Raw genomic sequence first — 72,089 nt, 5'->3', positions numbered from 1 at the left:
TGTAGAATGTAGACCAAAATATCTTGACGGCAAATTTTAGTAGCAAATCGTATATTGTATTCTTTTTAATATTTTGAGTTTGACTTTTTAGAGGCAGAAATAATGCGGATTATATTTTGGAGTCAAACGTAACGAATATAGACATAAAGTCAATGACGTAAACGTTGGCCGCCTCAAAGGAAAGGTCAAACATAATATATCGATGAAAATGAAACCAGTGGAAAATTGTTTTCTAAAATCCTTTTGGATTTTATTGATTAATAGTATTTAAATACAGGAACCTTAAATTATGTTTGAAAAAATAGATTTGATTTATACCTTTCTTTGGAACTGCAGAAAATCAAATTAAAAAAGGCTAGACTTGAGCTGGACAATAGTTACAAGGATTTTAACATCTTCAAAAACCGTAAGGCTATACATCAAAGAAAAATTAAACCAAGCCGACCAATTTAAGCTAACCTGATTTTTTTTAGCCGATTAAACGCAAAGATTTTAACATCTTCAAAAACGTATGTTTATCGCCTTTAAACAGAATCGAGTTCCTCATCTTCCAAATGAACCAAAACATGGAATAACCAACTGCCAATTTGAGGGACATGGTCTTTAGGCGACCATCAAACTCGACCATAGAAGCATTAAGTTGACATATCGAGTTTGGGATTAGGTAGAAGAACAAGTTGCCCCAAGACCTCATGTTGTTCCGGGTTGCCATAGAGAAGCTGCAAACTGTAGTTAGAGAAGACTTGAGAAGCCCAATCCTCCATTTTGCAAAAAACACATTTGGTTTATGCATACTCAACGCAATACATAGTTACTCATATTATTAAATTCTTACTCAATAAGAATAACATAATGAAAACTTACATAATAAAATCCATAGTATTGATGTCATCTAACGATTGTGTTGAAAACTTACCAAAAATAAGTGTCGAATGTTTTTGATAGCCAATTTTGTGTGTTTTGTTTTTTTATTGAATAAGGTAAATCTTCATTAGAGTCCTAATATTTTCACCTCATTTACTAATTATTATTTTTTTTAACAATAAAGCCCTAAAGACTTACGTATTCAAATGTAGGTAATTACCTAGTTACACGGTCTCCGAGACACCTGATCATCTCCTTATGTGCCAAGGAAATTCTTTATTAAAATCCTTACATTCTGACCTCATTAACGATTAAACCCTAATTTATTTATATTTTTTTTAACAGTAAAGTCCAAAAAAACTTGCAAGTGTATTTGATTTTGAAAAATTACGTAGTTACCTCGTTTCTTTCCCATTAAAAGAATGACGGTAATATCTTTCTTTTGATTGGCTGACATTGCCCATGAAGTGGTATAAATACAAGATGTTGGAAATGCATAACCTTGCAAATGGTGGATTAATCCAAGAAGTCCACGCACCACACTCAAGGGTTGGTAAATCTAGAACTATTTACAAGATTGTGCATTTCCAACATCTTATCTTATACCACTTCTTGCACAATGGGGAGTCAATCTAAGAAGAAAAGGTTTTGGTTCTTCGTTCCATCATACACGATTGAAAATTACAATATTTATGAAGATTGCCGACTTATATAACCTAAAACGTAAGCTAGTAATGGAAAATGGGAAAACTGAGTAGCTTTTAAATAAAACTAGGGTGACCTATGAATTTGTGTCATGGATTCTTTGGATTTCCAAGAAGTTCACATGACACTAATAGTAGAGCTATTAGGGGATGAGTGGGTGTTGAGCCCCTTCCCCAAATCTATTTATTTAATTGGACTACAAGTTCACAACCAACTAAATCTCATTATACCTAAAGCTCGTCAACCCGTTTAAGCCTACCTTATTCTAACATCTAGCCCTTTTAACCCCCTTATTCCAAAATATCAACTTTGCCCCTACATACCACACTCATCTCTACAATCACACCTAACCCTAACACCCCGTGAAGCTGATTCAGAAAGGCTACATATACTTCGGGGTGGTTAAAGAATTGATTTCAAAAGAAGGATTTAGGAGTACAAGCTACTATTATTTCATATTTAGGTCCCCAAACGCCAATTAAACATGTAACTTGCCTACCTGGACTCTACCTCAACAATGTCATCAGAAAGATATGAGATAGCCATGTAATTTCCCAAAATTAAATACACTTACAAGTCTTTGGGGATATATTATTCAAAAAAAATAGCAAGGCGTTAATCGTAAATGAGATCGGAATATAGGTATTTTAATTTAAAAAAAGGATTGCCATATAAGAAGGATAATTGTGTGTCCACTAGTTAACCGAGTATTACTCAAATTCAAATACAATTGCAAGTTTTTGGGCTTTATTATTTAAAAAGGAAAAAACATGTCTGAATCGTAAATGAGATCAGAATGTAAGTACTTTTTGTTAGATAATTGATTGATTGCCCCTCAAAAGACAATTGCATAAGAATATATAGAGAATACATAACGCCTAATGCCTAAACCCTAATCACTAACATCCATCCGCAGTTTGATCGGGTAGAGACGATTAAACTGGAAAAATAAAAAAAGAAGAGAACATAAAAACTAGATGAAGATAGCGACATCGGCAGTGGTAGAACTCTAACAATGTCGGCTAACATCGACTGCTCGTCGGAGAAGTAGAGAGAAGAAACAACAGTCATAGGTGATTCCGTTGTAGAAAAAGAGAAGACTGGCGGTGGCGACGATGATCATGCAACCAGCGGCAGATGAGTCCGGATAAAGGCAGCGAGAAAGAAAGAGGGCTCGAGCTGCAGCGGACGGAGCTAATTCCGGCGAGATCAGCAACTGTAATGTTGATAGAGAAAGAAACGACTGCAGATCAGAGGCTGCCCGACGGAGAAAGTGCCATCAGAGGGAGGCAACAACAACATCAAAAGGGGCTTAATCGGAAAAGAGATTTGAAGAAGTTGACAATCGAGGAGGAGACAGAAGGCTCAGGGGCAGGGGTCATCTAAGGAGGAGCTAGAAGTAGACGAGGCAGTGGAAGAAACCGATGAAAGAACTACAGTTTGGTGTCGGTAGTTGTTTTATTATTTAGGCGGAAAGAGAAGAAAATGAAAATATGAAACATAATGAAGGCACCTCCGGCGACCATTAGAGAAGGTAGTCGGTAGTCGGAGGTGGAAGGCGGTGGTTGTGGGTTGTGGTCAGTAGCAGGGTTTTAATCTAGAGCTTTGATATCATGTTAGATAATTGATTGATTGTCCATCAAAAGACAATTACATAAGAAGATATAGATAATACCTAAAGCCTAATGGCTAAACCCTAAAGGACTTGGGCCTAAACCCTAATCACTAACACTTTTAGTGAAGATTTACCTAATTAATAAAATATACCATTTATATTTTATGTAGTTTTCAATCCAAAATATTTTTTTCTCTACAAATGAAATCATTTCAAGTTCTTCATGAAAAAATTTTCATCTACAAGCTCTTGTTATTCGTATATTAATGAAATTTTAAATATTTAGTCAAATACTTAATAAAATTTTTAATTTGTGATGAATTTATGCAGAAGACTAGCCAGATGCAACAAAGATATAAAGAATCAGACATAACATGGATCTTTCATTCAACTTAATCTAGTCGATATATTTTCTATGACACTTACTTTATACCCATGGAAATGATTAAGAAACAATGCTATTAAATAAGGTGTTTCTTCTTGGTTTTGTGGTTTGAAACGTGGAAGCATTTCAGAATGACCGAATAGACCAAGCGCACGTAAGCAGGACCACATCAAAGCCTTTTTTCTTTATAAACCAAAGATTGTCCGCCAAAGTAATTTAATTTATAGCCAAAACGAAAGAATGGGTTTAAACATTCCAACACCGAGTAATATTTTGTCACAAAGAAATTGCAACCTCACAACACAGAAAAATTTGGTCAGTTGTCTTGTTGAATTGGCTACACACCCGATGAAGAATATAATCCACATCCACCTTCTCGCATCTAATTCGAAAATTATGGATAATTGACCAACAATGGATCTCCACACCTGAATATTAATTTTTTACATTAGACCATTTATTCCATCTCATAGGCGTATTACCACCCTCCAACAAGCACAAATCAATGAAACGTCTTGTGGAAAAGACTGAAAATTGTTTTTGACTCATCAAGTTCCCAACTCTAATTGTCATCTAAGGAAGAAAGTTAGATGAAAGGTTGTCTAGACTGATTAAATCATTTGACTTTAATCCACTGTTTAGCTACCTTATTGTTGGATTTGGAAGTAGCGTCGAAACTAAGGGGAGCACCGAGATGTAGAAACTCTTGCTTTTGATGGATGTGTTGCAATAGATGCGTTTTACTAATCAAAAAAATATGTGGTTTTGAATCTTCATAACGCTGTCGATTTCTGTTAAGTAAAGATTTAGTAAAAAGGAGTAAACAATGACTTAACATATTAAACAATTTACCCGTGCTACTTTCTAATAAAATTTCCGCTGTTCAAAAAAAAAACATATTAAACAATTTCTCTGTCCATTAAAAGATGTCAAAAGCCACATGTTTTGTTATATGTTCATATGGTGTATGAGCCGAATTATATTCTACGGGCAAAAACTAAAGTTCTTTCTAAGAAAATATATTCTAATACAAAAAAAGTTAAGTTCATTCTAGAAAAATGACGATTTCAAAAAAGTTCGTTGTTAAGTATTAGTTATTAAATACCTAACTTTATAAATATATAGGTATAGTTGTAGCTTTATATTTTAGGTCGTTCGGTATGTATAGTCTTTCACAGTGAGATTTGATGACTATGATACAGACCGCATCTATGAATGGCACACATAGATGTTGTTTAGGTGGGGGTTTTCCCATGTAGGGTAGATTTCTTTCACTCTCCAACCCCATCTGGTTGGCCAATAGTTATTTTTTTTCAGTTTTTATTAAATTTTATATATATATATATATATATATATATATATATATATATATATATATATATACTAAAAAGTTGTAAACTATATATTAAATAATTTTGGTTTTAAATTCCCTACAAAAAAATTATAATATTTATATAAAATATATTTAAAAAAATATGAAATGAAAGATGATCATTTCTTGGGTTTTGAATAATGAAACGAGAGACCTGAAAAATGAAGTGGTGTTGAGCTTACACATAAAAAAATAAGTAGACACTGTCTTATAATTGTGCATTATATTAAAAGAAAACTACTAAATATTGTATTTTGAACAAATCTATTAAATATAATAACAAACTTTTTTTAATATAGTTTTTTTATTAGAACATTATACATTGAAGTTCTAGCCAATTATGAAAGTAAACAAATTAATTTTTATGTGAGTTATATTGCTATATTCAAGAACAATACAAATTAAAATTTCTAAAAAAAAATGATATAACAAGCAAATCAATTAGATTATGTTATTACTTTTTATATCGAACCCTAATATTAATGAAAATTAACATAGGACATTGTGGTCGGTTATATGCAAGTAGTAAAATGATATTGCTTTTGTCATATTTTTCTATTTTAATCCCAACAAAAACCTAATTTTGAAAATTCATGATTTATATTATTAACAAAGCCTAGTTCGAATATTGAATTTCATATAAACTTTTCAAAATACACATAAAATCTTGGTAGCATTGTTTAACAAACACGTTTACGTGTAACAAACACATTTGTCTTACTTTTTATGATGAAAACTAACTAAAACTATATTATACTTGTTATATATTTATTATGAAACTAATATCAATGGCCGCCGCCAGCCGTATCCCATGTATCGCATGTCACACTGTCACCTACTTTAAATTATCTAAGTCGAATTTAAAGTTAATAAAAGGAGTATCTAAAAAAATTATAATCAAGTAGACCCCATGCACCAAAACCAGACATCATATTCTACACGGGTGTGTATGCTTTTATTTTAATTGTTCAGTTGGAGGCAGGTGACTCCTGTCTTTATCTATTTCTCTTCTCTAATAGTCGGTTAAAAAATCACTCTCAAACAACCCTATTGTTAATTGTTTATTATTAGTGTCAATTGTGGACTTTCACAAAACCAGATGATTTGATATATTATTTTCATGTACTTATGTGTTTGACAGGGGCGGATTTAGGGGTCAACGGTTTCACCGGCAACCCCTAACTTTTCCGGCCGTAGTGGAAAATTTTTCGAAAATTGTTAAAAAAGTTTATTTTTTCTACTATCGTGCAACCCCTAACTTTCCCGTGCACCTCCTACTGAGAAATCCTGCGGCCGGTGTTTGAATGGATTTTTCATAACAACCATGTTTTTTTTATAAATTATTTAGGGATTATTTTAACGCAATTGACAACTGTAACATTATATAACAATAAGTGGTATTGCAAGACAAGAAAAGTTTTTAGGTTAATGTTTTAGGCATTTAGTTATACACACATAAAAACAAAAGTATCTTTATAATAAGAAGTAAAAATGGAAAATAATAACAAAAACTTGAACACTTTTTAACTCTGGCGATTTCAGAGTTTGCCTAGTGATTGTTGCTTCTGGTGGGTTCAAACGCGGGTGCTTGGATTTCTCATCTTTTCTTTTGGGTTGCTTTGGGTTTATGCAATAGTTATTGAAGATTGGACTACTGTTCAGGGAAGAAAACGTCTATCTGTTTTTCAAAGACTATGGCAATTCAAGAATCTTGTTTCAAAGGAATTTCAATTGGAGAAGATTTCGATTTCGATATATGTTTCTAATTTCCCATCTCACTTTACGGTTCGCGAATTATGGAATGTTTGTGGTTGTTTTGGTGGTGGTGTTGATGTATTCATTGCATTAAAAAGGAATAAATTGGGTTAGATGTTTGATTTTGTTCGGTTCATCAGGGTTGTCAATCAGTAAACCTTATTGACTTCGTTGTGTAACATTCGGCTTGGAAGCTTATATTTACATGCTAATATTGCAAGATTTTCTAGGGAGATTGCTAAAGCGGACTAGAGTCCCCTCTCCTGTTGGGCCACATGTTTGATTTTGTTCGGTTCATCAGGGTTGTCAATCAGTAAACCCATATGTCGTTGTTTTTGTATCAGTGCAGTCTGTTCAATCTCCTGTTGTTGTTTCTCAGTTACTCCTCGTAGATATGCTGAAATGGTAGAGGTTGTTGGAATTGCTCTTGGTTGGGACATGACGGGTTGTGAGAAGAATCTTAAGAACATTATTGATCAAAATGGAGATCATTTCGGTTATTAAAATTGTATTATCGATAAATGTTCAAGGTCTCGGGGATATTGAAAAGAGAATGTGGATTAAGCAACTATGTAACACACATAATGTTAATTTTCTTGTAGTTCGCGAGACTAAGTTTTGTATATTGACTTGTAGACGATTCGTTAGGTGTGAGGTAACATGTCTTTTTATTTTTCTTGCAATTCTACTAGAGTCGTTTAGGCGTTCGGTTGCCTACAAATTCACCTTTGATGTTCATTTTTGTTTATGCTCCTCAAGCGATGATAGACAAGCAAATTATTTGGTATAATCTGTTGATGGTTATAAGAAGGTGGAACAAAATGGTGATTTTAACGGGAGCTTTTAATGAGGTTCGGGATGCTACAAAGAGATTTGGTTCGGTTTTTTATCAATTACATGCTGGTTTTTTAATGATTTTATTTTGGATGTTGAATTGATTGATATTTCTTTGGGTGGTAACTCCTTTACTTGGACGGATAAGTAGGCGTCTAAAATGAGTAAGCTTGATAGATTTTTGGTTTTCGGGTCTTTTCTTGATTCTTTTGTCGGGGTTTCTTTTGTGGTGCTTGATAAATATATTCTTGACCATATACCAATTCTGTTAAAATAGAAGGTTGTTGATTATGGCCCTACTCCATTTTAAATTTTCAACTAATGATTAGAAAATGGAAGATTGCCGTCAATTGGTGATTGATTCTAGGCAAAATGATGGAATTGTTAAAGCTAATGGTATGGTTGCTTTTATAGATTAAACTCCAACACTTACTCAGTTATTAGGAAATGGAGTTTTTCTACTCATGCTGAGAACTATGCGAATAAAACTCATCATTTTGTTGAAAAAAAAAACCATATATTTTGGGAAGACGAGTGTTTTCCCTTTCTTTGCTTTGGTCAAGAATCAATATCTACATACAAAGATGGAATTGTTTTCCCTCAAGCATGCTCAAATGTTCAACATCTAAGTTGTTTTTTTTATCAAAAAGGTCATTTGTTTTAAAGGAGTTTGGAGTATTAGACTATTAGATATGTATGGCACGCTAGGACATGGTTCTCTTCCGAATCACTATAGCAGCACCACCACTGAAGAGGGGGAGGGGTGATATTTTTTGTGGGAATGTCAAGAAGAAGAAGAAGAAGAAGGGTGTGGTTGAATGTGGTTGAGTCCATGCCTCGTGGCACCACCTCGGTATTATGCCGGAGGCAGGTTGATGTACATGTCGTCTATAGTTGGAATTTAACTTTCAACTTTTTGCTACTTCTATATTGTTAGGTCAGAAACTCTTCGATAATATATAGTTCAAATTAATCATAAATTTATAAATTTAATATCCGTTTCTACAAATATAAAATAAAGACGTTGTATTTACTATTTACTAATAATATATACAATTTAATATCACGTCCCAACAAACATGTCAAGTTGTCGACGTTATATTAATGTAATATACTTATATTTACTAATAATATTCCATTTTATTGTTGAAAATTTATAAATTGGGGATTAATCTAAATGCTATATTTATTTAAAGTCATACCACTGAAGGTGAGATGCTTTGTTTGGAGTGCCTCTTTGAATAGGATCGCGGTTTGTTGATATTGTTGCAGATAGAGGTACTACAGTCCCCGAATTGGAGACTGTCGATCATCTTTTGGCTAGGCGCGATTTCATCACAGTCATGAGGAAATGAATATTTAAATGGTGCGTGCGGACTCCAACATTAGCAGTTCCCTAATGTTCCAGATTTCCTTAACCATGCCGCCACTTGGAGGAACTGTCCTAGGAAAAAACAAACCCTTGAGTCGATATTTTTTTAAGTTCTTTGGAATCTTTAGAGGGCGAGAAACAATGTGTTGTTCATAAAAGTTAGATGTTCTTCCACCAATGTTGTTGATAATATTATATCCCTCGCGTTCACTTGGTGCAAATACAAAAACAATATGAGCGTTCACTTGGTGCAAATACAAAAACAATATGAGCTACGCTGAACTGGATTGATTGGATTTGTTCTTTTTTTATATTTTGTAATTCTTGTTTAAATGTTCTATTACTCTTTCCTTTTGCTCTGTACTTTGCCTTCTCTTAACTTCTTCCTGAGATTGACTCTTTTTTCTTACAAAAAAAAAAAAAAAAAAAACCCTATATTATTACTGTTAATCCAATTATTTAAGGAGAAAATACAAATCTAGCCATTTTTGTTAATTACTTATCAAAAAATAGCCAAAAAATAATACTTAGCCAAAAATAGCCCTTAAAACCGTAGTCAACGTCGTTGACTACTATTTTATGCCTTAAACTATTGTTTCGTGCTAATGGGCTACTGTTTCACGGGCCCGTTAACTTTTTCGTGGCCCATTAGCCTAAAGTATAAAATGAAAAAAATTTCAGTTTAGGTGTTTTTTCCTATTGTTTTCTTAGGTTTGGCTACTTTTTTCTCTCAATGGAGCACCCGAAGAACAACCAGGTTTGTCTACTTTTCATCAAAATTTTACTGTGTTTGTGATTAGGAGTAGGTTTTGTATATGTGGTAAAAAAAAATTTGAAAAAATCGAAAAAAAAAATATAAAACCGTAGGTTTCATACGAAACCTACGGTGTACAAGTGCCCAATGCACAGATTGTGCAATGTCGACTTGTACACCTACCGTTTCGTATGAACCGTACGAATTTTTTTTTTCGTTTTTTTTTTAAATCGATTCAATAGCATCGGATCTTTATTTATGTTGTATTCGTATAAATTTTTTTTAAAAAAAAAGGAAACCGTAAACCGTAGGTTTCCCATAAAATACGTTTTTTTTTAATAAAAAAAACTTATAACTAATAAATATTTGTATCCCCTTGTATGTATGTTATGATTTTTTGTTGGAAAAAAAATCATAGGTTTCGTAAAACCTATGTTTTTATATATATATTTTTCATTTTTCTTCAAAAAAAAATTGTTTAAACGTATTTTTAAAGATTGTATCCCCTTGTATGTAAGTTATGATTCAATGTTTGCATGTTGTTAAAAATGATTTTTTTTATATGTCTCAATTATAGCATACAATAGCAATGTACTATCGATTTGAAAATGTTTTTATGTTTATAATGTGTAGATACTTTGAAGTATACTGTATTGATAAAATAACATTGTGTTTTGGTACTTTCGAGTTTGTTATAAAATATGTTATTGTCATGCCATTTTCAAAGTACAATGCTAAATTTGGTATACTAGTAGTATAGAAAATACAAAAAAATATAGTCAATTAATTTCCGTTGGTATTTTATACAAAGTAAATAGAATATATGAAATGATTAAGTCTTATATTGTGTGTTTTCTCTAATTGTTTATCAGTTTTTTTCTTTTATAAAACTTTATTTAACCTTAATGTTTATTTAATTTTGTAGCTTCCAAACAAAACGATGATGGGTCACTTATCTGTCAAAGCTTCATGCCATAAATTGCATGAAGTTTTGAGTCGCTTGAACGACCCGTGCGCGATCTTTTTTCAACAACTAGCTTCGGTTACTTGTTGGACCTACCAGCTCAGTCCGGAGACGGACTTCCTATTCATGGGTTGTTACTGCGTATGTTGCGTCCTACTGCTGAAACGGACGCCGTTGAACGTCTATATTTTAGGTTTTCTAGACGTACACTGTCATTTGGGCCGGAGGAGTTTTGTCTTGTGACCGGACTTTACATGGGCCGGTGTCCTACATCAAGGATCGAATTTTCAACCATGTATAAACACGGATATGGTGAAAATACATTTCGGTCCAGAGTCTTCCCATATCGCACGGACACTTCTTTAGTTGTAGAAGATTTAGAGCTCCTTATCTTGAATCAACGGTTCAATGACATATCGGCTCACGACGGTGTCCGTGCGATTTTGCTATATATCCTCAATCAAGGTTTTTTGGGAAAGGAGCTTAATGATAAAGTCACCAAGGAAGTTTTGTGGATGGTGGAGAACCTGGATCAATGGAATAGGTATTTGTCAATTTAATATTTATAATAAAATACTAATTTTTATACGTTTAACTAATATTTTTTTCTTATAATATAGGTTCTCGTGGGGGAGTTATCTATGGACTAAAACATATCCTAGATTGTCGGGTATGTTTAAGAAATTTGAGGATCATATGTCCAACAATCCAACAAAAGTGATTGTGTACACATTATCGGGTTTTGTTATTCCTTTGAAGGTATATTTAAGTAATTAAAAAAATATATTTAATAATTTATCGGTTATTATTTTCTTTTTAAATTTTATTTAGTGCTAACACTTATAAATTAACGTATATTTATTACAAGATATGGATATGGGAGATGTTCCCAGTAATTCGAGGAAATGTTGCGATACAACGCAATTATTTATATCCTCGTATATTGCGCTGGTTTCATATTAGGAGGTTAACTTGGGCGAAAGTTTGCGATGTTTTCGATGTTGATCAGGACGAGACGCATCAACCCAAAAAAAAATGATTGCCTCAGATGCTGAGTCCTCTACTCCACATTATTTGTCATATATTACTAGTCTGAATTGCGAATCGTCTGAAGTATCTTCTTCTGTACGCTACGACTTTAGAAATGATGTAAGTAAATTTGTAAAAGCAGAATCTAGTATAATAAAAATTTTCAACTATTATTGATATATGAAATAATTTATGTAGGGGGCATCTTCGTCTCATCCATCCTGTGGAAACAGTCAATCTTCAAAGTCTACTGATGGAACTCATACTGTGGGAATTAACAAAAAAAACCGCGCGAGAAATAATGGCAAGACTTCAATCTTTGGAGGAAGAAATCCGAGGATTGAAAAATAAAGGTGGAAGTCGCGACGGTGATGATTTGGAAGAAATTTTTAACGAAGCTTTTGAGGTATTACTATCAATTTAAATATATATGATGTATTATTTAATTTTTTAACGAAGCTTTTTATTAATTATTTTTTCTTTAAATGTAGGGGAATGAGAATGTGGTTGGTAGTCTACAGAAATCAAATCGAGTAAACGAGGATGAAGATGTTGATAATCCACCATTGTTTGATTCTAGAAAACAAATAGAAATCGTGAAGGATGTTATAATTTTTTTTTGTATATTAAACTTTTTATTTTATTAAAGTATATTAAAAAAATTAATATTTTTTTTGTAGAAGAAGAAGAAAAAGAAGGTTGTTGCTAGCGAGATTGTGGATGCGGAAAATCATATACCCGAGCCTCCTGTTGTGAAAGAAAGTCGTCCGGTTAGGCAATTGAAACATTTTTCAATATCTTAGCTCCACATACGTTTCGGTAAGTATGTTAAAAATCATATTTACTATAATTTTATTACTATATGGATAGTTATTGACTACGTATATAATGTAGGTTCAAAATGTCCCCCGATATCGTACAGGTGGGGTAATACACAACGAACCACAACCCCCCGTATTTGCCAGCGATCCCCCGGCACTTTTATTGGAGTCGTATGTGAATCCGGGTTGTAACGCCCCTGCTTTATACATGGGAAACAAACCGGCAGTTTTTTTGAAACATCGGTTATACAATGAAAACATGGAAGCAAAGTTTTGGGATCTGTTTTTTTATGCAAGTGAATTGGGATTTTTAGATGAATCGGTATGAAGACATTCATTTATATTTAAAATTTAAATAATTTAATAAGCTACTTATGTTTAAATTAATTTCAAATGCAACATGTTGATATATGAGGAAGGCTTTTGAATGAGCGGAGACCGAACGATGCTCGATGGACAATCATGCCCTCGTTATTTTTTGGTGCATTTGAGATGTTCGAGTGGGCAGGAAGTGCAATGGGAAATCCGTTTGACCCATTGGATGGATGTAAATCTTGGCTAGAAGTTGACCGTGTAACTACAGAAATAATATATATTATCAGTCACTTTAATTGTCATATTAAACTAATTAAACGATGTAATTAATTGCAACGGTTGTGTGTTAAAACAGGTTTATTTTCCAATATGCATCAACCCACATCATTGGGTACTTGGCGAGTTATGGATGGACACGCTGTCGTTGAATTTGTACGACAGCTTCCGATTATTTGGCAGCTTGAAGATTATTGATTTTGTGCGGTTTGAAGAGCTTATGGACCGCATTCTGCTGGAAATTGGCTATTGGAACCACATGGGTTTGCATGTTCAGAAAGCATCCATCACTGTTACGGATGTTACGAACGTGCCCCAACAAGAAGGGATGTTTGGAGAGTGCGGTGTATTTATGTTGATGTTCATGGAGCAGCTTGTTTCAGGTCGACCGATTGGTATATCGATGGCACATGTTGTTGTTGCTACTCAGTTTCGCTATAGGATGGCCATGATATATTATGGATCTTCATATGCAGCTGCTCCATCCAATACTCCACATCCATGGACGATAAGAGAAGTAATGGTGGTAACACGATGTTGGATGAACGTTTACGAGGATGTAACAACCATGGTTAACCCTGATTGCTTTGAAGGTGAGGAATGGACCCGCATAACAGCTATGTTTAACCTCTCGTTGGGAGAAGGAAAACACCGAACACAAGAAGATATTGTTGGTAAGTGGATGGATTTAAAGGAAAAAATCACATGGTTCAATCGATGGTATCATCATCTTAAAAATAGGTATCGTTATCCAAACAACGACGAAGATCTTTTAGAATTGGTTAAAGACCATTACATCTTAGAGCACGAGGGAAGTGACTTCGAGTATGAGGATGCATGGATTCTAGTTAAAAATAACAAATATTTCATGTAGAAGACTCTTATATGTGAAATGTCTTATGTAATGTTTGCTACTGATGTATCTCGTTTTCTATAATGTTTAATGTTTGTGTTTTATTTTTCATGGAATAAAGTAGATAATAAGTGGGGTACTAGATTTAATTAAAAATGTCAGAAGTGCAGTTTAATACAAGCAATACAGATTACAAATACGGGAATTCATTACTTTCGTACATTAATCTAAGGACAATTTAAATCAAATGTGCTGTTCAAATCAAAAGTAGGGTACACGCTTTCGTTCTGTGACCCGCTTCCGGATGCGATTTCATCAGTCATTATGCCCTTTGGTGTCGATTTCCCCCCCCCCCCAAGATCCGCTCCCCGATCCCCTACCCGTATAATCATTCCTCGTGTGTCCAAAATGACCACATGTAGAACATTCTTGTCGTATGGGACGCTCACCTTGCGATGGAATACGACCAGTGTTTCTTGGTCTACCCGGCTGACGTCTCTCCATTATGGGTGGCTTCACAATCATCAAACCATCGGGAATCTCCCACTCATATGGACTTCGTAAGGGGTTCACAGACTCCTCGTAAGTTTTCCTCGGTGTCTCTGTAAAGTAAGCTTTTAAAGCAAATTCCAAACAATCTTCGTAACGGTTCATTGTGAGCACTTTAATGACATGGCCATAAGGTAAGCCATCTATTTGTCATCACCTACATGTATAGGTTCTTTGTTGGAAATCAACAATGACACTTTTGTGATTAGAGCTTTTCACTTCAAATCTACTATTTGAGATAGGATACACCATCCAATTATTACAAGCATTCTTATTTGCTTCAATAATCGTTTCAGCCCATGGGGTGAGTGTTGTTTTTGCTTCAGCTAAAAAAATATACATAATTTCATAATATCATATAAGTAGTAAAAAAAACATTTCAAGTACTATTATATATAAAATGTTAGTACCTGCAACATTACGTTTCTGAAAACTCCATTGTTGCATTGTTGCACGGAAATACTCAATCAACATCAATATTGGCATCTTTCTTGCAAATCTTGACATTGAATTTATCGACTCTGCACTATTTGATGTCATAAGAAAATACCGATTCCCAGGAAAATGTGCCCTAGCCCATCTTTCTGGATTGATGTTTTGTAGGTATTCCCATACACAAGCATTTACCTTTTTAATTTTTTTCATCCCATTATCGAATTTTTTAATAGTATAGGCTTTGCATGTCTCCCAAAATAATGCGTGTATTGTATCGTTGCTTCCAAATTTTGCTGAAATGTTGAAATACAAATGGATACCACATATATCCAACTTGTCACAATCCGCAAACTCGCCATATCCTTTTAGTTCACCATCATGCAAAAATGGAACTTCTTGTTTTCCAGATTCATTACCAACCTTATCCACCACGTCTAGTGCTTTTTTTTGGTCAAAGTAATGATTTACACCAACATCATTAACATATGTACCAACATCATTATCACCGATATACTTATAATTCTCCGGTGTAACATACATAATTGGTTCTGGCACTACAGGCACTACATTTACATTTTCAGCGACACTATAATATTGACTTTTACTTGGACTTTTAAAATTACCTATTGGGTTGTTGCTCCCTTTTCCACTTGATAAATTAGTTGCAGATGCCTTTCCTCTGGCATCCACTTCGTTACGCGATACGCCTTCTTCAACCACCACATATACAGACACAGATTTATCTCCAATGGTATTTATTATCTTGATCAGCTTTCTAATATCACGATCATCAACAATATCACAATAATAGAGTTGTTATGGATGTTGATAAGCCAGACTGACTTTTGATTCTTCGGGAAGACCCATCTTGCACTTCACCAAATGAACAAATTCGGTGTACGTGGTGGTTTCGTAAAATTCAACACCGAAATAAAACATTCTCGGATTGTATTCGGGTGGCCAAACATATGATAATTGGGAATTAACAAACTCTCATCTTCCATCCGTAATGAGCAATACGAAATACTCATTACAACTCATTATGTTAATTTTGAGAATAGAGAAGCTAGAGAGAAGTGCAGTTTTCAAAATACGAAATAATTTCAAAAATATGAAATACTTAATATATATAGGGTAGGTTCAAAATAATAGTCCACTCTGACAAAAAAGTAGTCAAGTTTAACAAAACAGTAGTCCACTCTGAAAAAAAAGTAGTCAAGTTTTACAAAACAGTAGTCAATTCTGACAAAAAAGTAGTCAAGTTTAGCAAAACTAATTTTTATATTTTACAAAAAATATTTTTTAACAAAATAATGGTCAAAAAACAACTCTATATTTTATAAACAATATAATTGTTAAACTAATTCTACATCTTATAAACAATCTTTTTAATACTCTATATCACAAAAAGAATACAGTTTTTTTTATTTTTATTTTTTTATTTTTTACTTATTTTAAAGTCTAATGTTTTGAATTCTTAAAATTTTTTAACAAAATAATTGTTAAAATAATTCTACATCTTATAAAAAAAATTAAAAAAAATTAAAACCATAGGTTTTTCACAAAACAGTAGACGAAACCCCAAAAACAGTAGATTATAAAAAAAATAAAAAAACCGTATTTTTTCCCAAAACCGTAGGCTACGGTTTGGGATACCGTAGCTTAACCGAGAGGAAACCGTAGGTTTCCCAATACCTACGGTTTTGTAGCTTACAAATGAAAAAAAAAATTATACAAAACACGAAATAGTAGACAATATGGCGAAACAGTAGACGATTTTAGAAACCTACAATTTCGTGGACTATATTTAGACATTTACTAATTTTTGACAAAAAATTATTAATAACTTCCTTAATTTGGCTAGATTACTAATTACCGTTATTTAACTTCGTTGACTCGTAGTAAGTTCTAAGTTGGCCCCTTTCTACTTTACAGATATATCATATAACAATTAACAAACTAATCCCCAACCCCCCACAATTTATACCCCCACCATTCTCACGACTTGACTTCATTTCCCGATTCCACCCATTCTCAAACACGATTACGCTCTGATGAATCCTTCAACCAATCAATTAGGGTTTTGATTCTCTAAATCGGTTGCTGATCATCATATGTGTAGAACAAAAATGGCGGTGGACGCAGCTGATCCCAATATAACAAGGAGGAGGAGCTCTAGAAGGACGCAAACAACCACGCCGGAAACTCCGACTCGATCATCGAGTAAATCTGAAACACGTCTTCATCCATCATCGAGTAATATTACAAGCAGTAGCTACAGCTACGGAGGTGGCACCAGTTCAAGTTACAGACTCAACAGCTCAATTGCAACCGCAGAAGCTTCCGTTTCCTCCAGAACATCGCTTTCCAGCCTCCGTAATTCTTTGCCGGAAAACACTCACATCTACGATTTCTCGGAGATTCGTTCCGCTACCAATAACTTTCTAGCAAAACGTTTTTCTTCTTCGTCTTCGTCGCCGTCGTGGCGGTGTTCTCTTCGCGGCAAGGAAGTGGTTGTTTTTCAACGGAAGTTTCGTCGTTCGATACAGGAATCTGAATTGCGAGAGAAGTTATCTGTTATTTACAGAAGCCATCACATGAGCATAATTAAGCTGCTTGGAGCGTCGATTTCAGGTGATTATATTTACCTGGCTTACGATTTCATGCCCGGCGGCAACCTAGCGGATTGTTTGCGTAATAAGAGAAATCCTGAGTTTACGGTGTTGTCGACGTGGATGTCGCGGATGCAAATCGCGACGGATTTATCCTCTGGTTTGGATTATATTCACAATAATGCCGGTTTGAAAATCAATTTAGTTCATAAATATGTAAAATCCAGTAGCGTAATTGTCACCGAGCCATCGTTCAACGCTAAGATCTGTCACTTTGGCACGGCGGAGTTGTGCGGAGAGACGGTGATCGAGCCAAAAATCGTAAAAGATGACAAAAGAAGCGGCGAGATCCAGGAGGTTGTTTCGCCGGAATCTTCGCCGCCGACGAATTTAACGAGATCTAACAGTCGAACCTTGCAATTTGAAGGAATTAAAGGATACATGGCGCCGGAGTTTCGTGGTCTCGCAACACAGAAATCCGACATATACGCATTCGGCGTTGTGATTTTGGAGTTGTTATCAGGTGAAGAACCTGTGAAGTATAAGTTCGATAAGGAGAAAGGGAACCACGTTAAGACTTCGATTGTGAATACCGCGAAATTTGCGGTGGAAGGCGACGGAGGAGATGAGTCGGAAGTTGGATGGAGACTCAGACGGTGGGTTGACAGGCGGCTGAAGGATTCGTTTCCGGTGGCGGTGGCCGAGAAGTTGACCCGAATAGCGTTGGATTGTGTGGATGAGGATCCGAATAAACGGCCTAACATGAGCCGCGTGGCGGGTAAAATCTCAAAACTGTATTTGGACTCGAGAAAATGGGCGGATACTATTCAGGCTCCTACCGATTTTACATCTTCATTTGCCCCAAGGTGATTTGGTAAGAGCTTTAACTTCTTTCAAATTCAATTTGATTTTAAGTTTGTTAACTTTAGAAATAATTCGATCGATTATAGTCTTCTAATTTGTTAGAATTCATTATAAGAAATGTAATAGAGATAGAAAATTGATATACCATTTCATAATCATGTCAAACAAAACCTAACTTTACTATTAAAAAAAAAACAACCCTTCATATCACATTGCATTGTCAAAAAGGTAGTAATCTTGGACTCTAGTAACTAATAAGACATCTAATACTATTTTCTAAGGCTTCAACAAAAAAGAAAAGGTTAGGTTTGTACTATAATTCTACTTCTACAGTTTGATCTTCAATTGTCGTTTCCTTGGATATGGATGTGTCACTGAAAGCTCCTTGACTCGACGTATGATATGATTTGGTATCGTGGGTGAAGAATTGCCTTTTACCCATTCACCCTACACAAATCGTTAAAATTGATGTAAATCAGATACACAACAATCAGTCACATAGACACAGTCAGTCTACCAGACATACTCAGACAAAAAGGACATCTCCCAAGTCAATCTACATTGGAATTAACTTTCATACCACAAAAAGGACATTTCTCATGTCAATCCACATTGGAATTAAAACTTCCATACACATCGAAATCATCCACACTAGACCGACAGACATGAGTGACAGAGACAGTGACACAAGGACCAAGTTCCCAAGTCAATCGACATTGAAATTAGAACTTTCATACACATCAGTCCGAAATCATCCACTAGACCGACTAGACCGACACTGATAGACATGAATGAGAGAGACAGTGACTGAAGGACCAAATTCCCAAGTCAATCCACATTGAAATTAAAACTTTCATACACATTGGTCCAGAATCAATCACACTAGATCGACACTCACACTAGATCGACACTGACATACATGATTGTCAGAGTGACGACAGTGACAGAAAGACAAAGTTCCCAAGACAATCCACATTGGAATTAAAACTTTCTCATATAACACGATATACACATTGGTATTAAAACTTTTTTGCCAAACTGTAATAAGATGCACAACAGTCTGTTAGGTGTTATGTTACAGATGTATGAATCTAATCCACACTTGAATTAAAACTCTTGAACATAAATTTGCTAAAAGTAATTTCTTTCAGCATACCTTTAGTTTAACACATGGTGATTTGCAGCTTGCTCTCAAAAGATTTCGCCATTTATCCTAAAAAATTACAAAAAAAAATCCAAATTACAACATGAACCAAATTTGAAAATATTTTCACAAAACCAAAAGCAACCTTCAAATCCACCGATGATCGGTGATGAATCGATGAGAAAAACAACCGTTTAATCTCCGTCCATTTCCCAACACCAAGTTGAGAAACTCCGTCACACAACTTCAAAACCTCAGGCACCGACCACGACTTATGCCTCTTTCTTCTCCCGACATTACACTTTTCACTCTTTTTCCCACTATTCAAATCATCATCATAAACAGCAACAAAGCTTCTATACTTCAACGATTCATCATCTCCATATCCATACCAAAACGATTTCAAATAATCATAAGTTGCAGGTTTCCCTCTCTTCACATTCCTACCTCTCGGTTTCGTTTTAAATCTAAAAATCCTAGCCAACGGGTTAACTTCTCCGGTGGCGGTGGTGGTGGTGGTACTAGTCTTCGACTCCATCTTCTCCGGCATGCTTGTTTCATCGTTATTAACAAAATCCAAAAGGTAATCGTCGAATTCGAATACGTCTGGAAGACTAATACTATCTACCACATCAGCTAATTAAATTACAATGTTTAATTAGAACCAGAACAGATTAAGTCATCGATTCAAATACAAAAATACAAACAAGAAAAATGTTAAGATTGAGTTACCATGAGTAGAAGAATCATAAACACATTTGTGTAAAGTGAAAGCATCAGAGCTAAGAACTCCGTCAATCACGTCGCTGAAATTAGGCAAACGATCTACTTTCGGTAACTCGGTTTCTAGCGCTGTGAAAATCGATTCGTATTCTTCAATCTGAAAATAATCGTAATACGAGGATTAATTAATGTGTAAGATTGTTAATGGATATATGGAGGGAAGAAGAAGATGAATGCTTACATAGTCGTTTGAGGATTCTGAGTACTCCATTGTTGGTGTTATGAGAGCTTCGGTAGCATAAACACGAAGGAATTGCAGGATGTGAAGAAGAAGATGATGATGGAGAAAAGGGTGTGAGGATTGTGGATTGTGGGGCATAGACGTAGACGGACATGAGATTGTTTTAAATTTTAAAATAGTATTATTGGCGTCCGGTTGTTTGACGTGTAGGTGACCCCACCACCACACCCCTAACCATGCAGAATTCTGTTTCCAACCTGATTCCCTCTCTCAGTCTCTCTCCCTTTGCGAATTTCCATAAAACATATACATATTGTCTTGTTCTTTTACTTTGTGAGGATCGAGAAAATGTTTAAAAAAAAAAAAAATATCAAATTATGGGATTGTTTGGATATGGGTTAAAAAAACTGGAAAAATGAGTTTTTCACAAAAGAGAAATTGTTTGTATTAATTTACGTGGTAACAAATATTATAAATGAGATAAATATTTTTTGTATTGTAGAAATGCATAATATACAAATAACTAAAAAGAACAAAGATGACTATAACAAGAAAAACAAAAGATATGACTTTTGAAATAATATAAAAACCTAAAGAAACAATACATCTTTTTTATTTTTCTTCATACTCATTGGATTAGGATAAGTGTCATAAGAAATAATTGGCAATAAATAAAGTGGTAGGAGAATAAAGTAAAATTCAATTTAATTTTCCAAAACGAATATATATTTGAAAGCTTTTTCAATGATTTTTTCAAATCAAACAAAGCTTTTTCATACAAGCTTCACGGTTAGAGTTTTTTTTGTTTTTTTTTTTTTTTCACAAATTTGTATTATTTTTTCATTTATTTATTGCATATGCTCATATAATTGTTATTGGCCAGCCATAAAAAAAACAATATGAAAAACTCCCGTATAATTTGTATTTGTATAGTTTTTTATTTTGGTGATGTGGTGATGATGAAATACGAAAGAACTTTACGATAAAGTTGATGTTCTTAGAAGGTGTTTATATTAATTATTATTATTATTATTATTATTATTATTATTATTATTTTATGGTATTTCAAATGTGTCAATGAATTTAGATTTAGATAGATTTTGAATTTGGATAATTTCAAATTCTTCAAAACAAACGCCCACTTAGAGATTTTCTTGGGATTATTTGTTGCCTACATTATTTGTGTTAATGAAAAATATATGAATGGATTGTGTTTTAAATCTTTGTTCTTTAATTTTGATCTTAAATATTTTTATTTTAGATATATAATACTTGATGCAAAATATATTAATGAATTGTGTTTAAAATCTTTTTTCATTGTTATAAGTTTTATCAAGTAATATATAATACAAATAAAATTATTTAAGGTTAAAATTGATGAATAACTATTTTAAAAATTAAAATTGGACAATAATTACGAGAAAGGAAAAATATCATCTAAAGCCGGTTGCATTTTAAGCTTATGTGCAACATATCATTGTAATTCATAGCAGTGATTTTAAAATTGCATAAAGAAATACAGCTTCATTTGGTCTTGAATATCACATGAGACCAACATTTAGAAAAATAATAATAATAACATTAAAAAGTATATATAATATTTCTTGATATATGTCAACATCAAGCTTCCAATATCTTAATGAGTGGGCTTAGAAACAATATTATACTGGGATTTGAGGTTATAACTGAAAAGTTTATATATGAATATAACCTCCTTAATCCTATTCATTATGGAAACTTCTTTATTAATTTCTGGCCCATAATTATGCAGAAAAGTTATTCAAAAAAATAGTAAAAGAGAATAGGTGAATGCCTAATAGTCCCAGTTTTTTTAACTTGTAGTGGAGATGACCTAAACACTTAAGTCTAAACTAGTATGAACAAAAAAATAACAAATTAGATTTTATAAGAACATATAAACAATTAACTTAAAAGAAATCACAAAAATGCAATTCAATTTAACAACATACTACAAAATCACATATTAAAACAATTAACTGCATGAAACTAGGTTAATTCTTTTTCTATATCATCACAGAATTAGAAGTTTGGGGTTTATAAAATTAAAATACAATAATAAACACTAGGTTAGATTTTTTTAACCTACAGTACATTAAATATGAAATTGGTGAAGTAAAAGAGAAGAAAGTTTACAAATATGATTTTTTACTCTAAAATTCCAACTTTTCAAGACTCGCTATCGTTGGTACCGCCAGGGTAGCGGATTTGCGCCTCGGTGGGTACTGTGAAGAATCTCATGTAGGTTCTTCAGCCAATTGCTTCCCCCCTCTCTCTCTCTCTCTCTCTCTCTCTCTCTCTCTTATTTTGTACTTCATGTTTACGAACTTGTATCATATGTTGTTTTGTATGTTTTTAATTGAGTGTGTTGAGTTAGTTGAAAAATATAATGTTTTTATGTGTTGTTGGTTGAAAAATATGAAAGAGAAAGAAGAGAGAAATTGATGTGAAGCTGATGTGGCAGATGAGTTGAGTGGATTATGAGGGGTCAACTCCTTCCACTCTTAGGCTAGAGTGTATGGAGCGGGAAAGGAGGGAAATGAACATTTCCCTCACTCTCTCTCCTCAAAACACCATATCCAGGGTGAGGGAAGATGTGCGCAGGAAAAGAATGAGGGGAGTCTATCCCCTACTCTTTCTTCTCGTGTGATTGATCATTTTTTTAGTTTTTTAATATTAATTGAATTATATATCTACTAAAAATTTATAAAAAAATATATCAAAATTCATGGTTTTTAATATATCAACAAAATGAGTATAACATTTGTATAAAATATATATATTTTAAAAATAAAAATATAAAAGGTAGTGAAAAGTGACTACTTATCTTTTGGTGAGAGAAAGCTGATGTAACACTCAAAAAGTGAAAAGATTTTTTCCATTCATATTTGTGGTCTTACACATTTAATGTGTCCATGTCTATTCAGTGCAGCTTAATTAGGTTTTATCAGTTCAATTTAATTGGATGCTATATCTATAAAGTAATCATAATATACTCATTTAAATCGGTTTTTGGTTATTTGATTTCATGTTATTCTGTTTGTTTGTTTAACCGGGTAGACCAAATTCATTTATAATTCTAGAAATTTAGAATTTTCCTTGGATATGCATCAATTGTAACATTAACTTAGTATTAAAAATACGTCTCTAACACTAGAAATTTTTTGTTGATTTTTTTTTCAACCACTGGATTTTATTGAGAAATATGCATGATGCCAGAAAAAATTACAAATAATTTAAAATTATATATAAATTTTTTAACCAGTCAACCTATGGAATATGCTTCCTATAGTATCTACTCAACCAAAAAGTAAATAAATAAGAATAGAATACAATATTGTTGTAAAGGACATCATTCATGGGCTTTTTAATATGAAACACATTTGTATTGGATGTGTTCGGTAAAACTAACTGGTAACGAGTAGCTTGTAGCGGGTAACGGGGTAACTTGTAGTTTGTTGTTTTGTTAAACATTACGTGAAGTAGGTTTTGGATTTGGAGCGTTTTGTTTAAACTAAACACTAGAAGCTTGTAGTGTCAAACAAGACCTTCTGTTCAAACCGGAACGTTTTGTCAAACGTTAAAAGCTAGAAGCTCTCAAACACTCTGAAACGTTTCGTGCCAAACACGTCTTATATGTTTTAACATTTGACAACTTGCAAATTAGACTATTTCAAAGTAAATTTTATATCTATAAGAATATTAATCTAACTATTTACTCGGTTTAGTAGAAATATTTAGAAATTAACCAAATCGTTTTCATTCATTTAACCAAACAAATAACTCAAATTAAAAAAAAAATTAAAAATATATTTATAAAAAAGGTTAATTTCATGAATAACCGGAATCATATAAAACCTAAATCCGAGTTATTCGGTTTTTGTCATGTTCTTTTCTTCTTTGTATATATCGGTACAAAAGTTTTAAAAGTAAAATTGATTATTGGTATCGTTGAAAAAATATCTTTATAAAAAAGGTTAATTTCATGAATGGGTAAGATTTAGAAACTTTTTTTTTTCACAAAGCACCATCATTTAAAAAAAAATACTGTCAGAAGATAAGCAAACTTAAACTTTGTGTTCATAAAATACAATTATTTTAATGGTATTTTATGAACGAAAACATTAAACAAATAGTTTGTTACATATTTATGGTTTTTTAGAACAATGGTGTTTATATAAAAACAAAATAGTCTGTTACCAACTATAACTAAAAAAAAAAACATTTCATGCTGACCAATGCACCTGTAACACATTTTCTTTAAAAAATAATTCTTCCTCGTTATTGGATGCATGTCTCCTATTATATAAAAGTCTGAAACAAATTTCAAAGAATGACTGAATTTAAAAGAAACCCAAAACTTACGTCGATATATTCTGAACATAAAAGTTGTTCCATCTCGTTTTTTTAGAACGATAGTCCAAAACTAAAGTTTGTGGGATTTGAACCAAAGATAAGTTGTGTCTCCTAGTATTTTTTTTTTGAACGACTTAATTATAAAACAAAAACAACCTAACAAGGAGCTAGGGAAAACAATTACAAAGAGTTATTGAGCATTGGGTTTCGTAACCACAACGTCCAAGATATGGTACTACTACTATATCTATAAGAAAACCACTCAAACGAATGTAAAATAATGTTATAAAAAATGGAACTTCTCTTCAACTTAATGTCTTGGAACACAACTCCATTTCGAAACATCCAAATCGTTGTAAGAACAATGACCTCCACCGCCTTCTTCTTTGACTGCAACAACGTATTCGAATCCACCCAACTGCAAAGCTCATCAACATTATTGAACAAAGGAAAGGGTAAATAAAGTCCCTTGAACACTCTTCTCCAAACATTCCTGGCAACTTCACAGTGAACAAACACATGATGGGAATCCTCCACATGTAAGTCACATAAAGGACAAAGAATCGAAGGAATATCAACATTTCTCGCCACCAAGTTTACCAAGGTATGAATTATATCCAACAACACCCGCCATAAGGGAGGAGGGAGTCGTTCCCTCCCAACCCACCGAACCCACTGTCACATCAATTTTCTCTTTTATTTTTCTTCATCTTTCCGAACCCACAACACACGGAAATCCTATCTTTTTGAACCCACTCAACCCACTCAATTAAAAAAAATACAAAACAACTAAGATACAAGTTTTAAAACACATGGTACAAGAGAAAATAAGAAAGAGAAAGTAGAGAGCGATGATGAAGTGGGTTAGTGAAACCAATCAACCCACTCGTTGAAGCGGGAGTGGTACCGCCGATAACTCTATTGCTAATTAAGATTTTACATTTGATTGTTTTGTATTTTTTTTTAATTGAGTGGGTTGAGTGGGTTCAAAAAGATATGATTTCCGTGTGTTGTGGTTCGGAAAGATGAAAAAAAACAAAAGAGAAAAAGTGATGTGGCAGTGTGTTCAGTGGGTTGGGAGGGAATGACTCCCTCCTCCCTAAGAGGATATTTACTTTTAAATGGACTAAACGACACCAACGAGTGACACCTCCACCATCCTTCAACAAAATATTATCAATATTGTATTACATGGAATTAACCACATAAGCATCATCCGGGCCTAATTCCCACTCTCATCTATTGGGGACACCTGAGACAAACAAGATAGAAGATACGAGAATCGCCTAGTATCTAGTCATAGTGGGTGTTTGAGATTTTGTTTAAAAATAACTTATTGATTTTTTGTTTTTTTTAAAAGCCAATAAGTTGAAAAAAGTGTTTGACAATGTGAAAAAGATTTTTAAAATAATTTTTCATCAAACTTTCAAAAAAAAGATTTTAATAAGTTATGATTTCTAACTTTTCAAAACTTTTTATAACCTTTTGGGTTGTAAAACCTTAAATACCCCTTAGGATGATGGAGTCGGGAACAGGATGGAGATCGGGTTAGGTCGGTACCGGCAGTACCGCCGAGGTGTGGTACCGTCACCGGTGAGAGCAGCGGATTGGACGATTTAGTGCTCTGCAACGGGTTATTGAATATGTGACCTCTTGTTCAATGTGTGAAGAACTCTTGCTTTCTTTTGCTTTTGAAGATAATCTTTACAGAAAGATACAAGGGAGATGAAAGAAATGGGTGAGTGATTTTAATGATTTGAAGGAGGTAAAGAAAGAAAAAAAAAACCCTATATAGCTCGTTGCGTCGAAGAAGATAGACGCCTCTGTCTTTGAAATCCTATAATCGTTTTCTCTTTTCACTATGTGTGTTTGATTTAATTTTGGACGAAAAGTGTCCTCAATGCTTTTGGGGGAGATTTACAACTGTTTTTTAAGATAAGTTTATTTATTTAGTGGACTTAGTGTTTTTGTGACTGATTATCTCAATTGTTTATAAAATACATAATTAATTTGATAAACAGATAAATAATCAATTTTGAGTAATTAATTTTGTATCGATTATTTTATCAAATAATTAGTTTGACAATAACCAATTAGTTTGTCAAATTATTTTAGATTTTTTTGTCTTAAATTAGCAAAAGTTTATTTTTAAAGAAAAAGATGTTATGCTTTATTTATTTATTTTTTTTTTAATTTCATTAAATAAAAAATAGTGATATGATAAAATGATTAAATGGGTTACGGAAAATAAAGTTTTCATATATTGTGGGTTGAGAAAGATGGAAAAGAGATGAAAGATAAAAGCGAATGTGACAATGGGTTGGAAAGGAGTTCTTCACTAGGACATTAGTTTTTCCCTCTCCTCTCTTTTCCAACTCTCTCAACCCACAACAAATGGAAACTTTATATTTTCTCAACCCACTCACTTTTAAATTCTAAAACAAACACAACTAATAAAAATTATACAAAACTAATTTACAAAATATTAAAAATATACAAACTAATTTAAAAACATACAAAATTATTTTGGTACAAATCTTAAAGCTAGATGTAAAAGTCCTCAGAGCATGGAGAGTAAAGGGTTGAAGCGGGTTCATCAACCAATTGCAAAGCACAAATTCATTCAACCCGTCGGTGACGGTACCACAGCTTGGTGGTACCACCGGTACCACCCTATCCCATCGCCCAAACCGCATACGACTCCATCTTCCCTTAAAAGATTTATAAGTTAAAAGACAAACACTTTTATATTTAACAACTTAGAACTCATGATCAGTAGTATTATTGTTGTTTGTTCTCGAGATGTATATATAATATATTTTCTTTTGTTTTTTTAACTAATATATAATCTTGATGCCCACAATATATATATATATATATATATATATATATATATATATATATATATATACTGGAGACATTTTTACTTGCACTACATGCATTTGAAACCTCCATGACCTTTCAATTTCTTTCTAATAGTTATTATAAATTGGTTAATAATATTAAAATAATTCAAAAACTAAATTCTAATTATTAATTAACTAAACTACAATATTAAAATATCATATTTTACTTCTATTCATAAAATTATGACTTTTACTTTTTAACATATTATAATTAACTTATTAGTTTAGATATATATTGTCATACGTGGGCAATTGTCATTTTAAAGTCACAAATTTTGTATAATTTATGATTTTTTGAAAAATAGTTAAATTATTAATTTCAATATAATGTTAAATGGTAAACTTAAATCAAAATTTCAGTTAAACTTGAAAAAAATCGAGAGACTATTTTATAAACAGTTAAAAGTTATAAATTATAGTGTTAAACTTAAATTGTTATCCTAAATTAACAAAAAAAACCATGAAACTATTTTTTATTATCATTCATAATTTTCAAATAAGTAACTTAAAAATAACTTACAATAAAAATAGTTAAAAGTAATAGTATATAAAAATTTATAATGTTATCTTTAAAAACAAAAACAACGTTTATTGTTTTAAATAATTACAATAAAAAAAACTCACAATATTCATCAAATAAATTTTAAAAAAGTTAAATTTCTGAAACCAAATTAAAATAATTAAGAGTTTGAATATACGTTATTTTAAATAACTTACAACAACAATAGTTAAAAGTAACATTATATACAAAAATTATATTGTTACCTTTAAACACAAAAATAATGTTTGATGTTTAAATAATTACAATGATAAAAATTAAAACCTTAAACAAATAAACTTTTTAAAATTAATTAATCTTAACAACAACTATAAATATCATTAAACCATATATTATATCTAATATTATTCATTAGTAACCAATGGTAGAGGTCATTGAGATAATTGAGATTATAGAATTTTAAAAGATGTCTATATTATCATATAATTCAAAACAAACAATGTTTATACCAACTTATTATAAGATTTATTATAGAAGAGCTAACAACAACGTCATTGATATATTTAAAAACCATATATCTGTAAAGATTTCAAATATATTGTTGTATTCTGCACAACACGTGGGTATTCGCCTAGTTTGTTATAATTATGATGAACATAAATGAAAATAATAAACCCTTTAAACATGACGAAAGAGTCATTATTATAATCATAATTAATATAAGGCATTCCAAATCTAAAAAATTGTTTTCTTCTAATTTTGAGATGAACAATTTAGGTTTACTTCACTATTTCCTTGGTCTTAAAGTGATACATTAATAGATAGTACTTATTTTGTTTAAATAAATATATGTATACCATCTTCTTTCCCATGTCGTTAGTAGTGATAATTTTAGTTTTTGATAATAAATCTGCAAAATAAATAATAACATCGATTGACTGAGGCTCATGTTTGACACGATTCGTTGAAACATATTTGTCGTCTGTTCCAACGGTGCAACAACCGAAGTAGTATGTACTGTCGGATTTGACCACTTGCATTAAAAAATTTGTCAGAAATAGTATGCAAGAGAATGAGAAAAACATATTCAATCTATAGGGACCAAAACTTTAAAGTTCTGCAAAAATTACACGAACCCAAAATTTTGGAGTTGCATTCGTGTCTGCAAGTCGCCCTCGCATACGAGTTCCATGATATTTGTCTACAAAATCCATGATTTACACGCCCTGTGGCGCATAGGTGTTGAAGTAAATCATACATAGAAGCTTGTAAACTCATTACACATCTATGCTTTTAAACTTACTAAGAGTTTGCTCCGTTTCAATGTGGGACACATTCCCACAACCACTTTATTTGCTTACTTTATTTTTTAAATACTCATCTTTGAGTATCGATATATAATTTACACATTCTCCATTTTGGACACAACATATATTGTTTCAAAGCTTTTACAGATGAGAACATAACCCACTGAGGATTAGAAATATATACAATATATATTTATATTTAAATGTGTCCAAAGTTTTAATAACAATATATATTTTTATTAAAATTCCCAACAATCCCCCACATGAATGGAGATCGATCTCTGCACATAAAGTTTCAATACAAAATTTCCAACAGATGAATCCTCCATAGGATAGGTATGTCTTACTCTTTGAACCCTACCTTGAGAACTATACTTAATCTCCTAGTTGTCAGTAGACACGATGTCGTTGAACTGGGCTACCATTTATGTAGACGACAATATAATTCACACAAGACTCTTATTGGTCCCGAAATATAAACACTCGTGTATGAATCTGAATATAAACGCGGAATAACAACACAAATATTCGACCAGTAAAAACCAATTTTATTTTTTGGGTTTTTCGTTTAAGCACGATGATTCAAAAATAACAAATACTTTGAATCCTCTCCAATAACTCACAAAGAACTCTCAGATCTCTCTACAGAAACTCTCTATCACACAAAATACAATACAAATCATCAACTCTCAACTTATAAGAGCGTCAATTATAAATACTAGTTTAACCTAACAAATCATCAACTCTCAACTTAGCTAAACAATGTGAATATATAATGTTTACTGAACTTCCGTTGTCCACATATATGCTATGAATGAGGGTTTTACCGACCAAGCCTTTGATCACTAATGTTTCGGTTTCCTGATGGTCGGGTGGGATAGGATCGTTCGGAGTGAAATCTGATCCTGCCCATTTTCTTTTATTTGTCGGAAACTTGCTATCTCCGAACCGTAGCATCATCACTTCTACGTCATACATCACCTCTTCTTTCTGGGCCTGCGAGACTTCTTTAGTTGGATCCGCTTTGTTTATTTCTTTTTCTCTTTTTAGTCCTTCGTAATCAGCAGTCGCATGCCCCAACTTTTTATGAAAGTCACAATACTGATTCGAATCCCGAGGATACCTTTTTCTTGAGTTTTTCCACCATTATCTCTTATTGCCTCCTTCTGGGATCGAACATCGTATACTTCATGCTTATAATGATTTGTTTGGTTGTGATTTCTCCCTCGATCTCTTCCTGTGGACCTCGAATGCCTTTCAGACCAGCTGGAGTTGTCCTAAACTAGACTTTTACGCAACGAACACGACTTTCTCTTTACGCTTTGTCAGAAGTGCTCTTCCTTTTTCCATGCGTATTTTTTCTGTGCTCTCCTTTTCTTTCCTTAGGAACCTTTTAACTTTTCTTAATAATTCCTCCGCATTGTTCCAATCTCACTCACTAGCTTACAAAAAAGTTCTCCTTCTAGTAGTCCATACAGGAAGGTCGCGATGATCTATCATCCCTCTTAGGCATCTTCCTGCTTATCTCATTGAAACATTTGAAATAGGCTTTTTTCGATTCTCTTTCTCTTTGCCTACAGGAAAATATAACATGGGTTTGTTGCTGAAACCTCCGTTGTTGTATGAAGCTATTGCAGAACGTTTAGATATCTCCTCGAAGTTGCCTATACTTCTTGGAGGGAGGCTTGCCAACTAGTAGCGAGATGACTCATCGAGGGTTCTTGCAAATTATAGGCACTACAACTTTGGATTGATAGGAATCATCTTGATTGTCCCACTGGAAGTTGGACACATTGATCGTACGGATCTCCCATGCCAAAATAAGGTTTCACCCTAGGTCCTTTCAAACCTATGGGGATGGGCATGTTATTTATGTCATCAGTGAACGGGTTCCTGAAATTTAGTTTCCCTAGGGCCCCATCATATTCCTTCCGGTTAACAACCTCCTGTGAGTCCCTTGGCCTCCGGTCCTCCTGGGTTCTTTGTTGTTTATGCTCTTCCTCCGTTTCTTTTCCTGTTGCTGCGCTTGAACGCCATATATGTACTGATACCCGACCGTCGTTATATCTTTTGCGTGCTTTTGTTTTTTTTCTATCTATTTGTATCCTTTTCATGGCTTTGAACTTTTGGAAATCTTCAAAGTCCCTCATCTCCTCCTCGTCCAGCATTCGTTCCTTCAAACCAACTTCATGAGGGGGAGCGTCTGGTTCTCTTACTATTGTGGCTATCTAAGGCGTTTCACCATGAGCTTCTAACGGTTGCATTCTCGTGACCGGACTGGTGTTTACGTCATTGCTAGGGTTTTCGGTAGTGACCATTTGTTGCATGGTCCCACGGGGTGGCGCCATGTGATGCCTATCAAGTTTTGGCCCTTGACGATCCTAAAGAGATGTAAGAGTGTGGGGTCCTGAGTCCTGAATAACAACACACAAGTGAGTCGTCCACCGGGAAAGTTCCCAGGAGAACACTCTGATGGTAAAGTCAGAAAGTAAGAGAAATGATTTGTTATCTTTAAAAGTGTAATTTGGTATGATGTTTTCTTCCCCTTGCCGACCCATCAAGGCTCTCTTTATATAATGGCTTTCCTCAGGAATCGGCGATCTGGGGTGCACAATGCATAGGAAGGTCTAATCCTCATTAATTCTCTTGTTACCGAAGGTACAAAAACGGTACTAAGGAGAGGTCATTAGTCATATCAATTCGGTATCGATGGACTGTTAGGAGACTTAAGTACTGTACGATCTGCACTTTGTCAGGACCATTAGTTGTTCGTCCCGTTACTTGAATATATCGCTTGTTCTTTTGTCCGACATTGTGTACCCGACTATGAACCCTCCTTCCAGCCTAACTTATCGGGCGATAGGCTCAATATCTGTGGTTCAGAAGCATATACCTCGGCGCTTTGGTATTTATGATCCGGAGGTATATACCGCGGTGAATCGGTATATACCTCATTAATTAACAGGTTCATAAACATTACAAAAAGAAAAACATTGATATCAATTTTTGATATTTTCTTGGTAGCTCTTTTTCATTTGCCATAGTTACTTGGAACATGTGATAGGGGTACTGTTTTCATGTGTTTTGGAATGACCTTGGTATTGGATATGGTATTTTTTTGGTTTGACATTTGATGATGAGTCGCAAGGGGTGTTATGAAAACAATTTGGCAACGTTGATCAATACAGCCATATCAACATCTAAAACTTAAACATATTAAATGCTTCCAACATGCTTTCACAAGTCTCTTAGCATCAGGATTGAAATAAGTGTATATTAGAGTCGTTGAATCTTCATTAGAATCAACAATTAGGTTCGAAAGAGTATATTTGCCCGATGAATATGAACTAGTGGAAATAAAAATAGGAGAAGGTAATTAGATGGTAGTTTGTTGATATATTCCTCAACTGCTAGTTATTCTACACTTTTGATCGTACGTACGATTGTGTCTTGATAAAAAAAATTACACATAAATTTGTTTAATCTATAATCTCTAATTGATACTATATATACATAAACACACTGGACATTGCAAAACCTCCCGTGAATGGATTGTGGTTTTCATTGACTATAAGATACAATACGACCTCTTACATGAGAAACGAATGCCATGATAAATAACCCTTGCAAAGGTAGTGGATGATTTTCAGTTTGTGTTAATAGATGCATAGGAAACGACGTGTCTATAAATAATCCTCGTGAAGACCACAAGATATAATTAGCGAGAGCATACTTTAAATTATTATGAAGTTAGTGACCGTTATGAGATGGTACCGTGAGAAGTTCATGAGGTAGACCTTTTCACTATATTGTAAATGAGCAAATTCATGTTAGGTCATTCACTTTCTTTATCTTACGAATGGCTTCGGTATCACTTGCATCAAGCTACCAAAGGAGGATGAGGTTGATATGTAATTGTGAAATCTCAAGGTGTCAATGTGAAGTTGAAGCTCTATTATTTACCTCTTGGACTCCCTTGAACTATTATATATATATATATATATATATATATATATATATATATATATATATATATATATATATATATATATATAATTTGCACATTTAAAGGGTCGCATAACAAATATCTTGATAGCAAGTGTAACAGACTCATATTTTGTGTTGTCTTTTTATATGATAAGACGAAAGACTCTAAACATTTCAGATGAATAGACGAGGAACTAAGTTTACAAGGCTACACATATTTGATGCTTGAAATGCACGACAAGTTGAAAGATACACAACTTCGAACAAAAGGAAGCTCAGTTAAAGTAAACAAAGAAGAACGCAAAAAATTAGTTTTGAAATTAGAAGATCAAATATTGAAATTGAAGGAACTCAAGGAAATGCAGTTGGAGTTGAAGAAGCAGAACAAAAACATTAGTTTGGAGTTTGAAACAACAGTTTGCAAATGTTAACGACAATAGTGATTTTCACAATGTACATTGTAATTTTTGTTTTGTTTGTTTTGTTTTGTTTTGTTTTTTCTTTTGTGAAAATACATGTGATGGCTTTGTTTGATTATTAGAAATATTATTTTCTTCATAAATAATTATTGTTCCAGTAAAGAACAAATAAATATATAATCAAGAAATCCGATAAAGATTTCAATCTTTTAAAGAACGATTTGTTAAATTACAAATATAAAAAATCGAACAAACCAAACAAATAAGTTATTGAAACACAAACTAATAGGAGGTGGAAATACTTGAGAGTCACTAAATACACAAGCCTCTTTACCACCGGGAGAATTGTTACATAACTTTTAATAATTCCAGTGTACTCATATATACGGTGCCTTAATCATTCTATACTAAACACCAACAAAATATGAAAAAAAAAATTAAGCATTTTTCATAATGTTAACGTGATCCCATACGAAGCATCAAATGCATGGTCATTAAAGATCCTCTGCACACTACATGTACCTTAATTCTTGTAAGTTGCATGTTTTCCTTTTTCATGCAATAACAAGAATTCATATTCATTAAAATGACCATGGACTGCCTTCAAGTTAACGCATTTTTAAGCATAAATTGTGGTTTTTTAAGCTGTTTGCTTCTATTTCTATATTTAAACTAAAACAATATATATAGCCAAGATTACAATAATTCTGCGAAACAGAAGAGATTTAAAATATGTAAAACCGAAAATCATTTATGAGTTATTTGGATATAATCAATGATATATGATACATCATCATCTTTGTCTGCATTGTCTTCTTCAACATATATCTTTTGCAAAATTTTGTCTGCATTATCTTCTTCAACATATATCTTTTGCAAAATTTGGCAATATATGGTTTATTGTAGTGGTTTTTTTCCTTCGTCCTCAACTTCCGCTACATGTACAAAATTAAGTGGATCTCGCGAGTATTTAGCGAGCTTACGTACCTAGTAATTATGTAACCGTAGGACATAAAGTAAGTTTGAGAAGAATAATTTGCGTTCGCAAAACCATATAAAACAAAAACTTAACTGTTGTTTTTTAATAATGAAATTTAAAAGATTATCTTATTTGACATGGCTATTTTACTAAAGTAGTATATTCATATAAATTCCTTACATATTAACTGTTTCATAACATATGAATTTGACGAGCCAAAAGAAGCCACGAAGACCATGACTCAGTAAAAGCTGTCGTTGCAGGATTGCAACTACCACTATCACTCTCCTTTCCTCCTTCCTCTTCCTACATCCTCTCCCCGCCATATCTTTCTCCGAAGAAATCCACCAAACACAAGAAACAAAAATGGAAAATCAAAAACCTAACAGATTTTCTTCATTCGAATCATACGCGAGCTCCGATTCACGCTCCAATGAACAACAATCAGATCCCGGCAAGAAATCGCATTTTCAGGTGGTGATTCAAAGGATCAAAGGAACAGGATGACCAACATTCTGATTTTCACCACCTTCATTGCGATAATATTGGGGATAAAATCACCGGCGCCTTTAACTCACCTGGCCACCGCCCAACAGTACCCTGATCCCGAAACCATAAAGAAAAATCCCGCCAAATTAGACGAAGCCACCAAATTAATCTATAGTCGATTCAATTCTATATCCTCACTTTTCCATGAGGATGCCATGGATGATCTTGGCTTCTGCATGAAAAACATGTAAGTCGTAGGGTTTTTTCTCCATCCGTTTTCTTAAATTCATTATCTTGCCATTAATCTAAGTTCAATTTCAAGTAAACATTCGTAAATAATCATTGCTTAATTCGTCTAGATTTCTCTTAAACTTACCTTTTAAGTTGATACTATGTTATTGGTTTCTTTCCTAATGCAAATCTAAACTAAAACCTACATAACAAATAGCAATCCAGTTGTGTTTATCTTAAGATTTTAAACATAATTTGAACTTTTACAACATGTAAACGCATTACTTAGGTTAGATCTTAATGGATTTAGCCTTTGTAATATCAAATTTTACTAAACGCACTTCAGTTTAACAGTTTTTATCATTTCATCATCAATTTCCAGAACTGCTGAGTGGAACGAAGCTTTTGATTTCTCGGGTGATACAAAATTCTTGTCTAATTGCATCCAAAAGACAAACGGTAAAAACTAAAAACAATTACTTTTATCTATTTTTCTAGACGACTCTTTTCATAGGTTCAATTTGGATAGGTTATTTTGATCATCCTTTGTTGCAGTACTACTACTACTACTATGTAGTTGATGTTGAATAATTCATATATGAATTTATAGGCAATATCCTTCAGCGACTATGCACTGCAGCAGATATAAAATTCTATGTAACTGTTCTCTCAGAAGCTGAGAAACAAGGATTTAAGATAACTAATTACATAAAAGGTAACAAGAACTGTAATCTTAAATCTTGGGTTTCTGGATGTGAACCTGGTTGGGCTTGTTCTGTTGAGAAAGACACTGAAGTTGATCTAAAAAACAAAGACGAAATCCCTTTTAGAACTTCTGATTGTGAACCTTGTTGTGAAGGTTTCTTCTGCCCCACTGGCCTCACCTGTATGATTCGTAAGTTTCATCATCATCTTATTATTATTATAAATATAAACAAAAATCTCCTAATCCAAAAGTTAATTCAAGTAGCTTTTTGGAGCTTTTTGCTTTTACATAAGCTATCAGCTACCAGCTAGTTTTTCATAAAGGTTAAGATTGACATATCTTTTGTTTTGTAATTGAAGCTTGTCCTTCTGGATCATATTGTCCTCTTGCTCGGCTTAATCCCAAGACTAATATGTGTGATCCGTAAGTTTAATTTCCGTTTTTACCCTTTGTTAAACTTAAACAATTCTGATTCCTTAAAAATACTTTACAAAATGTAGATATCGATACCAACCACCACCCGGGGCCACTAACCATAGTTGTGGTGGGGCAGATGTTTGGGCAGCTGTTGTAAATAGCCGTGAGGTTTTTTGTCCTGCTGGCTTCTTCTGCCCGAGTTCTGTTGAGAAATATTCTTGCCAATATGGGTATATTATTATAATTATTATTATTATATTATATTATATAGTATTATAAAATAGTTGCATCATTATTTACTTGATGGTTGTTTATCTTATGTCAGACATTACTGCAGACTTGGATCAACATCTCAAACAGGTAAAATTTTCTCCTTTAGTTTTTGGCACATTTTGTTAGAAGGGAAAATGTGATAACCTTTATGTTTGCAAGTTTTTGTCAGTTTTACCCAAAGTAGTATTTTAGGTCCATTAATGCCTCAAGTTCATAATTTTGTTTTTTTTTTTTCAATTTTACCCTTTTTGCAAATTTATGTGGTAAAACGGAACATTTATGCTAAACTTAAGGGCTTTAATAAACAAGAGGATAAAATTGAAAAAAAAAAAGTTACAAATTTGAGGCATTAATGGACATAAAATACGACTTTGGATAAAACTTGCAAACTTAAGGGTTTTTATGTCATTATCCCTTGTTAAAAATCTAGATTACTTAAATATATGCAGAGTGTTTACAATTGGCTACATGCAACAAAGAGGCTTCAAATCAGAATATTACTGCATACGGATTAATAACTTGTGTAAGTGCGTATCTTACTCGATAATACTAAGGGCCTGTTTCTCTTTTCTTTTTTTTGGTATTAAGTCATATCATGTTTGTATGGATAAAGTGTTGTAGTAATTAAATGACCATTTTACCCATATTCATTTATGGATGCCAGGGAGGATTGACACTTGTCCTTTTGATATTTTACAACTGCACGGGTCAAGTAATATCCACAAGAGAAAAACGAAAAGAAAAATCAAGAGAAGCAGCTGCACAAAGTGCAAAAGAATTAGCACAAGAAAGATGGAAAGCTGCAAAAGAAAATGCAAAAAGAAAAGCAGTTGGAATACAAACATCATTATCAAGAACATTTTCACGAAGAAAACCCACAATTTCAGACACCTCAAAAGATCCAATCCCTTCATCTAGAGATGAAAACGAAGATCAAAACAATCTCACAATGATGATTCATGATCTTGAAGATGACCCTGAAAGCCACGATGGATTCAATGTTGAAATTGGAGACAAACATTTAAAGGGTTCAAAACCTAAAAAACTCCACACACGTAGTCAAATATTCCAATACGCATATGGGGAAATTGAAAAGGAAAAAGCAATGCAACAACAAAATGGGGATTTGACATTTTCGGGGGTTATTTCTATGGCTACTGATACGACTATGAGGATTAGACCTAGAATGGAGGTTTCTTTTAAGGATTTGACTTTGACTTTGAAGGGGAAAAAGAAACATTTGTTGAGATGTGTGAGTGGAAGTATTTATCCTGGACACGTGTCAGCTGTTATGGGTCCTTCAGGAGCTGGAAAAACAACGTTTTTATCTGCTTTAACTGGAAAAGCAAGTGGATGCACTGTGAATGGATCGATTCTTATAAATGGGAGGGATGAATCCATGAATTCTTATAAGAAAATTATTGGGTTTGTTCCTCAAGATGATATTGTTCATGGTGATTTGACTGTTGAGGAGAATCTTTGGTTCAGTGCTAAGTGTAGGTATGTTGTTATTAGTGTGTAATTCTTAATTATATAAAAAGTTGAATAGTCGATATAAATATATAATTCACTTAATTAGGAAACACTAATAATTTTCCACTTAGGAGCACTTTTGTGACAAACCAACACATTATCAAGTTTTTTTTAGGGTTAATCTCATAAAAGACCTTATATGGTTATATAATATGTTTTTTCTGGATTAAACCTCAACTTTATTTTTTGGATGAAAAAAACCTTGCATTTTTTCGTTTTTTCCAAACAAACCCTCAAATTGTCTTTTTTTTTTCAAAAAAAACCTTCAGCCTTCTAAATGCTTCAGACAAACGCTTAACTTTTTTTAGTTTTTCTCAAAAAAACCCTAACATTTTATAAATTGTTTTGGAAAAAAATGACTAGAAGGACCAAATCGGAAAAAAGATTAATTTCAAAAAAGACCTTATATTTTATATTTTTTTTTTTCTGGATTAAACCTCAAATTTATTTTTTAACTGAAAAAGACCTTGTATTTTTTTCATTTTTTCCGATATGGTCATTTTAGTCATTTTTTTCCAAAAAAAAATGTAAAATGTGAGTCTTTTTTGAGAAAAACTAAAAAAATAGAGCGTTTATTTGGAAGCATTTAGAAGGTTGAGTGGTTTTTTCGGAAAAAAAAAATACAAAGTCGAGTGCTGTTTCGGAAAAAATCAAAAAACACAACTACACAAGGTTTTTTTAGACAAAAAATAAATTTGATGTTTAATCCGGAAAAAACACAAAATATAAGGTCTTTTTTTAGATTAGCCCCGGAAAAAATAAAAAAATACAAAGTTTTTTTCAGGCAAAAGTTTAATCCAGAAAAAACACAAAATATAAGATTTTTTATAAGATTAACCCTATTTTATCTCAAATTACTTGCAAAAAAAAAAATCATGGTTTCATGAAACAAACCTTAATTCTCTTTCCAAGTTGAAGTTCAACCTTAGCTTTACAAAACCCTAAAACATCCTCATACAAACTTCTCATATATCAAATATATGTAACAAAAGCAAAATTAAACTTGAATCTTGAAGGAGACTTAATTTTATTACATTTTTTCTCTGAATATCTCCAGACTTCCAGCGAATCTTTCTCGAGCTGATAAAGTTCTTGTTGTAGAAAGAGTGATCGAGTCTTTAGGCCTTCAACACATAAGAAACTCTTTAGTTGGAACAGTAGAAAAACGAGGGATATCAGGGGGACAAAGAAAGAGAGTAAATGTGGGTTTAGAAATGGTTATGGAACCTTCTCTTTTAATTCTAGATGAACCCACTTCCGGTTTAGACAGTTCTTCTTCTCAATTACTTCTTAAAGCTCTTCGTCGTGAAGCCCTTGAAGCTGTTAATGTGTGCATGGTTGTACACCAACCAAGGTACGTAACCTTTATTATTATTATTATTATTATTATTATTATTATTATATTAAATTAAATAGGAATAAGTTTCCAAAATACCCCTCAAATTAACATGTAACATTATGTTTTTCAGTTATAGCTTATTCAGGATGTTTGATGACTTAATCCTTCTAGCAAAAGGTGGACTTGTTGCATACCTTGGACCTGTAAAAAAAGTGGAAGAATATTTTTCAGGAATTGGGATCGATGTTCCAGAACGTGTAAATCCACCAGATCATTATATTGATATATTGGAAGGAATGGTCAAATGTTCGGTCAACTACAAAGAGCTTCCGGTCAAATGGATGCATCATAACAGTTACCCTATACCCCTAGACATGAGAGATTCAGATTCATCTGAATCCGGTCAGGATTCTGTTGGAGGTTCATCCACCTCAGCTGCCCACCAATCTTATGCAGTGGAATTATGGCAGGAGTTTAAGCTTTTTGTTCAAATGAAAAATGATGATTTTTTAAGTTATTTTAAAAGGAGGAAAGATTTGTCTAATCGTGTTACCCCGGGTGTACTTCGACAATATCGATATTTTCTAGGGAGGTAATTTATAAATATTTTATCTTTCTAATTCGTTGCACCGTTTTTGATACCAAGTACTATATTCGTTTTGTCTTGAAGTTATAAGTATATTTTTAAAAGCACCTTTTGCCTCGTATAGCCAAAATAAAGCATTTCTATATAATTTATTTCGAATTAATTCCGTGTGTTTTATTTAAATATGTATTGTGCTTTAAGATATTAAAGAGTATTATCTTTTTAAATAAGTTTGAAACGTATAAGTTAAATGTAACATATATCATAAACTAATGTCACGGGCAAAATAAGAAAAGTCCATATATTTTGTTAATTTTTGTGGTTTAACCATTAATTTAGGGCAAAATACAGGAAAGCCACTTTATTTCAATTTGTTCAATGAAAGCCACCCAAGTTTGATGAAAAAAAAAATTATGTCGGCCACTTTGAACTGTGATATCAGTTTAAAGTGGTTGCAATAGAAAATTTTGTTAAAGTTTAGGGGCTTTGGTGAAATATTTAGTGTCAAAATTTTTACTAAAGCCATTCAACAATTTTCTATTGTAACTATTTTAACCTGAGGTCAAAGTTATCACCATAGAAAAAACTGTCAAACTTAGGTGATTTTATTAGTGGAACGGAAATATAGCTCGTCAAACCATAAAAATAACCAAAATATATTGGCTTTTATGTACTTTTGCCCTTTTTTATAATATAATATTACAAGTAACAAATCATATTATATATACTATATGATTATATAATAATAACAAGTGAACAAAATTCAAAGTTAAAGGACCAAATTGTACAAAATAAAATTTTAACACCAAATTTGGTATTGGTTGGAGATGCTAGTGTTTTCATATGCAAATTAAAATTCTGGAATTTTTATGGGCATGTGATGAAGTTTTAGCATATAAGTTTGTTCAATTTGCATTAAGGTATCTTTTTATTTTACATTTTTTGGCTCATTTATTTTAAATATTTTTTTTCCAGGGTGGCGAAGCAAAGAATACGAGAAGCTAGGCTACAAGCTGTGGATTATTTGCTTTTGTTGATAGCTGGAATTTCTTTAGGAACACTCGCTAAAGTGAGTGATGAAAACTTTGGGGCAGTTGGATATACTTACACCATCATTGCTTTTTGTAAGTTTAAAAACTCAATGTTTTTTTAGCTTATTACAATTATAAAAATAATCAATGTTAGGTAGCTATCAATAAATTAAATTCCCAGCTTCCCAAAATAAATGCAAAACATTTTCTTTTTTAAATGAAAACCCAGATTACCTCTTTGTCTTTAGTAATCATCACAAAAATAAATTTGCACGGATCATAAGAAAATATTAATGGCATTGATTTCAATGGTCCCCAATACTTTTTTTTGGTCATATAACCTTCCCATTTTTTGTTATTTTCGTGATTAACCTTAGAAGAAATCGAACTGATGCAGGTTTGTAATAGTATTTTAATAAAGAAAAATCTAATTTTGTATATATTTTTTTGCTGACTTTCAGCTTTACTCAGCAAGATTGCGGCTATGAGATCATTCACATTAGATAAATTACAATTCTGGAGAGAACGCTCTTCTGGAATGAGTTGCTTTGCATACTTTTTTTCAAAAGATACAATCGACCAATTCAACACAGTAATAAAACCCGCAGTTTACCTCTGCACATTTTACTATTTTAACCCTCCAAGATCCTCCATCGTCGATAATTACATCATCTTACTTTGCTTGTTGTACTGTGTGTCTGGGTTCGCTTATGCCCTTGCTATCTACCTCGAAGCTGGTTCTGCCCAATTAGTGAGTCAAAATTACCTATTTGCCCTTTTACCGATTGTTAGAAAAGATCAATAACATTGATTTAATAATTTTTTTTTGGGGTTTATAGTGGTCGGTGTTGCTTCCTGTTGTGTTGACCCTTATTGCAACTCAAGATGATGAGAAGGGATCGATTATACCTTTTATAAAAAAGTTTTGTTACCCTGCTTGGGCTTTGGAAGCATTCTTGGTAGCTAATGCCGAAAGGTTTGACATCATTTTATTTTTACACTTTTTGATTTTTTTTTTTAGTTGTAAAAATAAAATCACACCACCCACTACAACTTTGTAAAAATAATTATACTTCCAGCAAACTTTTAGCTGACCCACTATCATCATAGCATCATAAAGTATACAACAGTCTCCTAGCTAGTCTCCTAGCTGGTTGACATAAGAGCCAAATGGCCACATTTGAATTAGAACTCCCCTTTTCTTTTCATTATGATGTAAACAATCTTAACCAGACTAAATGACTATTTTACCTTTACATTCCAACAAACTATTTTCATTCTAACAAACTATTTTACCCTTACATTTCAACAAACCATTTTCACAATTTTAATGAGACTAAATGACTATTTTACCTTATATTCCAACAAACCATTTTCAACTAACTATTTTACCCTTTACATTCCAACAAACCATTTTCACAATCTTAATGAGACTAAATGATTATTTTACCCTTACATTCCAACAAACCATTTTCATTCCAACAAACTATTTTACATTTACATTCCAACAAACTATTTTCACAATCTTAATGAGATTAAATGACTATTTTACCCTTACATTCCAAAAAACCATTTTCAAAAAAGGAATATAGTTAAAAGGGTTGGTGTCTAGACACACTAAGCTATGTTTTTTTACTTAACCCATCAAGTCATTCTATCTGGATTAAGTTAAAAAAAAAAAGAAACAATCATATATAGTTGTCCACATTAAATGCTTACTCATTAAGTTCATTAAGTAAAAAAAGAAACAAATTTTATTAAATAATTTTCTTTGTAATTGCTAAATTAGGTATCGGGCAGTGTGGTTGCTGACAAGATGTGCAGCAATTGCGAAGAGAGGTTATGATCTGAGGGACTGGAAATTTTGCTTAATACGATTAATGGTGGCTGGTTTAGCTTTTCGTATTTTAGCTTTATTTTTATTAGTAGCATTCCAGAAGAAGTGAGTAAATCCAGGCTGGCAAAAATAATAAAAAACATGAAATCATAAGAATACGGTAACCTTAAATGCAAGAATCTTGGAACAATGATCTTTGCCAGCTCGAAATTTTTCAAGTTTCTCAAGAGTCATGTGATATGATGAAGCAGTGATGGATGGATAAGATCAACAAGTGATTATTGTATCTATCTGTAAATTTTAATGTGAATAGACTGTTTGTACAAAGATGGATTCATGAATAGATTGTGTATATAATGTGAAAAAAATATGGTAAGGAGTATTATACTTATATACATATAGAAGTCATTTGTGTTGTATTTATTGCAAAACTCATATCGTGTAAATGAGTTGTCATTTGTGAGTTACACGTGTTGTAAAATATTCTTGAAGGTTGAAGTTGCAAGAGTTGTTCTTGAAGATTGAAGTTGTGTTCTTGGTTGTGGTGATTTGAAGGGTTTTTTTTTTTTTGGAGGAGGTTTAAGGAGGGTATTTGGAGGGTATTTAGAGGGTGTTTGGAGAGTATTTTGAGGTTGTTTGGAGGTTGATATAAGGTGGTGATGGTGGTGAAAGTTTATGAAGATGATGATGTTTGATGGGTTGAAGATGAACACCTTGAGTTTGAATGAAGAAGATGAAGATGGTTGATGTTCTTCATTTTTGGTTGTTGTTGATCTTGATGTTCTTGGTTGGGAGAGTTTTTTTTTTTTGTGTATGGAGATGTAGCTAGAGGTATTACAAAGAAAAAGAACACACACGAACTATATCTCACTTATTCTCTATACATACACATGTATACATATATGAGAGAACAAGAATCTTCTTCACTTGAGTGTTTGTTGAAAGTAGTGGCTGCAAGTTGTAGTAGGGTAGGAGGTAAGAACGTGGGAGTGGGTTTTGCTTTTTCATTTTTAATTCTCCACCGAGAGATATGAGTTTTAAATTCAATTAATGAATTGAATTTTCATATTTGACCCTTGAGTTTTTGAAGTCTTGACATTTTTATCTCTTGATTTGTTTTGTCTTCAAACGATCAAATATGCGGCTATTTTTCCGTCTTTGCGTATTTTTGTATTTCATAATTAAGCACGAATCCATACAACCTGAAATAACTGATAATATTTGTTAGATAATATAAAAACAGTTCGTATTATTTCAGTGATGGTCACATACAAAAATAATTTTCAACAATTTCCCCATATGTGATCATTACTGAAATAAGGACAGGTATGATATAATTATATTGACAGTTCTGAACTTTTGAAGATTCAAGATAAAATATTTGTCAATAGATAAGATATATAAAACATAGTGATTGTTTTGAAAGTTTGTGACTTTGTTTAACATATCTTATGTAAAAGATTTTCAGAAATTTGTTTCCGAATCAAAGTCTCGGGTTCGGTTATCAAAGGGTAGCTATATATGTATCTAAAGAAATTTCTTTAGATTTTATAGCATTATTAACGACGACAAGTGGTCTAACAGGTCGATTCAGATGAACGCTCATAGGTATAGCTCACACTTCCCTTGGGTGTTTGGTTGTTCTGGCAGCAGAACAAGTTAATGATCACTAAAAATGAGTGATATCTCTCTCTGACGACTCACACTCATATTGGAGGTGTTCAGCTATGTTTTTCCTGAAAGGTCACTTAGTCTCATTATTAGATAATCAATCACATAAGACTGGTTACTGCATTACTCAGCGGGTTTCTTCATTTATGCCATTAACTTTGACGCTCTCTCCGTCGGGAAATACATGTAGAGGGGTTTAGCAATTTTCATAGTGCAGTTTGCATCTAAGAATCTTCAGTGATGAAGGCTACAGTATCCCGGGAAATCCATTGTTGTTGGAGCTTCTTCTTTGGTGGTATCATGTTTGTTGATCAATATCGATTTATTGTAAAAAGATATTTTGTTTTAGCATCAAGAATTTGCTACATTTGAGAAAATTGGGTTTTTTGTGAGTATCTGTCTTGCGGGATTAAGATATATTCTTTTGTGAAAAATGGCTAAAAACAGATCACGGAATCTTATGATGTTTGTTTTGAAATAACCATTTGGTTGAAAAGTTTGTTTGAAAATACCAAATGTAGAATATTTTTGTTTTCTTTGGTATTTCTTCGGTGAATGATTTGGCCCTTTTTGTTGATTCGTCTTTATCTTGATTCGTCTTTGACGATTGGATGTGGATAGATCTTTGTTTTTCTTTGATAAGTGATTGTTGAAGTCTTTTTCATTTCGTCTTTTCTTGTTGATGGATCACGGGATATCAAGACTTCATTTTTGGTTGGCTTATATCTAGGTAGGGATTGGTGGCATAAAAGACAGTTTGTCTAGTATGTAAGAAATGAATGTATCGTCCCTGGTCATTTTGATATCTAAGCAAAAATGAGACCGTGACAATGTATAATCGGATATGCCTTATAAGCAATAGTGACACACCTAAGCTCACAAGAAATGAATTCCACAGTGATATAGATTGACGAGGCACAAATTCTCACATGAGTTTTTGTTTTCATCTGAACCTCCTAACCTTATGTCCCTTGATTTTTTTAAAATCGTCAATAATGAAATAAAATCGAAGGAAATAAAGTTATATACATTATGAAAAGTATGAGATTTGAACCTTCACTCCAATTGAGAATCAATATGACTTAAAATCTTCATCGAGCATAAGCATCTGAAAATTAAGTCAAGAGACGATTAATCACAAGGTTCTATAAAAGCTTATTATGGCAAGTCTTTTATTATGTTTTTGAAGATTTGTTTTTCTGAATGTTTTTGGAAATATTGGTTATTTGAATGTTTTTGGAAATATTGGTTATTTGAATGTTTTTGGTATTTTTGAAAGGAAAGCAATTTTTAATTGTTTTTGAATTTTCTTTTTGAATGAAAGTAAACACACTTTTGTACAAAAAAAAAAGTAAAAGTTTAAGGATGGATGTTATCTGGATTTAACATTCCTAGACAGCCTAGGAAGTATTGAAACTTTGTTTCATCGAGAGCCTTAGTGAAGACATCGGCAATTTGATCTTCGGAGTTGATGAAGTGTAGTTCGATATGACCCTTTTGAATGTTGTCTTTGATAAAGTGATATCGAATGTCGATGTGCTTTGTCATGGAATGGTGAACGGGATTGTGAGAAATGGCAATTGCACTGGTTGAGTCACAAAATATGGGAATTTGTGAGATTTTGAAGCCATAGTCACGCAGTTGAGTTTGCATCCATATGACTTGTGAACAACAGCTGGCGGCAGCGACATATTCAGCTTCTGCTGTTGATGTGGATACACAAGTCTGTTTCTTTGAAGTCCAACTCACTAGTCTACCTCCTAGGAATTGACAGCTACCAGATGTACTCTTCCTATCTAGCTTGCATCCTCCGTAGTCTGAGTCGGTGAAAGCGTTTAGCTGAAAATCGGATTTAGCTGGATACCAAAGGCCAAGTTTGGGAGTGCCTTTAAGGTATTTGAAGATGCGTTTCACAACAACTACATGGGATTCCATAGGATTTGCTTGGAATCTGGCACACATACATGTAGAAAACATGATGTCAGGTCTGCTGGCAATGAGGTATAAGAGTGATCCGATCATTCCATGATATCTTTTCTGGTCAACGGGTTTTCCATTTAAGTCTGCATCAATTTTGTATCCAAAGGCCATTGGGGTTTTTGCGGTATTGGATTTGTCCGTTGAAAAGCGAGTGAGTAGGTTTTTGACATAATTCTCTTGGTTGATGAAAATGCCATCAGTTGACTGTTTGATTTGAAGTCCGAGAAAAGTAGTCATCTCCCCAATCATGCTCATTTCAAATTTGCTCTTCATTAGATCTGCAAACTTAACACTCAAAGATTCATCAGTAGAACCGAAAATAATGTCATCAACATATATTTGTACGATTAACAGATGTTTATTAAATATTTTACGAAAGAGGGTTTGATCGATTGAACCTCTTTTAAAACCTGATTCTTCGAGAAAGGTTGACAACGTGGCATACCAGGCTCGGGGTGCTTGTTTTAATCCATAGACAACTTTCGGCAATTTAAAGCTGTGATTTGGAAATTTGGGATCTTCGAAACCTGGTGGTTGTTGGATGTATACTTCACGATCTATCTCTCCGTGTAGGAATGCACATTTAACGTCCATTTGGAATACTTTGAAATTCTTATGTGCAACATATGCAAGAAAGATGCGAATTGCTTCAATTCTGGCAACTGGAGCATATGTTTCATCGTAGTCGATTCCTTCTTGTTGTGAATATCCTTTGACTACAAAACGTGCCTTGTTTCGACAAATGATTCCTTGATCGTCAATCTTGTTTCTGTATACCCATCTTGAACCTATAACAGTAACATCGGGTGGAGTAGGAACAAGATTCCATACGTCGTTTCTTTCAAATTCTGCTAGCTCTTCTTGCATAGCTTTTACCCAGTCTGGATCTTTGAGAGCAGAATGTATGGTTTTGGGTTCAATCATGGATAAGAAGGCTCCAAATAAACATTCATTTGTGGATGCGGCTCTAGTCTGAATGCCTGAGTTGGGATCTCCGATGATTTGGTCTGTAGGATGATTTCTGGTCCACTTTATTAAGCGATTCTCTTCCGCTATAATAATTGGAGTATCCCATTGTTCTTCTCCGGGGGTTTCATATTGGAATAGGTTTGAAGGTTCCCCCATAAATGATGCATCGGGATTGTTTTGGCTATTTGGGGATGGGGTGTTAAAAGGAGGATTTGGTGTTTGTTCCAAAGAGGAAGTATGTGTTGGTGGTTCCCCCTCGAATTGATCTGCATCATTTTGGTTTGTTTGTGGAGTTCCTTCAGTGGGTGTTCCTGTAGGATCAATTGAAGTAGTTAGAAGTTCAGAATTGTAAGCGGTTTTTGGTTGTTCAAAAAGTAAATCAAGATCGATTTCAATGTCTATGTCAGGAGAAGGTGTTTGTTGAATTGGATTTTAAAAAATATTATCAATCATTTTAGAACCAAAATGTTCACGATCCAATTTCCTGACATAAAATTCGTCGAAATGAACATCGGTACTTTCTTCAATTACTCTGGTACGTTTGTTCAGTACTCGATAAGCAGCTGAGGAAAACGAGTAACCAAGGAAAATTCCTTCGTCCGACCTTGATTCAAATTTTGAAAGGTGATCTTTATTGTTCTTTATGAAGCATCGACAACCAAAAATATGGAAAAATTTGATGTTTGGTTTTCGGTTTGTTGGAAAATGTTTTTGTATGTGACCATCACTGAAATAAGACGAACTGTTTTGATGTTATCTAACAAATATTATCAGTTATTTCAGGTTGTATCAATACGTAATCAAAACGGTATATACGAAAACACGTGAATGACAAAAACGCAAAGACGTAAATTCACAACTCGACAAGTCTCAAACCGCATGAAGATAAGAATCTCAAGACTCAAGTCATGCAACTCAAACCACTTGCAAAACCGAATACAAAGATCACAAACGAATCAAACCAAAGCAAGATGATTCACGAACCCGACTCGACTCGCATACCCGCGGATATCATGGATCAAATCCAAAATTCAGAACCAAAACCATTCAGGTCCCGCGACCAGCCCGCGGCCCGCATGACAAACCGCACAAAACTGATCAGGTCCAGCGACCGACCCGCGGCCCGCGCCCATACCCGCGTAGATCGAGATTTTCAATTCAGCTATTCAGAACGCAAGACGCGACCTACCCAGGGCCCGCACCCATACCCGCGACCCGCGCCCATACCCGCGTACATCGAATTTTTACTTCAGCTATTCAGATCGCAAGAAGCAGCCATGCACGCGACCGACCCGCGGCCCGCGCGCACACCCGCGTAAAACTCATCCATGCAAGAAATACCCACGAATATATATTATATATATGTATATTGTGTGTATATGTATATATATATATATATATATATATATATATATACATATATATATATATATATATATATATATATATATATATACATGTATCGTATATATATACATATGAAGGAAGAAACAAGAAAACACAAAAGCAAAAGTCTCCATCACAAGTGTTTCTTCTTTCTTTCTAAACTCACAGCTTCATCATCACTTCCAGCATACATACCACCTAGAAATTACTTTTGAATATATATACATGCACATGCATAGTGTATATGTGTATGTGCTGTGAGGAAAGAAAGCAAAGACAACACAAAAGAAGAAAACTCACTTGCATGCTTCCAACTTCTTTCCAGCTTTCACTCCTCAACAATGTTTACTTTCCCTTAAACAAATGAGAGTTGCCTGGAGTATTTGTGCATATATATATATATATATATATATATATATATATATATATATATATATATATATATATATATATATATATATAGATGCATGCAAGAAGAGAGTAGTAGAGAAAAACACCAAAGTGTGAATAAAATCACCAAAGTGTGGGAGTGTTGTGGGTAAATACACCAAAAAGAGAGAGAGAGAGAGAGAGAGAGAGAGAGAGAGAGAGCATACGTGAGTATGTGTGTGTGTGGATGTATGTGAGTGTATTGTGTGTGTTAGAGAGTGTTTAAAGAGTTTTCATTGTAATATTCTGTAACTCTTTCACTCCAAAAGAAGAAAGCCAAAGCCAAGACCAACAAGCTTCAAGAACAACCTCTTCTTCAAGAACAACTCAAGAACACAAACACTATTCATCATCTTCCTCACATTCAACCCATCAAACAAAGCCTATACCACCTTTGTTTACTACACCAATCACCACCAAACACCTCTCTCACATCAAAACAACCGATACCAACACATCAAAACAACCAATACCAACACCCAAAACAACCGATACCAACACATCAAAACAACCAATACCAACTTTCAAAACAACCGATACCAACACCCAAAACAACCGATACCAACACCCAAAACAACCAATACCAACACCCAAATCAACCAAGACAACATACCTACCTTACCAACAACAACCTTTCAAAACAACCAGAAATACCTTAAATACAATTACATAAAAACCAGTGTATTTGTCTTACTGTATAAACAATTGAGTAACAGAATTTTGAATAAATTTTATGTTACTTATACCTGATTGAACATTGAACAAATAGAGACACAGTCTATTAAGATCCAGTCCAACCTTAAGCCGTTCAGTCATTTATTTGACAAAACGTACTTTATAGACCAGTCGTTCCACAAGTCCAGTTCAAAACCCACCTACTATATCTATATTTATATATTTTATTACAACTTTATGTCATTTAAATACTGTCATTTATTTCATTTATAGCTTTCAGTCATTTATAGGTTTCCAGTATTTATTTATTCCGCACTTCTTATCTTTCCGCATCTAATCTCATTAAATATATATATCTGTCACCCAGTAACTGGTAACTGAGCCTTTTATTCGTGGTAATCAAATCGTATATTTTTAACAATTGGTATCAGAGCTTGCGTGATTTACTTTGAAATTTTTGTCGAAAACCTTTGGTTAGCGTTTTTTTTTAAACCTTCCATTAGCGTTTCTTTGAAATTTTCATTTTAATATCACTTGTTCAAAATCCTTTAAAAAAAACAAAAAAATTATTATGTCTTCTGCTAATTACTCCAACATGAACTCTGTTTCTATTGCTAACAGCTTGGGATCTGGTTCACGGGCACCCATACTTATTCCTGAAGAGTATAATTCGTGGGTTGGCCGTATGAATCTTCATCTCAACTCCATAAATGAAAATGTCTGGAATTGTGTAGAAGGAACATATGTTACTCCAGAAAATATGGCTACTCTTGCTACAAATCAAGCCACTCTTGCTGAAACCGAAAAAAAACTGCAACTCCAAGCCAAAAAGGAACTTGTGTCTGGAATTCCCTACAGTATTCTAAGTCAAATGGATGACATAATACTGTTGACTGCAAATCAAATATGGGATAATTTAAAAAATCGCTTTTGTGGAAATCAAAGAATTATTGGAAACAAAATAACATCTGTTTTAAATGAATTTGATAATTTCAAGATGCTTTCATCAGAAACCGTCCATGATGCTCATGATAGGTTCAATTTTATCATGGTAAAAATGAACAATTTGGGCATCAAAAAGACATAACACGAGATAAATCTCAAGTTTCTAAACAATCTTTACGAAAGCTGGAAGATGGTTAAACTCATCATTCAGGGAAATCCAGCCATTCATACTGAAACTCTATACAATTTGTATGGAGAACTTCAATCGTATGAATCCTCGATTGACCCACCAACCACTACAGCTTTTGGAGGACCACTTGCTCTCGTTTCCACATCTTCTCAAAACCAAACACCTTTTAATGAACAAAACTTCAATCATTTTAATCAGACATATTTTCAAAACCAACCCTTTTTGAACAATTCTTTTGATCAATCTGATTTAAATGATGAAGCAGACTACCAACAACTGTGTGCTTTGGTAGCAAACACAAACCTCCAGAGATTTATTCCAAATCACGGTCAATCGAATTTTAAACCAAATTTTCAAAACCGACCATCATTTGGACAAAATAATTCTGGATTTCAACCAAGACCTCAACCTGTTCAAAACAACTCAGGTTTTCAACCAAGACCTTATTTTGGACAAAATTTTCAAAGACCTTCCTTCCAAAACAATTCAAACCAAGGTTTTCAAAACCAGGGATTTCAAAACAATCCCAACTCAAGTCATCATAACAATAACCAAAACAACAGTTTTCAAAACCAAAACAGAGGATTCCAAAATCAAGGTTACACTAATCAAAACAATGGCTTTCAAAACAACCAAAATTTTGGATTCCAACAGAACCCTTCCCAATCTTCCCAACAAATCCAAACTCAAGCTCCTGAAAGACTTCCGATTAAAAGTCAAAAGGATGACAGTGATGAAGAAGTGATCATTTGTCACAACTGCAAAGGAACTAATCACTATGCCAGAGAATGCCGAGCCAAAAACAAAACCAAAGTCAAAGACTCAGCATACTACGCTCAAAAAGCCGATGAATTAAAGAAACAGGAAAATCAAGATAAGCAAAGAGCATTGATGGCAATCCATGAACCAAACGTGGAATACTGGCCAACTTCTGAAGACGAAGCTGACAATGAACCAACACAATCAAACTTCTGTTTCGTAGTTGGTGTTGATAGACCTTCAAGAGCTCCAAACGTCATAGAACAGGTATGGTCTATGATCTCTGAACTTGGTCTTTCGAAATCAATTTTTGAGTCCCATATAACCAAGATTGAGAAAAGTCTAGAAGCTGATCTCAAAAAATATCATGACACAATGATCAATTCCGATATCTGCAAATCTGAGTTACAAACCTTGCAACTCAAATTTGGAGAATCAACAAGGATAAAGAACAAATTGGAAAGAGACGTTGAAAGAAAATCAGAAGATTATAATCACGTCTTGGAACAATTAAATCAAACCCTAATTTAGAAAAGGGATTTGGAACAAAAAATTCAGTCGGACATTGTTTCTGAAACAAAAGATGTTTTAGAAATGGAAATCCTTCAGTTGAAACAAAACCTTCAAGAATCAACCGAAAAATACAATGCTTTAAAAGAAAAACTGACTGATTCCTTTAAACAAATCAATTTTCTTGAAACAGAAAACAAAAGATTGGTATGGAACATGGATTCTATCAAAATTGCCAGAAAGCTAAGTGATGATATTTTCACCAAGGCAAACACCTTAGGAACTGGCAAAATTAATACGAATTACAGACCAGGAATTGGAAGAGAATCCTTTGAAAATGAACTAGCTAAACAAGAAAACATGACAATTTGTGAAAACTCTGAATCCACTCTTCCAGATCTTTTCACATCTGCTAATGAGGAAGATTCAGATGACGAAACAGTTATCAACTGTAGCCCAGATGACACTGCTTTCACTGTTTCCAAAAAGTCTATCAAAAGAGTTGTAAAATCTGAAACAAACTCTGCTAGTTCTTCAACAAACCAAATCAAACATACCAATGAAGCAACCATAACCCCACTTAACAAACCAAAGGCTTTTGAAAACAAACCAAAGAAACCTGTTAAACCATACATCATACCTCAAAAACAGGTTTCCAAACAAAAACCAAAACCTTTTCAAAAACCTTTTGAAAACCGCTTTCAAGAGATCACCTTTAAAAATTCAATGAACTTTCAAAAACGACCAAATCAGAAAGTTTCAAAACATCATCTTCAAAAAGCCTTTCATAACCGCCAATCACATCCCAGATATGAAGAGAACTTTTCAAAAAAAAATTCACATCTAGGATATCATTCACCAAATCACAGATTTTATCAACCAACGAATTTTCAGAAACAAATCACTTTTTGGGAAAATTTGATAAATAAAATCAAACCTCAACCATTCCATCCTTATAAACCAAACTCTTATAGCAATATGAAGTCAAATGCTACAAGAAGTTCGGTAAACAAAAAACCCAAAATAAAAACAACTAACAAACCAGGACCCATTCAGATTTGGGTACCTAAATCTTCTGTCTAAATTGCAGGTATCTAATGCTGGAGAACCCAAGGATGATACATGGTATATTGATAGTGGTTGCTCCAAGCATATGACAGGAAACCGAAACTACCTGCGTGACTTCAAACCCACCCAAACAAATCAAGATGTTACCTTCGGCAACAACATGACGGCAAACATCAAAGGTTATGGAAACATAACAAATGGTAACTTCACCATAAAGAAAGTTGCCTATGTCGATGACCTGAAACACAACCACATAAGTGTTTCTCAACTGTGTGATAACAATCTTGAAGTCCTATTCACCAAACAAAGAAGCTTGATCATGGACGCCAAAACCAAAGAAATCATTGTTGATTCTTACCGTGCCGGAAATATGTATCCACTTGACATGGATCTTATCTATGGTAAACCCGATATATGTCTGCTATCAAAAGCCCCAGCAGATATCAGTTGGTTATGGCACCGCCGCCTTTCCCATCTAAACTTTGGGTACATCAACAAACTGATCGGCGATGATCTTGTTAGAGGACTGCCACTTCTGAAGCTTGATAATGAAACTCTTTGTGCCGCATGTGAAAAAGGAAAACTTTCCAAATCAACTCACAAAAGCATCTCAGAATCTAGTGTATCCGAACCACTAGAATTACTGCACATAGACCTTTGTGGCCCTGCCAAAACCCAAACCATACAAGGGAAGAAGTATATTCTTGTTGTCGTTGATGGTTTCTCGCTCTTTACTTGGGTCTTTTTCTTAAGACTAAAATCAGAAGCACCTGAAGAAATGATCAACTTCATAAAACAAATCGAACTGAAGCTCAAACGACCTGTTCGAAGAATCCGAAGTGATAATGGTTTAGAGTTCAAAAACAAGACTCTAGATTCATTTCTCAAAGACAAAGGAATTGAACATAACTTCTCAGCCCCATACACTCCACAACAGAACGGCATTGTCGAAAGAAGGAACAGAACTCTATGTGAAGCTGCAAGATCAATGCTTATCTTCGCTGATCTGCCACAATACTTCTGGGCAGAAGCAATAGCCACAGCTTGCTACACTCAAAATCGTTCCTTAATCCATAAACATCTTCATAAAACACCATATGAAGTCATTAACAACCGAAAACCAAACATCAAATTTTTCCATATTTTTGGTTGTCGATGCTTCATAAAGAACAATAAAGATCACCTTTCAAAATTTGAATCAAGGTCGGACGAAGGAATTTTCCTTGGTTACTCGTTTTCCTCAGCTGCTTATCGAGTACTGAACAAACGTACCAGAGTAATTGAAGAAAGTACCGATGTTCATTTCGATGAATTTTATGTCAGGAAATTGGATCGTGAACATTTTGGTTCAAAAATGATCGATAATATTTTTCAAAATCCAATTCAACAAACACCTTCTCCTGACAGAGATATTGAAATCGATCTTGATTTACTTTTTGAACAACCCAAAACCGCTTACAATTCTGAACTTCTAACTACTTCTATTGATTCTACAGGAACAACCACTGAAGGAACTCCACAGACAAACCGAAATGATGCAGATCAATTCGAGGGGGAACCAGCTACACATACTTCTTCATTGGAACAAACACCAAATCCTCCTTTAAATACCCCATCCCCAAATATCCAAAACAATCCCGATGCATCATTTTTGGGGGAACCTTCAAACCTATTCCAAGATGAAACTCCCGGAAAAGAACAATGGGATACTGAAATTCCAATTATTATAGCGGAAGAGAATCGCTTAATAAAATGGACCAGAAACCACCCAACTGACCAAATCATCGGAGATCCAAACTCAGGCATCCAAACTAGAGCCGCAACTTCTAATGATTGTTTATTTGGAGCCTTCTTATCCATGACTGAACCCAAAACCATACATTCTGCTCTCAAAGATCCAGACTGGGTAAAAGCTATGCAAGAAGAGCTAGAAGAATTTGAAAGAAATGACGTATGGAATCTTGTCCCTACCCCACCCGATGTTTCTGTTATAGGTTCAAGATGGGTATTCAGAAACAAAACTGGCGATCAAGGAATCGTTTGTCGAAACAAGGCACGTCTCGTAGTCAAAGGATATTCACAACAAGAAGGAATCGACTACGATGAAACATATGCTCCAGTTGCCAGAATTGAAGCAATTCGCATCTTTCTTGCATATACTGCACATAAGAACTTCAAAGTATTCCAAATGGATGTTAAATGTGCATTCCTACATGGAGAGTTAGATCGCGATGTATACATCCAACAACCACCAGGTTTCGAAGATCCCAAATTTCTTGATCACAGCTTCAAATTGCAGAAAGCTGTCTATGGCTTAAAACAAGCACCCCGAGCCTGGTATGCCACATTGACAACCTTTCTCGAAGAATTAGGTTTTAAAAGAGGTTCAATCGATCAAACCCTCTTTCGTAAAATCTATAATAAACATCTTTTAATCGTACAAATATATGTTGATGACATTATTTTCGGTTCTACTGATGAATCTTTGAGTATTAAGTTTGCAGATCTAATGAAGAGCAAATTTGAAATGAGCATGATTGGGGAGATGACTACTTTTCTCGGACTTCAAATCAAACAGTCAACTGATGGCATTTTCATCAACCAAGAGAATTATGTCAAAAACCTACTCACTCGCTTTTCAATGGACAAATCCAATACCGCAAAAACCCCAATGGCTTTTGGATACAAAATCGATGCAGACTTAAAAGGCAAACCTGTTGATCAGAAAAGATATCGTGGAATGATCGGATCACTCTTATACCTCACTGCCAGCAGACCTGACATCATGTTTTCTACATGTGTCTGTGCCAGATACCAAGCAAATCCTATGGAATCCCATGTAGTTGCTGTGAAACGCATCTTCAAATACCTAAAAGGCACTCTTAAACTTGGCCTTTGGTATCCAGCTAAATCCGATTTTCAGCTGAACGCTTTCACCGACTCAGACTATGGAGGATGCAAGTTAGATAGAAAGAGTACATCTGGTAGCTGTCAATTCCTAGGAAGTAGACTAGTGAGTTGGACTTCAAAGAAACAGACTTGTGTATCCACATCAACAGCAGAAGCTGAATACGTCGCTGCCGCCAGCTGTTGTTCGCAAGTCATATGGATGCAAACTCAACTGCGAGACTATGGCTTCAAAATTTCACAAATTCCCATATTTTGTGACTCAACCAGTGCAATTGCCATTTCTCACAATCCCGTTCACCATTCCATGACAAAGCACATCGACATTCGATATCATTTCATCAAAGACAACATTCAAAAGGGTCATATCGAATTGCACTTCATCAACACCGAAGATCAAATTGCCGATGTCTTCACTAAGGCTCTCGATGAAACAAAGTTTCAATACTTCCTAGGCCGTCTAGGAATGTTAAATCCAGATAACATCTATCCTTAAACTTTTACTTTTTGTTTATACAAAAGTGTGTTTACTTTCATTCAAAAGGAAAATTCAAAAACAATTGAAAATTGCTTTCCTTTTAAAAATTACCAAAAACATTCAAATAACCAATATTTCCAAAAACATTCAGAAAAACAAATCTTCAAAAAAAAATTAATAAAAGACTTGCCATAATAAGCTTTTATAGAACCTTGTGATTAATCTCCTCTTGACTTAATTTTCAGATGCTTATGCTCGATGAAGATTTTAAGTCATATTGATTCTCAATTGGAGTGAAGGTTCAAATATCCTACTTTTCATAATGTATATAACTTTATTTCCTTCGATTTTATTTCATTATTGACGATTTTAAACAATCAAGGGACATAAGGTTAGGAGGTTCAGATGAAAACAAAAACCCATGTGAGAATTTGTGCCTCGTCGATCTAAATCATTGTGGAATTCATTTCTTGTGAGCTTAGGTGTGTCACTATTGCTTATAAGGTATACCCAATTATACCTTGTCACGGTCTCATTTTTGCTTAGATATCAAAATGACCAGGGACGATACATTCATTTCTTACATACTAGACAAACTGTCTTTTATGCCACCTATCCCTACCTAGATAAAAGCCAACCAAAAATGAAGACTTGCGATCCCATGATCCATCAAGCAAACAACGACATATCCTTACAAGAAAACCAAAGGAGAAACAAATATCTATCAACATCTAATCCTCAAAGACAAATCAACAAGAAAACAAATGGATTCAATAAAGATATACCAAACAAAACAAAAAAAATATTCTATATTTGGTATTTTCAAACAAACCTTCAACCAAATGGTTATTTCAAAACAAAAATCATAAAATCCCGCGATTTGTTTTAACCATTTTTCACAAAAGAAGATATCTCAATCACTCAAGTCAAATACTCTTAAAAAGGTCTCAAATGTAGCAAATTCTCAATGCTAAAACAAAATATCTTTTTACAATAAATCGATATTGATCAACAAACAGGATACTATCAAAGAAGAAGCTGCAACAACAATGGATTTCCCGGGATACTGTAGCCTTCATCACTGAAGAATCTTAGTTGCAAACTGCACTATGAAAATTGCTAAACCCCTCTACATGTATTTCCCGACGGAGAGAGAGTGAACTTTAATGGCATGAATGAAGAAACCCGCTGAGTAATGCCGAAACCAGTCTTATGTGATTGATTATCTAATAATGAGACTAAGTGACTTACAGGAAAAGCATAGCTGAACACCTCCAATATGAGTGTGAGTCGTCAGAGAGAGATATCACTCATTTTTAGTGATCATTAACCTGTTCTGCTGCCAGAACAACCAAACACCCAAGTGAAGTGTGAGCTATACCAATAAGCGTTCATCTGAATCGACCTGTTAAACCACTTGTCGTCAGAAATAATGCTATAAAATCTTAAGAAATCTCTTTAGATACATATATTGCTACCCTTTGATAACCGAACCCGAGACTTTGATTCGGAAACAAATTTCTGAAAATCTTTTACATAAGATATGTTAAACAAAGTCACAAGCTTTCAAAACAATCACTATGTTTTATATATATCTTATCTTTGACAAAAACAATTATCCCAAATCTTCAAGATTAAAACTGTTAATGTTATAATATTTGTCCTTATTTCATCAATGATCACATAGGGGGAAATTGTTGGAAAATGTTTTTGTATGTGACCATCACTGAAATAAGACGAACTGTTTTGATGTTATCTAACAAATATTATCAGTTATTTCAGGTTGTATCAATACGTAATCAAAACGGTATATACGAAAACACGTGAATGACAAAAACGCAAAGACGTAAATTCACAACTCGACAAGTCTCAAACCGCATGAAGATAAGAATCTCAAGACTCAAGTCATGCAACGCAAACCACTTGCAAAACCGAATACAAAGATCACAAACGAATCAAACCAAAGCAAGATGATTCACGAACCCGACTCGACTCGCATACCCGCGGATATCATGGATCAAATCCAAAATTCAGAACCAAAACCATTCAGGTCCGGCGACCAGCCCGCGGCCCGCATGACAAACCGCACAAAACTGATCAGGTCCAGCGACCGACCCGCGGCCCGCGCCCATACCCGCGTAGATCGAGATTTTCAATTCAGCTATTCAGAACGCAAGACGCGACCTACCCACGGCCCGCACCCATACCCGCGACCCGCGCCCATACCCGCGTACATCGAATTTTTACTTCAGCTATTCAGATCGCAAGAAGCAGCCATGCACGCGACCGACCCGCGGCCCGCGCGCACACCCGCGTAAAACTCATCCATGCAAGAAATACCCACGAATATATATTATATATATGTATATTGTGTGTATATGTATATATATATATATATATTTATACATATATATACATGTATCGTATATATATACATATGAAGGAAGAAACAAGAAAGCACAAAAGCAAAAGTCTCCATCACATGTGTTTCTTCTTTCTTTCTAAACTCACAGCTTCATCATCACTTCCAGCATACATACCACCTAGAAATTACTTTTGAATATATATACATGCACATGCATAGTGTATATGTGTATGTGCTGTGAGGAAAGAAAGCAAAGACAGCACAAAAGAAGAAAACCCACTTGCATGCTTCCAACTTCTTTCCAGCTTTCACTCCTCAACAATGTTTACTTTCCCTTAAACAAATGAGAGTTGCCTGGAGTATTTGTGCATATATATATAGATGCATGCAAGAAGAGAGTAGTAGAGAAAAACACCAAAGTGTGAATAAAATCACCAAAGTGTGGGAGTGTTGTGGGTAAATACACCAAAAAGAGAGAGAGAGAGAGAGAGAGAGAGAGAGAGAGAGAGAGCATACGTGAGTATGTGTGTGTGTGGATGTATGTGAGTGTATTGTGTGTGTTAGAGAGTGTTTAAAGATCACAAAACACACACAAAAACTCATGTAAACATGCATCTATATATATGCAAAGGAATCAAGCAACTCTTGTTTGTTTAAGGAAAAGTAATGAAGTGATTGATTGTAAAGGTTGGAAGCACACATGATGTTTGGTACTTTTGCTTTGGTGAAGATTTCTTTCCAATATATATATATATATATATATATATATATATATATATATATATATATATATATATATATATATATATATATATATATATTGGAAAGAAATCTTCACAAAAGCAAAAGTACCAAACATCATGTGTGCTTCCAACTTTTACAATCAATCACTTCATTACTTTTCCTTAAACAAACAAGAGTTGCTTGATTCCTTTGCATATATATAGATGCATGTTTACATGAGTTTTTGTGTGTGTTTTGTGTTTCCTTGTAATATATCTCTTATTACTCTCTCATCTCCAGAAGAATAAACACATAGCCAACCTCAAAATACTCTCCAAACACCCTCCAAATACCCTCCTTAAACCTCCTCCAAAAAACCCTTTCAAATCACCACAACCATCATCACCTTGCTGATTTTCGACATCAGAATTTGCAAGTTAAGAAAAAATTCACCGAGCACAACTCAACAAGATAATACGGGAGAGATTTGCACCGCAATTTATTCAGGACCTTACCTACATCCAGGAATTTTCCTCGATTTTTTTGACCGCTGCAAACCCCAGAGAGACACGAGAGAGAATTGGCTATCCAGAGAGATTTACTACGAAAATCTATATTCATAACCACCCAAAGCTCTTTCAACATCACCATCTTTGTTACCTTATACCACCAAAACTACAACCTTATTACACCTTCTACCACCCTCCAAATACCCACTTCAACCTCATCAAATCACCTTAAAAAACCCCATACCCACATACAAAAAACATTACCCGTGTATTTTGTATCGTTTTGTAAACAATTCATTGTTACATAAAAAGAACTTATTGTTACTTACCGGATTGAACTTTGAACAAATAGAGACACAGTCTATTAAGATCCAGTCCAATTCTAAACCAGTTCAGTCAATTTATTGACGAACCGACTTTATATATATTTATATATTTATATATTTTATTACAGCTTTACGTCATTTAAATACTGTCATTTATTTCATTTATAGCTTTTTGTCATTTATAGCTTTCCAGTTTATATTTATTCCGCACTTCTTATTTTTTTTTCCGCATCTTATCTCCTTAAATATATATATCTGTCACCCAGTAACTGGTATCCGAGCCTTTATTCGTCGTAATCAGATCGTATATTTTCAACAATTGGTATCAGAGCTTGTGTGATTTACCTTGAAATTTTTGTCGAAAACTTTTGGTTAGCGTTTATAAACCTTCCATAAGTTTTTCTTTAAAAATTTCATTTTAATATCACTTGTTCAAAATCCTTAAAAAAAAAATTAAAAAATTAAAAAAAAAAATCTTAAACAAAAAAATTCAGAGCTTGTGTGATTTACTTTGAAATTTTTGTCGAAAACTTTTGGTTAGCGTTTATAAACCTTCCATAAGTTTTTCTTTAAAAATTTCATTTTAATATCACTTGTTCAAAATCCTTTCAAAACAAAAAAATGTCTTCTGCTAATTACTCCAACATGAACTCTGTTTCTATTGCTAACAGCTTGGGATCTGGTTCACGGGCACCCATACTTATTCCTGAAGAGTATAATTCGTGGGTTGGCCGTATGAATCTTCATCTTAACACCATAAGTGAAGATGTCTGGAATTGTGTAGAAGGAACATATATTACTCCAGAAGACATGACTACTCTTGCTACAAATCAAGCCACTCTTGCTGAAACCGAAAAAAAACTGCAACTCCAAGCCAAAAAGGAACTTGTGTCTGGAATTCCCCACAGTATTCTAAGTCAAATGGATGACATAATACTGTTGACTGCAAATCAAATCTGGGAAAATTTAAAAAATCGTTTTTGTGGAAATCAAAGAATTATTGGAAACAAAAGAACATTTGTTTTAAATGAATTCGATAATTTCAAGATGCTTTCATCAGAAACCATCCATGATGCTCATGATAGGTTCAATTTTATCATGGTAAAAATGAACAATTTGGGCATCAAAAAGACACAACACGAGATAAATCTCAAGTTTCTAAACAATCTTTACGAAAGCTGGAAGATGGTTAAACTCATCATTCAGGGAAATCCAGCCATTCATACTGAAACTCTATACAATTTGTATGGAGAACTTCAATCGTATGAATCCTCGATTGACCCACCAACCACTACAGCTTTTGGAGGACCACTTGCTCTCGTTTCCACATCTTCTCAAAACCAAACACCTTTTAATGAACAAAACTTCAATCATTTTAATCAGACATATTTTCAAAACCAACCCTTTTTGAACAATTCTTTTGATCAATCTGATTTAAATGATGAAGCAGACTACCAACAACTGTGTGCTTTGGTAGCAAACACAAACCTCCAGAGATTTATTCCAAATCACGGTCAATCGAATTTTAAACCAAATTTTCAAAACCGACCATCATTTGGACAAAATAATTCTGGATTTCAACCAAGACCTCAACCTGTTCAAAACAACTCAGGTTTTCAACCAAGACCTTATTTTGGACAAAATTTTCAAAGACCTTCCTTCCAAAACAATTCAAACCAAGGTTTTCAAAACCAGGGATTTCAAAACAATCCCAACTCAAGTCATCATAACAATAACCAAAACAACAGTTTTCAAAACCAAAACAGAGGATTCCAAAATCAAGGTTACACTAATCAAAACAATGGCTTTCAAAACAACCAAAATTTTGGATTCCAACAGAACCCTTCCCAATCTTCCCAACAAATCCAAACTCAAGCTCCTGAAAGACTTCCGATTAAAAGTCAAAAGGATGACAGTGATGAAGAAGTGATCATTTGTCACAACTGCAAAGGAACTAATCACTATGCCAGAGAATGCCGAGCCAAAAACAAAACCAAAGTCAAAGACTCAGCATACTACGCTCAAAAAGCCGATGAATTAAAGAAACAGGAAAATCAAGATAAGCAAAGAGCATTGATGGCAATCCATGAACCAAACGTGGAATACTGGCCAACTTCTGAAGACGAAGCTGACAATGAACCAACACAATCAAACTTCTGTTTCGTAGTTGGTGTTGATAGACCTTCAAGAGCTCCAAACGTCATAGAACAGGTATGGTCTATGATCTCTGAACTTGGTCTTTCGAAATCAATTTTTGAGTCCCATATAACCAAGATTGAGAAAAGTCTAGAAGCTGATCTCAAAAAATATCATGACACAATGATCAATTCCGATATCTGCAAATCTGAGTTACAAACCTTGCAACTCAAATTTGGAGAATCAACAAGGATAAAGAACAAATTGGAAAGAGACGTTGAAAGAAAATCAGAAGATTATAATCACGTCTTGGAACAATTAAATCAAACCCTAATTTAGAAAAGGGATTTGGAACAAAAAATTCAGTCGGACATTGTTTCTGAAACAAAAGATGTTTTAGAAATGGAAATCCTTCAGTTGAAACAAAACCTTCAAGAATCAACCGAAAAATACAATGCTTTAAAAGAAAAACTGACTGATTCCTTTAAACAAATCAATTTTCTTGAAACAGAAAACAAAAGATTGGTATGGAACATGGATTCTATCAAAATTGCCAGAAAGCTAAGTGATGATATTTTCACCAAGGCAAACACCTTAGGAACTGGCAAAATTAATACGAATTACAGACCAGGAATTGGAAGAGAATCCTTTGAAAATGAACTAGCTAAACAAGAAAACATGACAATTTGTGAAAACTCTGAATCCACTCTTCCAGATCTTTTCACATCTGCTAATGAGGAAGATTCAGATGACGAAACAGTTATCAACTGTAGCCCAGATGACACTGCTTTCACTGTTTCCAAAAAGTCTATCAAAAGAGTTGTAAAATCTGAAACAAACTCTGCTAGTTCTTCAACAAACCAAATCAAACATACCAATGAAGCAACCATAACCCCACTTAACAAACCAAAGGCTTTTGAAAACAAACCAAAGAAACCTGTTAAACCATACATCATACCTCAAAAACAGGTTTCCAAACAAAAACCAAAACCTGTTCAAAAACCTTTTGAAAACCGCTTTCAAGAGATCACCTTTAAAAATTCAATGAACTTTCAAAAACGACCAAATCAGAAAGTTTCAAAACATCATCTTCAAAAAGCCTTTCATAACCGCCAATCACATCCCAGATATGAAGAGAACTTTTCAAAAAAAAATTCACATCTAGGATATCATTCACCAAATCACAGATTTTATCAACCAACGAATTTTCAGAAACAAATCACTTTTTGGGAAAATTTGATAAATAAAATCAAACCTCAACCATTCCATCCTTATAAACCAAACTCTTATAGCAATATGAAGTCAAATGCTACAAGAAGTTCGGTAAACAAAAAACCCAAAATAAAAACAACTAACAAACCAGGACCCATTCAGATTTGGGTACCTAAATCTTCTGTCTAAATTGCAGGTATCTAATGCTGGAGAACCCAAGGATGATACATGGTATATTGATAGTGGTTGCTCCAAGCATATGACAGGAAACCGAAACTACCTGCGTGACTTCAAACCCACCCAAACAAATCAAGATGTTACCTTCGGCAACAACATGACGGCAAACATCAAAGGTTATGGAAACATAACAAATGGTAACTTCACCATAAAGAAAGTTGCCTATGTCGATGACCTGAAACACAACCTCATAAGTGTTTCTCAACTGTGTGATAACAATCTTGAAGTCCTATTCACCAAACAAAGAAGCTTGATCATGGACGCCAAAACCAAAGAAATCATTGTTGATTCTTACCGTGCCGGAAATATGTATCCACTTGACATGGATCTTATCTATGGTAAACCCGATATATGTCTGCTATCAAAAGCCCCAGCAGATATCAGTTGGTTATGGCACCGCCGCCTTTCCCATCTAAACTTTGGGTACATCAACAAACTGATCGGCAATGATCTTGTTAGAGGACTGCCACTTCTGAAGCTTGATAATGAAACTCTTTGTGCCGCATGTGAAAAAGGAAAACTTTCCAAATCAACTCACAAAAGCATCTCAGAATCTAGTGTATCCGAACCACTAGAATTACTGCACATAGACCTTTGTGGCCCTGCCAAAACCCAAACCATACAAGGGAAGAAGTATATTCTTGTTGTCGTTGATGGTTTCTCGCTCTTTACTTGGGTCTTTTTCTTAAGACTAAAATCAGAAGCACCTGAAGAAATGATCAACTTCATAAAACAAATCGAACTGAAGCTCAAACGACCTGTTCGAAGAATCCGAAGTGATAATGGTTTAGAGTTCAAAAACAAGACTCTAGATTCATTTCTCAAAGACAAAGGAATTGAACATAACTTCTCAGCCCCATACACTCCACAACAGAACGGCATTGTCGAAAGAAGGAACAGAACTCTATGTGAAGCTGCAAGATCAATGCTTATCTTCGCTGATCTGCCACAATACTTCTGGGCAGAAGCAATAGCCACAGCTTGCTACACTCAAAATCGTTCCTTAATCCATAAACATCTTCATAAAACACCATATGAAGTCATTAACAACCGAAAACCAAACATCAAATTTTTCCATATTTTTGGTTGTCGATGCTTCATAAAGAACAATAAAGATCACCTTTCAAAATTTGAATCAAGGTCGGACGAAGGAATTTTCCTTGGTTACTCGTTTTCCTCAGCTGCTTATCGAGTACTGAACAAACGTACCAGAGTAATTGAAGAAAGTACCGATGTTCAATTCGATGAATTTTATGTCAGGAAATTGGATCGTGAACATTTTGGTTCAAAAATGATCGATAATATTTTTCAAAATCCAATTCAACAAACACCTTCTCCTGACAGAGATATTGAAAGGTCCTGAATACTGGCTATTTGATTTCAAAAAAATATATATATATTTATAGGTTGTTCTTTGTATTCGGTTTTGCACGTGGTTTGAGTTGCATGACTTGAGTCTTGAGATTCTTATCTTCATGCGGTTTGAGACTTGTCGAGTTGTGAATTTACGTCTTTGCGTTTTTGTCATTCACGTGTTTTCGTATATACCGTTTTGATTACGTATTGATACAACCTGAATTTATTCAAAAGCTGTAATAAAATATATATATAGAGAAAAACACCAAAGTGTGAATAAAATCACCAAAGTGTGGGAGTGTTGTGGGTAAATACACCAAAAAGAGAGAGAGAGAGAGAGAGAGAGAGAGAGCATACATGAGTATGTGTGTGTGTGGATGTATGTGAGTGTATTGAGTGTGTTAGAGAGTGTTTAAAGAGTTTTCATTGTAATATTCTGTAACTCTTTCACTCCAAAAGAAGAAAGCCAAAGCCAAGACCAACAAGCTTCAAGAACAACCTCTTCTTCAAGAACAACTCAAGAACACAAACACTATTCATCATCTTCCTCACATTCAACCCATCAAACAAAGCCTATACCACCTTTGTTTACTACACCAATCACCACCAAACACCTCTCCAACATCAAAACAACCGATACCAACACATCAAAACAACCGATACCAACACCCAAAACAACCGATACCAACACATCAAAACAACCGATACCAACACATCAAAACAACCAATACCAACTTTCAAAACAACCGATACCAACACCCAAAACAACCGATACCAACACCCAAAACAACCAATACCAACACCCAAATCAACCAAGACAACATACCTACCTTACCAACAACAACCTTTCAAAACAACCAGAAATACCTTAAATACAATTACATAAAAACCAGTGTATTTGTCTTACTGTATAAACAATTGAGTAACAGAATTTTGAATAAATTTTATGTTACTTATACCTGATTGAACATTGAACAAATAGAGACACAGTCTATTAAGATCCAGTCCAACCTTAAGCCGTTCAGTCATTTATTTGACAAAACGTACTTTATAGACCAGTCGTTCCACAAGTCCAGTTCAAAACCCACCTACTATATCTATATTTATATATTTTATTACAGCTTTATGTCATTTAAATACTGTCATTTATTTCATTTATAGCTTTCAGTCATTTATAGGTTTCCAGTATTTATTTATTCCGCACTTCTTATCTTTCCGCATCTAATCTCATTAAATATATATATCTGTTGTTGTTGGTAAGGTAGGTATGTTGTCTTGGTTGATTTGGGTGTTGGTATTGGTTGTTTTGGGTGTTGGTATCGGTTGTTTTGGGTGTTGGTATCGGTTGTTTTGATGTGAGAGAGGTGTTTGGTGGTGATTGGTGTAGCCAAATTGACGTAAAGCTGGATAGGTTTTTGTAAACATGATGCATAAATGAAATAAATGACAGTATTTAAATGACGTAAAGCTGTAATAAAATATATAAATATATAAATATATATAAAGTCGGTTCGTCAATAAATTGACTGAACTGGTTTAGAATTGGACTGGATCTTAATAGACTGTGTCTCTATTTGTTCAAAGTTCAATCCGGTAAGTAACAATAAGTTCTTTTTATGTAACAATGAATTGTTTACAAAACGATACAAAATACACGGGTAATGGTTTTTGTATGTGGGTATGGGGTTTTTTAAGGTGATTTGATGAGGTTGAAGTGGGTATTTGGAGGGTGGTAGAAGGTGTAATAAGGTTGTAGTTTTGGTGGTATAAGGTAACAAAGAGGGTGATGTTGAAAGAGCTTTGGGTGGTTATGAATATAGATTTTCGTAAAGATGGATATCTGAATACCCATCTTTGTGTCTCTATTTGTTCAATGTTCAATCAGGTATAAGTAACATAAAATTTATTCAAAATTCTGTTACTCAATTGTTTATACAGTAAGACAAATACACTGGTTTTTATGTAATTGTATTTAAGGTATTTGTAGTTGTTTTGAAAGGTTGTTGTTGGTAAGGTAGGTATGTTGTCTTGGTTGATTTGGGTGTTGGTATTGGTTGTTTTGGGTGTTGGTATCGGTTGTTTTGATGTGTTGGTATCGGTTGTTTTGGGTGTTGGTATTGGTTGTTTTGATGTGTTGGTATCGGTTGTTTTGATGTGAGAGAGGTGTTTGGTGGTGATTGGTGTAGCCAAATTGACCCGCACAAATAGCCAAATTGTGTCTCTATTTGTTTCTGAATACCCATCTTGAACCTATAACAGAAACATCGGGTGGGGTAGGGACAAGATTTCATATGTCATTTTTAAGCTCTGATACCAATTGTTAAAAATATACGATCTGATTACCACGAATAAAAGGCTCAGTTACCAGTTACTGGGTGACAGATATATATATTTAATGAGATTAGATGCGGAAAGATAAGAAGTGCAGAATAAATAAATACTGGAAACCTATAAATGACTGAAAGCTATAAATGAAATAAATGACAGTATTTAAATGACATAAAGCTGTAATAAAATATATAAATATAGATATAGTAGGTGGGTTTTGAACTGGACTTGTGGAACGACTGGTCTATAAAGTACGTTTTGTCAAATAAATGACTGAACGGCTTAAGGTTGGACTGGATCTTAATAGACTGTGTCTCTATTTGTTCAATGTTCAATCAGGTATAAGTAACATAAAATTTATTCAAAATTCTGTTACTCAATTGTTTATACAGTAAGACAAATACACTGGTTTTTATGTAATTGTATTTAAGGTATTTCTGGTTGTTTTGAAAGGTTGTTGTTGGTAAGGTAGGTATGTTGTCTTGGTTGTTTTGGGTGTTGGTATCGATTGTTTTGGGTGTTGGTATCGGTTGTTTTGATGTGTTGGTATCGGTTGTTTTGGGTGTTGGTATCGGTTGTTTTGATGTGAGAGAGGTGTTTGGTGGTGATTGGTGTAGTAAACAAAGGTGGTATAGGCTTTGTTTGATGGGTTGAATGTGAGGAAGATGATGAATAGTGTTTGTGTTCTTGAGTTGTTCTTGAAGAAGAGGTTGTTCTTGAAGCTTGTTGGTCTTGGCTTTGGCTTTCTTCTTTTGGAGTGAAAGAGTTACAGAATATTACAATGAAAACTCTTTAAACACTCTCTAACACACACAATACACTCACATACATCCACACACACACATACTCACGTATGCTCTCTCTCTCTCTCTTTTTGGTGTATTTACCCACAACACTCCCACACTTTGGTGATTTTATTCACACTTTGGTGTTTTTCTCTACTACTCTCTTCTTGCATGCATCTATATATATATATGCACAAATACTCTAGGCAACTCTCATTTGTTTAAGGGAAAGTAAACATTGTTGAGGAGTGAAAGCTGGAAAGAAGTTGGAAGCATGCAAGTGGGTTTTCTTCTTTTGTGTTGTCTTTGCTTTCTTTCCTCACAGCACATACACATATACACTATGCATGTGCATGTATATATATTCAAAAGTAATTTCTAGGTGGTATGTATGCTGGAAGTGATGATGAAGCTGTGAGTTTAGAAAGAAAGAAGAAACACATGTGATGGAGACTTTTGCTTTTGTGTTTTCTTGTTTCTTCCTTCATATGTATATATATACGATACATGTATATATATATATATGTATATATATATATATATATATATATATATATATACATATACACACAATATACATATATATAATATATATTCGTGGGTATTTCTTGCATGGATGCGTTTTACGCGGGTGTGCGCGCGGGCCGCGGGTCGGTCGCGTGCATGGCTGCTTCTTGCGATCTGAATAGCTGAAGTAAAAATTCGATGTACGCGGGTATGGGCGCGGGTCGCGGGTATGGGTGCGGGCCGTGGGTAGGTCGCGTCTTGCGTTCTGAATAGCTGAATTGAAAATCTCGATCTACGCGGGTATGGGCGCGGGCCGCGGGTCGGTCGCTGGACCTGATCAGTTTTGTGCGGTTTGTCATGCGGGCCGCGGGCTGGTCGCGGGACCTGAATAGTTTTGGTTCTGAATTTTGGATTTGATCCATGATATCCGCGGGTATGCGAGTCGAGTCGGGTTCGTGAATCATCTTGCTTTGGTTTGATTCGTTTGTGATCTTTGTATTCGGTTTTGCAAGTGGTTTGAGTTGCATGACTTGAGTCTTGAGATTCTTATCTTCATGCGGTTTGAGACTTGTCGAGTTGTGAATTTACGTCTTTGCGTTTTTGTCATTCACGTGTTTTCGTATATACCGTTTTGATTACGTATTGATACAACCTGAAATAACTGATAATATTTGTTAGATAACATCAAAACAGTTCGTCTTATTTCAGTGATGGTCACATACAAAAACATTTTCCAACAATTTCCCCCTATGTGATCATTGATGAAATAAGGACAAATATTATAACATTAACAGTTTTAATCTTGAAGATTTGGGATAATTGTTTTTGTCAAAGATAAGATATATATAAAACATAGTGATTGTTTTGAAAGCTTGTGACTTTGTTTAACATATCTTATGTAAAAGATTTTCAGAAATTTGTTTCCGAATCAAAGTCTCGGGTTCGGTTATCAAAGGGTAGCCATATATGTATCTAAAGAGATTTCTTAAGATTTTATAGCATTATTTCTGACGACAAGTGGTTTAACAGGTCGATTCAGATGAACGCTTATTGGTATAGCTCACACTTCACTTGGGTGTTTGGTTGTTCTGGCAGCAGAACAGGTTAATGATCACTAAAAATGAGTGATATCTCTCTCTGACGACTCACACTCATATTGGAGGTGTTCAGCTATGCTTTTCCTGTAAGTCACTTAGTCTCATTATTAGATAATCAATCACATAAGACTGGTTTCGGCATTACTCAGCGGGTTTCTTCATTCATGCCATTAAAGTTCACTCTCTCTCCGTCGGGAAATACATGTAGAGGGGTTTAGCAATTTTCATAGTGCAGTTTGCAACTAAGATTCTTCAGTGATGAAGGCTACAGTATCCCGGGAAATCCATTGTTGTTGCAGCTTCTTCTTTGATAGTATCCTGTTTGTTGATCAATATCGATTTATTGTAAAAAGATATTTTGTTTTAGCATTGAGAATTTGCTACATTTGAGACCTTTTTAAGAGTATTTGACTTGAGTGATTGAGATATCTTCTTTTGTGAAAAATGGTTAAAACAAATCGCGGGATTTTATGATTTTTGTTTTGAAATAACCATTTGGTTGAAGGTTTGTTTGAAAATACCAAATATAGAATATTTTTTTTGTTTTGTTTGGTATATCTTTATTGAATCCATTTGTTTTCTTGTTGATTTGTCTTTGAGGATTAGATGTTGATAGATATTTGTTTCTCCTTTGGTTTTCTTGTAAGGATATGTCGTTGTTTGCTTGATGGATCATGGGATCGCAAGTCTTCATTTTTGGTTGGCTTTTATCTAGGTAGGGATAGGTGGCATAAAAGACAGTTTGTCTAGTATGTAAGAAATGAATGTATCGTCCCTGGTCATTTTGATATCTAAGCAAAAATGAGACCGTGACAAGGTATAATTGGGTATACCTTATAAGCAATAGTGACACACCTAAGCTCACAAGAAATGAATTCCACAATGATTTAGATCGACGAGGCACAAATTCTCACATGGGTTTTTGTTTTCATCTGAACCTCCTAACCTTATGTCCCTTGATTGTTTAAAATCGTCAATAATGAAATAAAATCGAAGGAAATAAAGTTATATACATTATGAAAAGTAGGATATTTGAACCTTCACTCCAATTGAGAATCAATATGACTTAAAATCTTCATCGAGCATAAGCATCTGAAAATTAAATCAAGAGGAGATTAATCACAAGGTTCTATAAAAGCTTATTAT

At 34.0% G+C, this 72,089-nt stretch overlaps 3 protein-coding genes across 3 annotated transcripts; 2 read left to right on the top strand and 1 right to left on the bottom strand.

Moving 5' to 3' along the window:
• Positions 1 to 16,880: 16,880 nt before the first annotated feature.
• LOC145119447 (lysM domain receptor-like kinase 3) lies at positions 16,881 to 18,518 on the top strand. The gene has a single exon (XM_079055112.1). The coding sequence runs from the start codon at positions 17,013 to 17,015 to the stop codon at positions 18,378 to 18,380; it is 1,368 nt and encodes a 455-aa protein (XP_078911238.1). The 5' UTR covers positions 16,881 to 17,012; the 3' UTR covers positions 18,381 to 18,518.
• Positions 18,502 to 20,812, bottom strand: LOC145119448 (uncharacterized). Its single transcript, XM_079055113.1, has 5 exons — positions 20,483 to 20,812; positions 20,251 to 20,398; positions 19,664 to 20,154; positions 19,531 to 19,587; positions 18,502 to 18,821 (listed from the first exon to the last, which is right to left on the bottom strand). The coding sequence occupies exons 1-5, from the start codon at positions 20,618 to 20,620 to the stop codon at positions 18,702 to 18,704; spliced, it is 954 nt and encodes a 317-aa protein (XP_078911239.1). The 5' UTR covers positions 20,621 to 20,812; the 3' UTR covers positions 18,502 to 18,701.
• Positions 20,813 to 35,448: 14,636 nt separating this feature from the next.
• LOC145120662 (ABC transporter G family member 28-like) lies at positions 35,449 to 44,463 on the top strand. The gene is made up of 14 exons (XM_079056462.1): positions 35,449 to 35,689; positions 36,056 to 36,132; positions 36,284 to 36,568; positions 36,739 to 36,802; positions 36,880 to 37,026; positions 37,122 to 37,156; positions 37,519 to 37,592; positions 37,734 to 38,569; positions 39,660 to 39,956; positions 40,072 to 40,533; positions 41,503 to 41,651; positions 42,020 to 42,309; positions 42,398 to 42,534; positions 43,348 to 44,463. Exons 1-14 carry the CDS (start codon positions 35,457 to 35,459, stop codon positions 43,502 to 43,504), a joined length of 3,243 nt encoding a protein of 1,080 aa, XP_078912588.1. The 5' UTR covers positions 35,449 to 35,456; the 3' UTR covers positions 43,505 to 44,463.
• The last annotated feature ends 27,626 nt before the right edge of the window (positions 44,464 to 72,089 follow it).

The sequence above is a fragment of the Lactuca virosa genome, chromosome 6 (assembly GCF_052849685.1).
Source record: "Lactuca virosa cultivar CGN04683 chromosome 6, Lactuca_virosa_CGN04683_v6, whole genome shotgun sequence".
Lineage (NCBI taxonomy): Eukaryota > Viridiplantae > Streptophyta > Magnoliopsida > Asterales > Asteraceae > Lactuca > Lactuca virosa.
Note: the sequence above shows the minus strand (reverse complement) of the source record. Positions and strands in the feature narration are given on the sequence as shown.

What these genes read in the sequence shown, in the direction of transcription:
- LOC145119447 (XM_079055112.1), top strand. Translation starts at nt 17,013, where the DNA reads ATGTGTAGAACAAAAATGGCGGTGGACGCAGCTGATCCCAATATAACA.
- LOC145119448 (XM_079055113.1), bottom strand. Translation starts at nt 20,620, where the DNA reads ATGCCCCACAATCCACAATCCTCACACCCTTTTCTCCATCATCATCTT. An exon ending in TTATGATTCTTCTACTCATG is followed by an intron (nt 20,155 to 20,250) that starts GTAACTCAATCT and finishes TAATTTAATTAG; the next exon opens with CTGATGTGGTAGATAGTATT. An exon ending in CACCATGTGTTAAACTAAAG is followed by an intron (nt 18,822 to 19,530) that starts GTATGCTGAAAG and finishes CGATTTGTGTAG; the next exon opens with GGTGAATGGGTAAAAGGCAA.
- LOC145120662 (XM_079056462.1), top strand. Translation starts at nt 35,457, where the DNA reads ATGACCAACATTCTGATTTTCACCACCTTCATTGCGATAATATTGGGG. An exon ending in TGGCCTCACCTGTATGATTC is followed by an intron (nt 36,569 to 36,738) that starts GTAAGTTTCATC and finishes TTGTAATTGAAG; the next exon opens with CTTGTCCTTCTGGATCATAT. An exon ending in TGGATCAACATCTCAAACAG is followed by an intron (nt 37,157 to 37,518) that starts GTAAAATTTTCT and finishes AAATATATGCAG; the next exon opens with AGTGTTTACAATTGGCTACA.